Source organism: Vigna angularis, chromosome 1 (genome assembly GCF_016808095.1).
Source record: "Vigna angularis cultivar LongXiaoDou No.4 chromosome 1, ASM1680809v1, whole genome shotgun sequence".
Classification (NCBI taxonomy): Eukaryota; Viridiplantae; Streptophyta; class Magnoliopsida; order Fabales; family Fabaceae; genus Vigna; species Vigna angularis.
Genome location: NC_068970.1, coordinates 36,164,530 through 36,236,618, shown reverse-complemented (window position 1 = coordinate 36,236,618; position 72,089 = coordinate 36,164,530). Strand labels below are relative to the sequence as shown.

Here is a 72,089-nt window from a genome sequence, read left to right as displayed (position 1 = left end):
ATCATGAAAACAATTTTCAAATAATAACAGACTTAATTGATTAAATTAGTAATGTAATCGATTAAGCACAACACTTAGGCATTTTGAAAACATTTTTTCTTCAAAACTCATAACAACACATTTCAAAAAGATATCTGCAAAGACATGAATTTTAATCGATTTTACACTTAATGTAATCAGTTAAAACGTGTTGTTTTGCCACAGTTTAAAACATAAGCTATCTGATGAACTTAATTGATTACAATATCACTGTAATCAATTATTTCATGCAAAGTTGCTTTGTGCTTGTGGTTTTATCATACAAAAACATTTAGTATGCATATAGAAGATATAAACACAATTATGATCACAATAGTATGCAAACCAATCAAATTTTAACAAAACATTTATATACCAACATATGTATCAATCACAAACACACATTTCTGTTGTGTCATGAAAACATGTGTGTTGATGTGTTGTCATCATAAAAAACAAACACATCAGGGAATGAGTTTAGCACTCATATTACTCCCCCTATCAACAATCTCCCCCTTCTTTAATGATGCACAACCACGATGTATAAAACAACCATGATGTACAATGCACAAACAAAAATTGCTTTCAACCAGATATATTCAGATACATATTCAAAGATATGTCAACTATCTCTCTTGTTTATTCAATTAAACAATGTCAACTATCTCTCTTGTTTATTCAATTAAACAATGTCAACTATCTCTCCCCATTTGAGCATTAGCAAAAAAGGTATAAGTACACATTGTACATTTGAAGCAAAGAGACAATGAGCCAAACAAAGATCCATCAACATATTTAAACAATAATGTCAGAAACGATGCTCCCCTGTCAATAATCTCTAGTTCAAATTGTTTCTATTTTTCCCTTATCAAACTGTAAAAAGGTTGATAGTAATGAATTTAACTAAACAGGTAAAGAAGCTCCCCCTATCAATATACAATATTTCCAAAGTCTTTCAAATACATAGTTTAGTATCAGAACAACAGATAGAGATGTATTAGAGCATATATAAATGAACAATTTTCAAGCATGTATCATTTTTGTTGTGTCATGAAAACATGTGTGTTGTTATAATCAATGTATTGTCATCAACAAAAACAAACACATTAGGGAATGAGTTTATCACTCATATTGCTCCCCCTATCAACACAATACATATTACATTTCAATCTGTTATGACTTTATCAACGAACTTACCAAAGGATACATCTGTCGGTAATTACTAAAGGCCGATATCCACGATAATGATTACCAATAATGGAATTACTGACGAATTATTGTCCGTTAGTAATCCGTCAAAAATAGTGTGTTACTGACAAAAAATGGTTATTTTTGACGGATCTTGTCCATTGGTAAATCATGTTTTTTTGTAGTGTATTGGACTAACAAAGAAAATTGAGTTTATTTTATTTTATTATTATTTGTTATCATATTTTTTCTTTTTAGACTAATTTAAAGTCTAAAAATAAAGAAAATTTATTTTATTTTATTCATTTATTTTGTCTTTTTTTACCTACCACTAATTGAAAACATATTTTATTGTTATTCTTTATTTTTTATTTTTATATTATTTTTTATTAATTTATCCGGACGAAATTGAGTGTTGACAAAAATATACAATGTTTTATATAAGTTCCAGAATTGGTATAAAAGTTTCAAATTTTATGCCATTTATTGCCAAAATAGATATAAAACAGTTTTTTTCAATAACAGATCATCTATATGCATACCTTCATAAAATTCAATCATATACGGTCTACATATATATACAATGAACAAAATAATCAATACTGGTTTTACTATTAAAACATCAAAGTAGTTTCTAAGCTCTATAATGAATACATATAATATTTACTTTAGATGATCTATAAACACTTGAAAGACACTATAATATGGTTACATGACATTAAAATTAGTAATACATAATTAAACTTTGTACTAGGCCTCTCACAAATCATAACAACATGGGTAGATTTTGATGAAAAAAATGAATGTTTTAGGTATCTTGGCTAGGCCTATAGGTGATTAAATTCGTGATGAAACTGTTAACCCAATTTACCATATCTTTTGTTATGACAAGTCAATAATACCGTAGGAAACATACTGATGTAGTGACGTGTAAATATTCCTCACCAGCTTACATTTTCTATATCATCTCTACTATAGATATCACAGAGTTCTCAGATACATGCAGATGTTGGATCCAACAACAAAGACAAAGAACCCCATCTGATTGTGAAAATCTCACTAATTGGTAACTAGTACTTTTTCTTAATTGCGTCCTTTGGTATAGTAGATGTACTCTTGAAGCACTGCAAAATGAAGAAAGATGCATTATGTACCTATCTTTCAACAAAGTTATGTTGTTAGAAACTAAGAATCTAAATAAGTTAAGCATCATTTCCTCATTCCAATCATCTGTAATGACAACTTAAATGATGGTCTTAATCCAAGACATTACATAGTACCCACATTCCCATGAATCTAGCTGCTTGTTACACTTAAATGACAAACTAAATAGTCAAGCATTTAGATCATTCAATAACTAGTAAAATAAATTAGAACTATAAATGACTTAAAACCTTTGGATACAGGACAGATACTAGCTGACCTCGATTTTTACCCATTACTCTATTTACATTGAAAACACAAGGTAATATTAATATAACAATATTTATCATAAAATGTGAAGGTCAAAATGAATTTAAAACATAAAAAGAAAAACACTTACCCTTGAAGCATGTTTCTTAAGTCATTTTTCATCTTCTTGTGCAGCGAACAAAACCATACAATTTTACATTGTTTGGAAACGATGAGCATCAGCTGCCAATGAGACCTATCACGATTCATAAATAGTTAGTAAACTAACTAAGAAAATTTTAATGAAATTTTACATCAAGCAACCCATACTTATCAATGTTTGACACAAAGTATATGTCTCTGTTTGACTCAGCCATCCATGTTTCCAAATACTTTTGTTTGCTCTCAATTGTGTTACCAGAAGGTTGAATGGTCTGAGGTTCAACAAATCCGTACATGGAATACCGACCTTGGTCCACAATGATTGTGTCCATGTACCTAAAACAACAAAGTTAAGTTTCTAGAAACTAAGAATGTAAATAAGTTTAATATGGAAGACAAAATTAACTATCTTACATGCACCATAGTTGAAGGATGGAAATCTTCAACATCTTGTCTCCCCCAATGATCTCCAGTGCATCATTGAATGTGATATATATTGGGACATGGGAGGATGCCAAATACTCTATTATCCCAGTACACTTCTACTGGTCATCTGTTCAACCTGGGTAATTTTGTCATGACCTTTGCTAGAGGATCATCCTCCGCTTCAGCCAAGTCATCATCTTCATCTAAGATTGGCTGATGCATCAGTTGCTTGTGGGGACGTATGAACTGAACATAAAAATTTCAAAGTTATCAATAAATATTTTTAAATTTAACATACAAAGACTAATGTTCCTATACTTGTGGTGTAGCAATTTGTGACATGATCAATGCTTTAAGCTAGGCTATAAATGTTCCTATGGTCTCCCCCACAAAATGAATTTCTGAAGTGGGTACAGGCACCTGAGCCTGTGGATCCCGAACCTCGTCAATCGTCACACGCACGTGGTGGGGTATTAAGGGAACACCATGAACAGTCTGCCCTCCCTCAAGTACTCGTCTAACAACCACAATGCGTGGAGGATCCCCATCAACCAATAGCTCATACTGACCACTATACCCAGTAGGCTTTACAATAGAGCATGATCCCCTAGTGCTGACCCTAGGAGGTGTGGGAGCTTCAGTGGGCAACCCCATGATGGGCTGCGTCATGGAATACAACTTCTCTTCAAACGCTCTTTGAATTTCTTTTTGTTCTTGTAGTTGCTCCATGAATCGTTGCTCCATTGATCTCATGCTTTGGTTGAGCCTTTCCTCCCACTAAAGATCCATCTTTCTCAATGCCTCCTGACTCATGGATTGAATGTTTTTTTGTGCAGGGCAAAAGTAGCCACGAAGACCAATCGCCCCAAGAACTCCACGTACACGTCCTACGTGCTCGGGCTTTCCAATGGTTGTTGTTAGAATGTCATCCCTACCTTGGCCAACAAATGTTCCCTAAGTTTGCTGCTCAACCAACTCATCCTACATATAAAAAAACCTTTGTAAGAAGGAAAATGCGATGATAAATACACAATCAAAAAATGCTTTGGTTTAAACTTACAATTTTTGTGAGATCAAGCGCAACTAAGGAAGATGTCATTCTCCCATCAGATTTAGTACGAGCAACCTTCCAAGTCTAGGTCGGGGGACTCAAGTTCTAAGGCCTCCGCTCGAGTGTTCCTCATCTTCTTCTCAAGTTTTGCATAACCACCTCATGATAACACGTGTGGTGCATCATTTAGCCTTTCCCTTTCTTGGGCGGCTAACCTTTTAGCATGTGAAACCATGTATATTCATAAGTGTAAAATCATAATAAATTACATTAACTAAAGACTCTGTAGATGTTAAGAGACAAACCTGCCAGCCAGCAGACTTTCTAGATGCACGAAACTGCATCCACTCCTCCTATGTGAAATTGTAGTGTTCCCATGGATTCTCATGTTGTTTGTCTCCAAAGACATATACACATGTCAGTCTTGTCTTGAAATCCTTCCATTTGGTCGCTACATGGGACAACATTTTCTTTCTAAGCTGAGTAGTGTTTGGAATTTCATAATTTTGTTGTTTAAAATAAAGAACATGTTAATTACATAAACCTATAATAGAAAAAAGTATATCAAATTCCTTTTAAGTATACATACCTGAATATCTTGCCATAAAAGGTTTTTGTCGACCTTTGGGACGTCCTCCTAAGAATTAAGAAGGATAGACACATGGGGTTTTGCTACCACACCCAGATAACTCCTAAACCTATCATCATTTGGCCTTGATGGCACACCTGATCTGGGGTCAATGTCAACATGTCTCCTTTGTCCATCAACGCGTTGGGATGTCACTTCTGGCAATCGTGTGACAGATCGACGATGTCCTGATCCTAAGGTCGACATACTTGGAAAATATATACAAGGTTAGTACTACATTTAAAGTCACTAAAAAAAATATCACAAAATTTATTAAGATATTGTTTTCTCCAAAATCCCTTCGTTGTGATCACTACGAATTGCGTGGATGTCATCGTCCTTGTCTTCAATGGGTCTTGATGCAACAAATGTTGTCTCAAATATATCAAGAGAATCTTCATCATCATAGCCGTGCATGTTTTTTCCTTCCAAAACCACTGTCCATTTTTTATTTGCTGGATCATTTACGTAGAATATTTGTCTTGCTTGACTAGCCATAATAAATGGTTCATCAATGTAATTCATCTTGTTGAGGTACACCAATGTGAAACCAAAGTCATCTGTCATGACACCAGAATTGATATCAATCCATTTACACTTGAAAACTGGGACTCTAAAACTGACATAATCAACTTTCCCATATTTCTTGTATTATTCCAAAATAACTCATGGATGCTGTGGTTGCAAGAACTTTGAAACACCCTTCTGATATTCTTCACTGATGCGACGTTCATTCATCCAGCTTCGATTCATACTATGTTCATAATATACTTCATCAGTTTCAATTTTTTAACTCTCACAAGGTTAGGCCCTACCATTCAGAAAAATTATTTGTCATAATTTGCTAAGACACATGCAAAGAAGTCTACATCATAAATTTTATAAGATTTCGGCAGCATTTCGCATTGGTCTCTGATATACATGAAATGAGAGTAGTCAAGATTGACTACAATCAAATATGCATCCAGAAAACAATACAAATACTGAACCGAAATTTTATCAATCTTATCCATAAAGTCCAACATACATGTTATAGCAAATTATGAAAAATAATTCTCCCAAACTGTCTAATCGGAAAATTCAAAATTTAACACAAACGATTAAAAGATTAATCGTTTATGTTAATTTTCAAACGGGAACTATGTTTCACTCAATTAGATAATAATAATCTAACATACCAATCGTAACAACACAACAAAACTTTATGACATGCATATTCAAAAACCTATAACATGCATACGCAAAGGCCAATAACATGCATACACAAAAGTCAGTAACATGTATATCTCCAAAAGCCAAGAACATGCAAATCCAAAACCCAACAACACGCAAATTCGACGGTTAATAACATGCATATTCGAAAGTTAATAACATGCATATCCAAATGCAAAAAACATGCATACCGAAAAGCCAATAAAATGCATAGACAAAAACTTTTAAACAAGAATGCTAACCTTCTTAACCGATTACAAATGTAGTGGAGGAATTAGAGGAGTGGAGAACGCAAAAAAAAGGTGCCCAAAATGCAAGAAATCGCCGCCCAAGGAAACTAGCAAAACTACACCAAAACAACGCGAAAACTCATTTTAATAAGTTCAAATGGAAGATAAGCCATCTAAAACTAATTTAATCAGAGTAAAAGTAAGTTTAAACGTGCAAAAGACGAAAAACATACCTGAAAATACAAAGCCGAGAGAGAAAACGCGAGGAGGAAGATGATGAATATGCCCCGAGTTCGCGCAAAGTGTAAAAACTACCTTAGACGTCGGGGCCCTCTCCCACCGGACGCCTATAGGGACATTAGACGTCCGACATATGGGGCCCGGGCGTCTATGTCTATTTAAAATTTAATTTTGGCAGAGGCTATATACGTCCGATATGTGGGGTCCGGACGTCTATAGGGACATCAGACGTCCGACATAGGAGCCTGAACGTCTACTCTTCGAAATAAAAATGACTTTTGGTATTCTTTGCCACTATCAGACGTCCGACATAGGGGCTCAGACGTCTAAGGCAATGGAATAGGGCAACTTTTCACCTACTTGTTAAGTCATTAGGCGTCCGACATGGGGGTTCGGACGTCTATAGGGACATTAGACGTCCGACATAGGGGCCCAAACGTCTAAAGCAATGGATCAGGGCAACTTTTCACTTACCTGTCAGGTTATTAGGCGTCCAACATATGGGCTCGGACGTCTATAGGGACATCAGACGTCCGACATAGGGGTCCGGACGTCTAAAGCAATGGATCAGGGCAACTTTTCACTTACCTGTCAGGTCATTAGGCATCCGACATAGGGGCTCATACGTTTATAGAGACATCAGATGTCAGGGACCAGCCCGGTCGAACGTCTACAAATTAACTTATTTACAGAAGTGCCATCGGTCATTTTTTACGTGGGATATTCGGGGTCGAATGTCTAAAGGGTGACGTTAAAGGCCCTTTCTACACTAGTGCTAATATATAAAGCTTGGGACTCAACAGTTGCCTTCGACCAACACTGAAGTTCTCTCCTGTCTCGGATACCTTGAAACCACACACTTTCACCAATAAATTCTGGTTCCAACAATATATATTTCTAACACAAAAAATGGATACTCCACACTTCTAAAGCATATCAACAATATAGTAGGTACACAGTTTATCATCTTAGGATGCCAAATTTAACTAAAGAAATATGAGAAGCATCAACGAAACAGTCTAGTCCCCTCTAATTGGAATATTGGATGAACTAATCATTGGAATAGAGGATACACAACTATGAGATCTCTGGCACATAATCTCATACCATGCTCATCCCTAATACACCACAAACAGCAAAAACAAGCACCCAGATATGAAACATGATTCTCTTGCTTTCGCACTTTTTTCTAAACCTTAATGCCTCATAGGCCAAATTCTAATAATTTAATCCCGAACTTAACCAGAAGTTTATCTCATTCGTTAAATTCTTACTTTGGTCCGTTCTATACCCATGAACATGCCCAACAAGCTACACACAACAGGAATTGAGGAAATACTAGAAATATAGAGCACCCATATTCTAAATTTAGAATCGATTCATTTATACAATTACTATGCATGTCTCACTACAGTAACGCCTTCACAAGTGATAAGAACATCACAAACTACTCAGTAAAAATATTTGCGAGTAACATGGAAACATGCAAAAAGCAACAGAAGTGTTAATTATTCTCAGCCAAGACAAAAATATATTTCAAATGAAAATATCTACAGTATCAAGATTCTAAATTAAGCTTCTTGTTGCTTTTAGTTGACTGGAATCCGTAATAGATTGAAATCAAACCATTAAATATCTATTTCAGAATGTTTAATTGGTCAGAGATCAGAAGCACTTCAGAAAGTTTTCTTGAACTTTGAATTGATCACTTTGTCAACTGAATTCATTGCCAAACCAAAGTGATTTGGTAAATAACTTAATTTTTCTCAGTCAAATAGAGACAAAAATATATTTCGGATGAAAATACGTACAGTAGCAAGATTCCAAATTATGGCCAAACACACACCACCATAGCAACACCCTAGCACACCACTACTGGAAAAAGGCCAAATGCACACCATGCACTACAATTTTCAAACCCACAACAACAACTATGCACAGGAGGAGCAATAGCGAGAACATCATCCACCACATACCAGAGCTTTAACCACATTGACAGCAACCACAACAGTTTGACCCACCCACCAAGGCACATAAGACAAAACAAAAGCAAATGACAACCAATGAATGGGACAACCAGCGAAAGAGGCAACGACAACCAGCAACGACAAATAACGAAAGCAAATAACTCTGAAAAAACAAGATTTGAAGCAAGGTGAAGAAGCGCATAAGAGAGAAAGTGAAGGTATATTTGGGACAAAATATCAAAACTTCTATACTGGTTATAGTGTCTAACTATTATAGAAAAAATTCTTCAGTATTACATTTCTATCACCGCACTACTTCAATAGCGGTTCTAAGTGTAATCAATAGAAAAACAACTTTCTCAATTTGTTCTAAGTGCAATTGATATAAAAATATTATCATTTATTACACTTTTGCTATCACACTACTTCTTATAGTTCTGAGTGTAACCAATATCAAGAAGTTTTATTTATGTACAATACTACCACCATGCCAATTTTTATATTTGGAGGATTTTAATAGATATAGAAAGTCATTATGAAAAATATATTTTGGACTAGTGAAATATTTAGGTCAACCTTATAATTCTCAAATTTTAGTGAGACATATTGAATCCATAACCACCTTTCCTTTCAACTTTATCACTAAACTACTTTATCACTCCTTTTCATTGAACATAAGTAGAATAGGAGTTGAAGTAATGTTTGTGTGTCGGATGATGGGAATTGAGAAATGAGAATTGATGGGATGGGTGAGGAAGTGTTAGAGGGAAAGTGATGAGAAAGGTGGGTGAGGAATTTGGGCAAGGGTTGTGGGTAGAGAAGAAACACCTAGAGGTTGACTTAAAAGTGAGGCAAAGTGTGGTTCTATGAATGATGACGACGAGGGACTCATAGTGAGACTCCATAGTTAGTTGGAGGACAAAATGACAAGAACATCATTTGTTTGAAGATGATAGGACAATAGTTTTCCATTGAGAAAAGAAAACATTAATTCACATCAAGAACTACCATTAGAGGGGACTGAAGAACTTAAAATCAAGCTCAAAACTAATAAATGTGTTGTAACATCCCAAAAATACAGCAATAAACTATATAATAGAATAATTACATTAATAATAATCCAGATCAGTCTTACATTAGAGTCGAGCGTACGCTCATGGCCGAACGGCCTTACAGAAGGAGTTACAAATTTAAGCCGTTTAAGATAAGCAACCCTGACTGAACGGTTTACAAAAGAAAATACCGAACGGTCATACCTAAATAAAGGGAAGGTGATCGAACGACCACCTTACTATAACTAGACAATGGACCGAACGTTCTACTGTTCGATCTTTGCTTCCACTTCTTCCAAATTTTCTTCTTCCAGCGCCTCTTCCAGCCGCTCGTCTCCTTCTGCTCACATCCACACGGATGATCATTGTAATGATAAGGACGAACGTACAAAACGAGACAATACAAGGAAAACACAGGGTAAGCTTATGTAATTTAATTCAAGTATAAACATACATTTCTCACATTCAAACACATAAGATACATTTCAACATATGTTTCAATCAAATCCTATTACTAGACTAATTGTCCGGACTATATGAAATATGTGTAGCTATAGGCGTTCGTGCACCCGAGTGATGTAGTAACTTGAATACTCTCATCAGCTGCCACCCGAGGTTAGTCCTATTCATCCAAAGTACCCCTAAGGACGGGACCTCCTGCCGTTTCCACACATGACCTACCCTCCTCTACGTGAGGACGAGTACCCACGAAACATCAGGATGAACTGCCAGCATTAGCGTACCCACAGTTATACATTACAAATTCAATATTCACTCATGAGTCGTTCCTCCCCAGAACACTCGTTCATAATTCCAACACATTTCATTCATATCATATTCTCCTCATCTTTCATTATCAATCATCTTAGTTTCATCTTTCATTATCAATCATTTTAGTTTCATCTTTCATTATCAATCATTTTAATTTCCTCTTTGATCAAAGATTTATAAGAGACAATAATTACCGAACGTTCAATCCTCACTCAGAACGAGGACGAACACTTGGAACGAGACAGAGAGGTCTCCCGTTCCAGAATAGAATAAGACCGAGAGGGTTACTATCGGATTACAAAAGAAACCGAGGTCAACTGCATACCACAAAAAGGACTAGAACGGACGTTATTTACAAAGTGAGTCAATTAGATGAACTGACCCTTGAGAGTTCTAACCGAACGCAGAAAGAACTAGGCCAAATACTAAAGCTCTAAGCCGGAACCAAATGGACGTATACACTTCAAGACTTTCAGAGAAGAATACTTTAGAAGGATTCGCCTGAAGAAAACAAACGCTTAAGAATATTTAGCTTATTTGAATTTACATCAAGAAATCCGAATGCCAGTCAATGACCGAGCACGGTAGAGAAGAAAATTCTATTGAAGTTAGACGAACGCTATTTTTCATCGACATATATTATATAAGGAAACGAGCACGAGCGCTTGGTGTAAGACCGAGCACTACTCAATACTAGCGCTTGATGTAAGACTGAGCACTAATAAACTTATAATAAAAGACTTGATAAATATAATAAGATACTATCGAAGTAGCGTTTACGAACAACGAAAATATACCATTACATATATATATATATATATATATTTAGTTTATCACAGGATACCCAGATACAACTGTGCTTGGCCGAACGCTCAAGCATAGTATTACCATACGAGGACGCTCGTCCTCAACTAGGATTCTCTCCAAATGAAAGAATCCCGTTTCAACTAGGTTCACCAGGAAAACCGAACGGTCAATGACCGTTCAGTAACGAACGTACACTTTTATGTGAGAAATTTCATACCAGACTCATTTATTTTTAAACTCATTTCTTAACATATAGTTTCATAACTTTATACATTCATATCATAATCAACTTTCATACTTCATACAATCCATATCATATAAGTTTCATACATTTCATACATCAGAACATGGCAACCATCATATATAATATAGTCAAATATCACAATAATCATACTTCACTTTAATTTAGTAACTCAACGAACGTTCATGCAGCACAAGAAACATACTAAATTAAATTAAATAAGTTTCCCTTACCTCTGAGCGTGACCAAACGTTCCCAGACGTAGAAATACAATTTCACCACTACAAGTTCTTCTACCGTCAACGCTCGACAATTCAAACTACACCAAGTGACAACCCGACACTATTCAGAACCACTCATTTTAAGAATGGTGATCAACACACGAACCTAGAACTGGGTTTGCATGTTTAGGAAAACGAACGACAGAGCGAAAAGAAAGACTTACCAACCCAGCTTCACAAACCGAACGGTTTATCTGGAAGCTCTTGACGCCGGAAGTGCTTCTACGGTGCCGGAATAGTGATTGGAGGAGAGAAAATGAGTGTTTTCTCAGAGAGAAGATGAAGAGGATGTAGAGAGAAGGAAGAGAGAATGAGATTCTTTAGAAATCTGCAAAGAGGGTGCATGCAGAGAGTGGGGTAGATTTTATGAAAATCCAAGTTTTGCTTCATACGTCAGAACGAACATCCCCTCTTCAGTTGACACTTGTTTTCCACTAACTGATTTTCTGATCCTCTTCGCTTGACACCTGGCGTCCGTCATCTGAGTGTCGAGCCTCCCTCTTGACACGTGAATTCCACTAAACGATACGTGCGTGGATTTTACTGGTTCTGACATGTGTCAAGTAGAACTATTTATCCTCAGTTTTTAAGAGATATATGGAAAATATTAAGTTGTTTAAGTTCGATTAATTATTCGAATAAATCTAACCAAAAAAGGTTTAATTTTAGCTTGCTTAAATAGAACATTAGGGTTTGAATTACATCAATATTAATATTTTTTTGTTTGAATTGTGGATTTTTTTAAAATTATTCTTTAAATTTATAATTTTGTTATTTAATATTTTGTTAGTAATAGTTGATAAATGAAAATACAATATGGGGTGCTTAGTGAATTATTACTTTTTTAATAAATAAAATTTGTATAATTTATTGACTAAATATAAAACTTCTATGGTCAACAAAATTTGTCATATTACAAAATAATGAATATACTACTTGTTTCTATCATATTTAATGGTCTCATCTCACATGGTTTAGGAGTCAAATTAAGATAGTTTAAATATTTTTGTGATAAAGTTTTATTATTCAAAAAGCAGACAATACCTCACATTAAGTAATTCACCATAATAAGTGGATAGATGAACAATTTAGTTTTCAAAAATAAGGATGCCAATGCTTATTCCACAAAATTGTTAAATATTAGGAATTGGCAAGTGACGTGTGATTTTCGTTAACTTCCAATTTATTTCCTATTTTTAATTAACCACCTGTTTCATACAAGAGTTTGTAATAATAAAAAAGGTAAAAAGAAATATATAAGAGCAAGTTTAACTATTTTTGTACCTTAATTTAGTATTATTGTTGAATTATTTAAGATGAATTATTGAGTGTTAAGAAATAAATTTAAATTTAATTTAACTCAATCTTATAAAATGAAAAATTTATCTAAAATAAATATAATTAAAACAGACTTTATATAGTTTTGATAACATATTAAGTTATGGATTGAAGCCTAATATAATTTTTCAAAAACCACATTAATAAAATGAAGTTTGTAAATTATTTACTTTAATAATATATCTTATATCTAGTATAACGAATACGAAAATTATTTACTTTATTCTATTTTATTTTTTAACTATTTTTTTTATTTCTAATATATGATAATCACGTTATTAACACATATCTTAATACTCAATTATACTTTTAGTTTCTTTTAACATTATCATCACGACAAATTAAAAGTGAAATTATATTCACAATTATTATAACATACCAATTTCATAATATATTTTTTATCACGCTAATAAAATCTATAAAAGAAATTATTGAAAACTGTATCGGATATAGTGTACATCGAACGGTTACTAATTGTTAACCGTTCAGTCACCACCAACACAATGGTCAACCATAACATCATTCACTACATCAACTAAGGTCAACCGAGTTAAATGGTGTTGGGACATAATTGGGCCAACACTTAAGGTATTATTGGGCCAGTAGTTCAGTAGAGGATAAAATAGTAGTCCAACAGAAGATAAAATAATCAAAGATATCTGATTAAAGATATTGATGAGTTGTTTATGAGCAACCGACCGAATCTAAAGGTAAGTCTGTTTTTATTTTATTGGGCCTGTATCAGTTTAGGATCCATGAGATGACTTATAAATATAAGGTTAGGGCCAACAACTACGTACGTTCTACTCACATTCAACCCGTACTCCCAAATACTCAATAGTGACCACCATTCACTAAATATTCAATTAAGCGCAGAAGCTCTTCAATTACACGTCTAACTTGAGCATCAGAGTATCTTTTGCAGGTATCATCCCCCCCTTTTGTCAAGAAGGCAACCGAACGGTCAAGACTGAAGTCCACCGAACGACCAATACTAAAGGCAACCGAGCGGCCCAAGCTAGAAGAAGACAAGCGGGGCACCTAGTTTAGGCATCAGAAAGCGGCAAAGTCACGTCAGAAAGGTCAGTCTCTCAGCCCTACAAATTCCAACCAAAACATTTTGGTGCCCACCGTGGGGTCGGGGGGCATCCCACTGTGACCGCAAGGAACCAGACAAGGACGCAGTCTCAGCATCATCATGTCATCCCCCTGACATAAGAAACCATCAACGTCAACAAGCTTCTACGAATTTACAGCATATAAAAGCATCTCCTATGATTGATGAATCACCTAGTACAAGACTCACCAACAACGTCAAAACACTTCGACGACTTTGTTCAACCATTCGGCCATGCGGCCTTACAACCATTTGGCCTCAAAGGTACTCGGCCACTCGGCCTTACAGTTATTTGGCTAGTCGGCCTCGCAAGTACTCGGCCAGTCGGCCTCACAAGTATTCGACCATTCGGCCTCGCAGGTACTCAGCCATTCGGCCTCAAAGGTACTCAGCCATTCAGCCTCAAAGGTACTCGGCCATTCGGCCTCGCAGGTAATCGACAATTCGGCCTCACAAGTACTTGGCCACTCAGCCTTACAGGGCATATGACAGTATCATGCACATATCGCATTTGGTCAATCCGGAGTTAACCGTTCAGGCTGTCCACAAAACTCAGGGAACGTTCCAAAACGAATTCCTAGGTTCAAAACCGAGCGGTAAAGACAGTCCCCCATGGACTATCACCCGAGCGGTGAAGACAGTTCCCCATGGACTATCACCCGAGAGGTGAAGACAGTCCCCATGGATTATCACCCGAGCGATAAAAAGAGTCCCCTATGGACTATCACCTGAGTGGTGAAGACAGTCCCCCGATGAACGCTCACTCACAAGCATTTAGTCATTCGGCCATACAGGCATTCAGCCATTCGGCCTCATAGGCATTTATCCATTCGGTCATTCGGCCTCACTGGCATTCAACCATTTGATCTCACAAGTATTCAGTCATTCGGCCTCACAGGCATTCAACCATTTGGCATTACAGGTACATGGCTATTCGGCCTCACAGATATTTGGCCATTCAGCCTTAACTGCTCGGCCTTCCATGGCATCAAGTGTTCAAACATTCAGTCATCCAGATTCATAACCCAAATTATTTAATGTTAATTTGATTGACTACATATTTCTAACCACATGCGGATTCGAATTGTTTATTCCTCTTCAGTACTGATGACAACATCCTACACACAAACCATCTGACTTCTCTCAAGCTCATATAAGTCCTATAGTTAATCATAGTTAATCATGGCTAAAAGTCAAACGATTAACTCAGACTTGAGGGACATGTATTGGATATAGTGACACCGAACGGTTACTAATTGTTAACCGTTCGGTCACCACCAACACAATGGTCAACCAAGCCATCATCCACTACATCAACTAAGGTCAACCGTGTTAAATGGTGTTGGGCCATAATTTGGCCATCACTTAAGGTATTATTGGGCCAGTAGTCCAGCAGAGGATAAAATAGTAGTCTAGTAGAGGATAAAATAATCAAAGATATCTGATTAAAGATATTGATAAACTGTTTATGAGCAACCGGCCGAATCTAAAGGTAAGTCTATTTTTATTTATTGGGCCTATATCAGTTTAGGATTCATGAGATGACTTATAAATATAAGGTCAGGGCCAACAGTCAGGTACGTTCTACTCAAGTTCAACCCGTACTCCCAAATACTCAATAGTGACCACTATTCACTAAATATTCAATTAAAAGCAGAAGCTCTTCAATCACATGCCTAACTTGAGCGTCATAGTATTTTTTGCAAGTACCTTCCCCCTCCCCTTTTTTTTTGTCAAGAAGGCAACCGAGCGGTCAAGACCGAAGTCCACCCAACAACCAATATTGAAGGCAACCGAGCGGCCCAGGCTGAAAGAAGACAAGCGGAGCACCCAGTTTAGACATCAGAAAGCGGCAAAGTCACGTCAGAAAAGTTAGTCTCTCAACCCTACAAATTCCAACCGAAACAAAAACTAATAAAGAGAACAAAGTTGTGCAAATATATTATTTGCGATACTCAGTTACGTTATTGAATTTCAAATTATGATACTTAAAATTAAAAAATACGATTAATTCGAATTTATATTTACATCTATAATTAATAATTCATATATTGTGATTGATTTTTGTTTTCATATAATTTCAACACACAAGTTTTGAAACTGTTTGTTTTGGTGTAGTTCGGTAAATAATACGTTTAAGGTTAGTGATAATGTCATTTCAGTAGGAGTGGATAAACATAAAATTTTACGAAAATTAATAAATGAAAATAGGAAATATTTGTGGATCCAAGCAGTGATTGGTAGACCCGTCAATTTGGCCCCCCTTACATGGTTTAGCCTTAACCCATGTGGGTTGGGCCAGAAAAATCCACATAGGCAAAAAGTCCCTCGTAGAAAAAGCCCACGGGGCCAAAATATCTTCAAAAGCCCTGTGGGTCAAGGCCAACCCATGATTCTTTTTTTTAGAAAAAATGTTCATTTTGAATACAAGAAAAATATAATTAACTCCTAATTTGTTACAAAAATAGTTACTATAGAAAATAAATTGAAATTTTTATAAGAGGAGAGTTCTATAATCAAGAAGCAAAAGCAAAATGACAATATTTATTGAGTTAGATTCTCTAAGTATATAATTAAATGATCATTTATAAATTTGAAATTTAAATATTTAATTTCGCTTTTCTTTTAGGTTATAAGTCAGAAATTAACTTTTTATCTAAAATTATCCTAATTGAAATTTAAGAGAAGATTTTCTCTAATTGAAACTCTTAATTTAAAAAAAATGAGACTTCTTTATTTTCTTAGAAAGCTATTGAAAAAGAAATTAAATATAAATGATTCTTTTTTTCATTTTATACTCAACAAATCATGCTGATAACATAAATAATAAGTAAAAAGAAAAAATTTATAAACCTTGTGCAAGCTGGAGTTGTATTCGCCCATAGAATTCAATCTCGTATACTACTCACTTAAAATGTTTACATTTTAAATGTCATAAACATAAATATAAACATAAACATAATCTTATATTTATGTTATGTGTTATAATTGAAAGTTAAAAATAAATTATTTAATGTGTTAGTTAAAGAATTGTAACACTATAACATTTGTCATTCTTTAGTACTTTAGGTCTATTTAAAAAATTTATTTTTTTTATAAATTTTTAAGAAATTAACTTTCCTTTTATAATATATCTTATGGTGATTTTGAGAAAAGATTATTAGAGAGAAAAAAACAAAACAAAACATAAGTTTAATTTACACATAAAATATTAATACTATTTTTGATCCAAAAATTTTAGATAATAAATTTTTGAATTATTTTTAATTTTAAATAATTGAAAACAGATTGAGTGATATTTTAGAAGTTGAGAAAACAAAACAATGATTCTTTTTAAGAATTGTAAAAGCAGTGCAAATATTAAATCAATTTAATATGTTATTATCTCTCTTTGGAGTTATTTTGATATTACTAATTATATATAATTTTCTAATAATTGGTGTCTGCAATATAAGACATAATTGTATTAAAATTGACAACAAAATAAAGCATTTTTATAATATTTTAGTATAATAAATTTGTAATACTATTTAGTTGTATACAATTAAGTGTGTGGTTTGCAATTGTTTTTAATTATTTAAAAAAGTGGTTATTTTGAATATTAAATATTCTATTATACTATAATTAATTAGTGTTATTTAATAATTTGAAATAAGAAATCAATTACATGAATATCAAATTTAGTACTTTTAATAGTTACTATGAGATTGTTGAAGTTTAGTTTCCAAAATGTTTTTAGTGGGCTAAACTTACCTTAACCCTGACCCTAATCCCCTTGAGAGGGTGCTTTGGGGGTTGGAGCTTTTTTTTGGCCCCCATTTGAGGGGCTTCTTAAGAGGGGGCTTTTTCAAGAGTGGGTTAAGGCTAGCCCTGGGGTCATAGGTCAAATTGACACATCTAGTGATTGGTGGATACTATTAACAAATTGCAACTGCAATTGAAAAGATGTCTCAACATGCATTCAACTTGGTCGAATTAACTTCAAGTGGTTCAATGCTCTCCCTTTCACATAAAAGAATGATTATTCTAACTTTTTAGGTTATGGATATTTGATATTATTATAACACAGTTCAAATATATTATAAATATGCTTGTCTGCTCAAACTTTTCTCGAACAAAGTTTGACGACCATCACATGTAATCTTTCTTTCATTTGATACAAATGCATGTTAATTAACTACTTTAAGTATGTTTGTCGTTTTTTTTCACCAATTATTTTCGTGTTCTTGTTCTTCATAAGCGCATTCTGCTTTCTCTCTCACTGGTGGCAACACTTTATTCCGATGAACCCATCTTTTGAAGGTTAGTTTTCGTTTTCGTTTTGAAGAACTTATTTGTTGAACTTGTTTGTTGTTGTTGTTGTTTTTGTTTGGTTGAACTTGTTTGTTGTTTGATTGAACTTGTTTATTGTTTGTTATTGTTATTTGTTGTTAATCCTATATTACCGTTTATAGTTATGCTTTTCAAGTCTCGTAGAGTTGTAAAAAATGATTACAATTAATTAAAAAAATTAAAAAAATTGATTAACGTCATATATTGACAAAATTCGATGTTAAATTAACGTCGTATATTGACAAACTTCGATGTTAAATTAACGTCAAATTTTTTAAATTCGACGTCAATTTAACGTCTTTTGATATGATGTTCTCGAATTCGACAACAAAGACCAAAAATATTCGACGTTGTACGCTGTTTTTGTACTAGTGAAGGGGGCAAGTTTGTCATTAGCTTTTTTAATTTTGTAAGCAAAAATGACTAACGTGAACCGTGTTTGTAAAATATAGGACGTTAGTGAACTTTTGAAAAAAAAGGATAACTTTGAACACACCCTACAAACCAAAGGACCAAAATAAGTATTAAACCTATTTAATAATTATCGATGACATATTCCATCAATGAAAAACATGATTGTAGTACAAGTATATATATATAGACAAACACATTTGTTAATATGGCACATAAATAACTGTTATGATACACATTTTTTAACAGTTTTTCTTAAGCTAAAAATTTTCAAAAATAATTATCTTTTATCAATACAACCACACTTTTCAATCAATGATTAAGCAACACTTTATTCATAGTTTTAGTCAACTTATTTTAGATATTGCCAATTTTTCGATATGACCGAGCTCTATTTTACCGAACGACAAAGCCTGAGTGCATGTGAATACCTTCACCGAACGGTCTGATGAAGCATGCACGAAATGACTGAGCACAACGACAGAACCGAACAGTCTAAGCAGTGTTGCATGACCGAACAATCTTGTAAAGACTGCACCGTACACTAGTGAGCAAACCTAGGGAGTAGTGCTACACCAAACTACAAGCTAGTAATGACATAACAGTTAGATGAATTGTCTAGAGAAACTCAACAGCAGTGTTGGAAGAGGGTGGCCACGTCAGTGTTAGAGTGTAATTTCGTTTTAGAATGCCATTGGGTCAAACATTAGGACTTTAGACCCAATTTTATGTTATTTTGTAGGACAGGCCCATTAGGAGGGCATTTTGGTCTTTAAGGTTATATATAAAATTCTAAAAGCAGATTTCTCAGAGGAACCGCAACCACCACTTGCACGTTTCTTCTTTTAGGGTTGAGAGCTTCTTCTTCTTCCTCCCCCTTAGAGGATGGTTTTAGGTATTGCTTTTACTCTTCATGTATTGAACTCATTCTCTTTACAATTTCATAGTTCAAATTTGTTGCTGCACTCAAGTTTCTTCTTCGTTTACATTTTCTGCATTTACTGTTCATCTGGTTTTCAATTGTTGTGCTGCGTTTCTGCAAATTCACTGTTCATGCTTGTTTTCAATCGTTGTTTCCATTCACGTTTTGCGTTTTATGCTTAAGTTCAATTGGTGCATTTTAATTCACTGCAAGTTCGTTTCTGCCTGCGCGTTTACTGTTCCAGCGTTTTGTTTCTGCTGCTTTTTTATTCTGCGCATTTATTGTTTATGCAATTGCTTTAAAATTGTTCGGCTTTGTCTTGTGCATTTGTTTAGTTTTCATCTCATTTCCATTTGGTCACCTTTAAAACTGTTTGGTTTGTCCTTGTACCATTCGGATGCATTTGCTAGTTTGCATTTACTAGCTTCCTTCAAAATCGTTCGGTCTCCTCGTCAGGACCGTTCGATCTTATGAACAGAATCATTCGGTCTCTGGCACACTCGTTGTTAAAACCGTTCGGCCTTGTGAATAGGACGGTTCGGCCTTGTGAAGAACACCGTTCGACTTTACTATTTTCCACATTTATTTCAATGTTTTCAATTCTGCTTACATCTTTGTTTAATTTCTATTTTAATTTAGTTTATTTTCATTCACAAACACTTTCAAACCCCCCACTGCGTGTTTGACCTAAGTCTCGAACCATAGTTTTGTCCTTGAAAGACGACCTAGGAGTCACTTCCTAGTCTATACTGCATTCTTATTGCACATCAAATTTGACTCGGGTGCGACCCCCATCAGTTATCTATAGTGAAACAGCTCAAAAGGATTTGGACAACCAAAAACTATGAAGAAAATGACCAAACAAGGCTACACAAGTTGTACGTTTTTATGTCTCTTAAATTTTCTATATTTTAACATTTTTTAGGAACCTTAAGACTCTTCTTAGCTTGATGAAGTTCTTCCTCTAACTCTTTAGCCTTCCTCCTTGTAAAAACTCCTATAAAAGCCTCTTTGATTGCTTGTATTCTTCTATCCCTTTCTTGTAACTTGGCTTTGTTTCCTATGAGCACTCAGTCTTGTGCTAGTGATTTTCGAACCATGATCTCATCAACCTCCACCCCCTCTCTTCTTGAGAAGGATTAGTCCTTGAATGAGAAGCACCTACATCAAAAGGGGATAAGTCACAAACATTAAAACTATGACTAGTTCCATATTCATTAGGCATATCAAGTATGTAGGCATTATTATTTATTCTTTGCAACACTTGGAATGGTCCATGTTCCTCAGGTTCGAGTTTAGACTTTCTTTGAGTTGGAAATTTATTATTCCTTAGATGAAGCCAAACTCAATCTCTTGGATTAAAGACAACTTCCTTTCTACCTTTGTTTTCATATCTAGCATAAGCCTAATTTTTATTTTCAATTTTTTCCTTAACCTACGCATGTATCTCTTTAATCATGTTTGCCATATCAAAACTACACAACATAGAATCAAGGTTAGGAATTGGTAAGAAATCAAGAGGAGTGGTAGGTTTGAAATCATACATTACCTCAAATGGAGAATGAGAAGTTGTAGAACTCATAACACAATTGTAGGCAAATTCCATGCAAGGAAGCAAATTTTCCCACTATTTCAAGTTTTTAGAAATAAAACATCTTAGAAGTTGAGCAAGATTCGATTTACCACTTATGTTTCACCATCTATTGGGGGGTGACATGTTGAAAACACAAGTTTGGTTTCTAACTTTCCCTAAAGTGTCCTCCAAAAGTGACTCAAAAACTTGGTAACCCTATTTGAAACAATGCTTCTAGGAATTCCATGAAGCCTGACAACTTCTTTAACTAATAGATTATCAATATTACGAGCATAATTTAATTTGTGGCAAGGAATGAAATGAGACATTTTGGAAAAAAGGTATACTATCACAAAGATTGAATCATGGCTATTCCTTGTCTTGGGTAATCCTAGGATGAAATCCATGTATATATCAAGCCAAGGGTGGCTTGGAGGTAGGGGTGTATGTAACCCTTGGGTGACACTTTTGACTTGGCATTTTCTCAAATAACACATTTTTCACAAAATCTTGAGACATCAAGCCTCATGAGTGATAGCAACCTGCTTGGCTAGGTTGGGTTGGGCCAATGCCAAAAGGATACAATGGAGATGGTCCCTTAACGATATATGGTGTGAAAATGTGGTGGATCATCAATGATATGGGTTGGAAACGTCATTTGGACATTTCTATATATACAACATCATTTATACAACCTTAAAACCCTTTCAACTAATCTCATGTTTAGAACTTCCCCTTGCATTGTCCTCTACTTTTGTGTAACATACAATCATAGCATATAGAAAACAGTGACCACAAACAAAAGTAAGATAATATGTTTAAAAGATTTAAGAACTCACAATAATTTCAACAATTTGACATACATATCAAATCTTAATTAACTTCATCATTTAATTTAATATATACAAATATCTTTACTTACAATGCTTCACTAGTTTTGGAAGATTCATGTGTTGAATTGGATTCAATAATTTTTACAATTGTCATATGCACACTTGGTAGATTTTGGAAAAATTGATCGGGCTCTACTCGACCCAATATATCATAACCTAAGTCTTCTTCATGTGATAGAGTTAGTTCCCTGTAGCATGTCAAAATAGTTCTCTTTCACACCAGTTCTCACTATAAGAACCTTCATTGACTCCCACTATCTAGATATCTTCATTTATGTGAGTTCAAATATGTAGTCGATTTTGAATAATCTCATCAAGAAATGTCTATTCAATACACTTCTAAAATCACACAAAAGAGCATTTCCTGCTTGGAAATACTTCATACATATAACATACTCAAACATCCAATATTTCAATAAATTCTAGCTACTAATCAGGCTTTAGTCAACCTATTTCACTTTTCCTCTTTAAGAGAAAATAATTTTCCTTTCCAAAATCTCTCCCTTTTTCCCAAGCAAGCTCTCTAAATTGCCTAATGAAAGCAGTTGAAGTTTTTGAAACACCTCAGGCTCACCCATGGATCACTTCACTCGCCCAACGACTACCTCCAAAAGATACATTCATTCAACAAGTCTATCGATTTCTCAACAACCAACTCCTCATGACTTCTCTAGATTTTCTAAAATATATTCTTCGTCACCAAAGAATTGACTCGTCTAGTGACTATCCACTTGAGAAAAAATCTCACATTTTTGTCCAACGAACCTAGCCCTTACCCAACAAACCTAGCCCCTGCTTAATGACCTCAATCACCCTTTGTATTTTAGATCTCTCAAAATAATTTTTGTCCAACGACAATTTCATCATCTAGTGACTGATTCCCTAAGACCCCATTTCAATAGTTCGCGTAGCGAGCTTTGGCTCGCCTAACAAGTGGAACGTTTGAAGCTCACTAGATTTTAAATTTTTTCATTTTCACTTAGCGGTGATTTTGCTCACCCAACGAGTTTGCATAAAGCTAGAAACTTGACAAATATATCAGTTTGCTCAGTTGGCTACAAAAAGTAATTTTTTTTATCTCTTTCACAAGTAATAAAATGCACAAATAAGTTCAAAATAGGTGTTAGAAATGATGATGTTTGTTTCTCAACACCAAGAGGGAGGGGGGGCGGGGGGAATTGGTGTTTTATAAAAACTTAAATTTTTCAAATCTTTTTGAGAAATTAGAATGATCTTTAAACTTTCTTGTGTTGTAAGTAAATGTGCATGCAAAGAAAGTAAAGAGATAAGGAAAGAAAATCAAACTCAAGATTTTTATCCTGCTTCGACCTCAATGCCTACATGCATCACTCTCCCAATCAACCTTAGATTGGAGAGTATTTCACTATAATGACCAGAGTATTACAACAAAGGTTTTACAGAGATCTCTCAAATGCAAACACCTTCCAAACTCTCAATCAAATATAGAAACAGAATACACCTGCACACACAAAACGACTTCTCCTTATTGCAGAAACCCTTTGAGAATCCTCTCTCAAAGTCCAAGAGCTCCTCCCTCTTCTTCTTGACGCGCATGTCTAGGGAAACAGTAAATCAAAGATTGTTGAACTTCTTATGATCAAACCAGATACACCTTCAGTAGTGCTAATGTGATCAACCAATGTAGTCCACGAAAATGCCTCTCAAGAATGCCTCAAGATTCTTCAAATTCTTCACGTTCTTGAATCTTGGAGCGTATGTGCAACCTGTAAATCTTTCTCAGATCAAAACTGTAAGATATGAAATTGTTAGAATGATCAAAAGTCTTTCAGAATTACAAACAATGCGTCAATTTATAGTTTCTGCATAACAGATGCAAAGTAATCGATTACGTTAGTAATGTAATCGATTACATAAAACAGATGTAACAGTATTAAAACTAACTCAACTCTTAATTGAATGCTCAATTAATGTAATCGATTTGCAATTAATGTTGGTCAAACATATTTAAAAATATGACTGTTAAAGTAGTTATGACTAGCATGAAATCAATTTTCAAAACATGACAGACTTAATTGAATACACAACATATGTAATCGATTAAGCTTAACACTTTAAACAGATTTTGAAAACTTTTCTTCTCAAAAACTCATCACAACACATTTGAAAAAGATATATGCAAACATACGAGTTTTAATCAATTCAAAAGCTAATGTAATCGATTCAAACTAGTTGTTTTGCCACAGTTCAAAAACTAAGTTGTTTGATGACCTTAAATTGATTACTACAACACTGTAATTGATTATGTCATGCAAATATGCTTTTGTGCTTGTGGTTTTCAATACACAGAACCATACAGTGTGCATATACAGATATAATCACATCATAATCACAATAGTATGCATAACTAACAAGTATGTCCAACATATGAATTTGTCACAATATATGCATTTACCACAGTATGTGCATATAACACAGTAAGCATGTACATATTCCACATATGTTTAACACAACACAGAAGACTTTTCCGTTGTGACATGATAGCATTCATGTGTTGTTGCTATTAATGTGTTCTCATGATCAAAAACAACGTAACAGGGATTGGGTTCAACTATCACATTGCTCCCCCTATCAACAATAGGTTACAATGAGCTAATTGGTCCAAATGTATCTCTCTATTCTCAATTATTTCCTCAATCCAACTTTTAATCAACCATGCCAAAGAAAAAAAAATTTCAACAATTCAATAACCAACAACCATACTTATTCTATCTCATCATAAATACTCTACATATCTTTAATCCAGCTTAGCTCATCACAAAATGAAGTAATCAATTTAAATATCTAGATTCCCTTACCTGTGCTATGAGCTATTATAACAAAGAACTTTAATCCCTCTAAAAACCTTTATTCACATAAGATATGATATTTACACATAGAAAACTCATATGACCGATCTAAATATATCCTAAGAATCTAACTGAACATAGATTCATCTTGAGCCCTTAGATGATACATGCAACAATTAGACACTTAGATGAAAGTAGATCCTCAAGAGGACTCAAAAGAAATGGAAAAAGATGAACCTACTATGTTTGAGATTATAATCAAATAAGTTTATAACACTTTTCATAAAGGCTTCTATGACACACTTCGATAATTAAACAATCATACAGGTTGATCACAAACTTAGAAAGGGTGTAGAGGGGGAAATTGAATTACTTTCTTGAGAGATAGTAGTCTTTGGTCTCAATTATTGATTAGAGACTAATTTAGAATCTAATAATAGTAAGAAAATCTTGATAATTAATGTTAGAGATTAATCTAGACTTTTATTCACAAACCAATTATTATTATTATTATTTATTAATAATATACTACTTTAAATACCAATAATATTTACTTTATAAAATAATGTCTAACTTTATCAATATGATGACTATTTATTTTGTGTCTCTAAATTAGTTGTTATGTAATGATTTTCTTATAGTGATGACTAATATTCAAGGGTTGAAACTTGGCAAGTCAATTGCTCATTCACCTCCTCACTTGGTAAAAGTTATTATGTAAGTTAGGTTAGGTTCTCAAAATTGTAGGAGGAAGTGGATGGTTGTTGCTCTGGGCAATCATTTTCATATGTATAATTTGTAGCAAGTTGTTTGGGCCTATAAAGTCTTTCTTTCCTTTTTCCACCAACCACCTCGACTCTACACTTAGTTTTGATTATCGTAAGTTAAAGATACTACTACATGATATATCTTATGGATATGATTAAGTCACTCTCAAGTAAGTCTAAATATATATATATAGGATGTATCATATTCTCAATAGAATTCCTCATATAAATTTGTCATATTCTCCATAGAATTCCTCATAAAAATTGTCATAAAACTCCTTATGAATTATGTAGGAAAAGATAATCATATTTAAAATATCTTAAAATGTAGGAGATTCTTGCAAATGTTAATAAGTAAAGAAAAATAGGAATTAAAATAATTCACTGTGTTTTTACTTATTATTCTTTGCATACTACTTATAGATTATGCGTTATTAATTATGAAGTGGGTAAATTCTTTTACGGAATCTAGAAATATTATTTTCTTAGTGAATATTTTTTTTAAGAAAATAAATTGATTAAAATTGTTAGATACCTCTAATCTTGGTTTATCCTTTAGTGATAATGTTGTGATGCTTCTAATTTGTTTTTTCCTTTTATTTATTATGCTAATAATGATGTTCAAAATGAACTTAGGAAGAGTAAAAGAAAGATTAAAGATTTTGGTTCTGACTTTTATTGTTTTTTGTTTTAGGATGATCTAAAACTTATGGTGAAGGAACTAGATCAATTGACGTGCCTTTTTTGAAAAAAAAAATTGTTAATAATGAAATGAATTCTCTTAAAAAAAATAGATTTTAACTTATCTTCCTCTTGGTTGTAAAAGTATTGGATGTTTAAGAAAAAAAAATTAAGAACATATGGATGTGAATTTAAGGGAAAAGATATGTTTTAAGGGAAAACTTGTTATTGGTTGCCAAGACGAAGAAGAAGGTGTACATTTCTTTAATACATATTCACCTATTTCAAAATTTTATCAAATGGATGTTAAAATTATTTCTATAAGTGGTGACTTAGAACGAGGAAATATATATGAATTGATTTAAGGGCTTTATATAATTAAGAAAAGAAAATAAAGTATGTAAATTTGTTATTTTTATGTAGTTTAACGCAAACATCAATGCAATGAAATAAAAAAATTGATCAAGTTATTATTTCATCTTAATAATAATGATAAACATCTATATATAAAACAATAGGATAATTATACTATTTTATATTAATATATAAAGTAGCAATATATATATTGTAAGAGATGTGAAATATTTATTATCTAGTAATTTTGATATTTAGACAGATGTGAAACATTTAGTATAGGTATTAAGCTTATGAAGAAAAATAATAATAATAATATTTTAATTTATCCTTTATTTATTCATATCTTTATTGTATAGTTTTTTCAACATTTCACACTTATCACATGAAAGAATTGGTAGAAGATGACATGCAGATATGAACATGGAACACCTAAAGGCATATACGATGGGGACATCTTTCAGTCTTTTCGCTAATGTTTTTGAACTACCAAGATTCAAAACTGTCTCAAAACGTGTTCTCACCAATTCATTTCTTTGTTTCTACTTCTGGACAAAACATCACATGTGCCTTCGTTTTTCGGAAAATATAGAACAAAAATAATTTGGAAATGTTTCTTCAACTTAATTATTATTATTATTATTATTATTATTATTATTATTATTATTATTATTATTATAACAATGTTTGTTCGACACTCACTCGTCATCATTTGCTAATTCTCTAACTTTTCTATATTTGATATTTGACATAAATTTAAACTGTAAGATGTCTACTTTTTCACACGCATATAATCTTCCTGATCACAAGGTGGAATTGCTTTTTGCCATCTCTAGAGATTACATCGTTTGTATTATTTTATTGAGCAAAATAGGTTTTGCCTCAATGTTGTCGTTGAATTTCAGTGAATGTAAAAGCGACATATTTTATTATACATTTAATTTGGACTGTTTACCAATACAAAGGGAGTTGGGAGACATATTTTGCACATGATTTGGTGTAAATGGGTTATCTGTGGAAAGATATGTTAAAAGGGTTTGATCCCTTGTACCATCTTAAATAAATTTTCTTTTTGTCACTAAAAAAAGTTTATTTGTTTTAACAGAAAATAATGTCAATGAAAACAACAACGATTGAGCTAAAAGATTTTCTATTTCGCAGTTAAACCCCGTAATAAATACATGCACTTTTAAACCTTTTTAAATAATTCATAATTATACTAATGAGTTACTATTAATATGCACATAAAGAGTTATTTTCTCAAACTCGGTAATCCGAGCCTCCCAAAATTACTTGTTGTTTTGTTGATGATAGAACAAAGAAACGCACGTATTTTGTATTACATTATTCATGGAATTTATTATTTGATTAAGTATTATTTTCTCTATATGTTGCTTAGCTTTTTCAATTTGACATATGTAAAAATATTATTTTCATTCAATTTGAAAATAACACATTTTTCATTCTTACGAGAGAATGAAAATAACGGTAAAAAATATCCCTTAAAGTACCAAAAGAAAACTAAGAAGACAAAAGATAATCATTTCATAAATTTGAAAGATTAAACTAGAGCCAAATTTAAAAGATTAAAAAGCATTAAAATCTTGCTAATTTTTTTTTTATATATATTTGTATTTCTCCTCCTCATCGTGTATACATTTTAAGAGTGCGAAACTATTTTTATCCCTTAAAAAAATAAGTATAAATAGGAGTGGCAATGTGATTCAATCTGATGCGTTTTGATATAATTTGCATTTGATATATCAAAAATATATTATGGCATATTGACAAGTATGATACTTGTGTTTAATAAATTAGTCTGTCTCGCATAATTATGGGTTTACAAATTTGGGGATAGACCCGCACAACTTAAAATATAGCAAAAAATATTTAAAATTTCACTTTTCTAATTTTAAATTTGATTATTTTATAAAAACAAATTTTTACTTCAAATATAACAATAAAAAAAAGAAATTTAAAGACTATAACAAATAAACAAAATATAAAGTGAACAATGAAGTAAACTCCAGATTTTTACTTAAAAATATATGACTGAGATGAAATAATGAATGAAAATAATTAATTATACCCATCATACAAACTATACTACACAAAAATAAAAAACTTAAACCGTAATTTAATTTTTATATTTAGATTTATGGTTATTTTTATCCTCAAAAGTGATAATGATAATCCAAACCTTTTCTCTCTTTTTTCCAACCCCTTCTCCTATAATGATATAGCCCTACCACTACAAGAAATTCAGGCATTACCGAAAGGTTTTTACAGACGGCCTTTTGCCCTTCGGTAAAATTGCGTTTCCGACGGTCACAAAGATGATTACCGAAGGCCATGGTGAAATGCACTCATTACCGAAGGATTTTTTTCCGAAGGTCTTTGGGCCGTCGGTATTGGCTTTAGTGAATTAACTTACCGAAGGATATATGACCCTCGGTAAGGTGCTCGTGTAATTAACCCCAGCGGACTTGGTTTCCCTCTGCTAACTTTCATTTTTCGAGCCAAAATATTGCGTTTTTTTCTTCGAACCCTCACACCAGCATTCCCCCTTTGTCGGAGACATCAAACCCTCACCAGCTTTCTCGTTTCTTCCAGCCATCAAACCGTCACCAACATTGCCCAAATTTGGGAGGTTTTGTTGTCGGAGGTCGTCTCAGTCACCAACATTCCCCAACGTTCCGTGGTTGCAGGGGCTGCGTCACAAATTTGTTGTGGGTGCGTCAGGAGGGCTTCGTGGAGGAGGGCACAACGGTGAGTAGGGGCTTCGTGGTGCGTGGAGGAGGCAACAATCGAAGAAAACCCAGCTGCTGGACTTGTCTGTCGTCGATATGTAAGTCTCTTTACTCCTCATTTTTGCTATTTTTCATATTGTTTTCACTGTTTTGCTTAAATTTTTAGCTTTGTGAATTTTTTCTGAACTTGTTCTAAACCATTTAACCATGGAAAATATTAGTTGGATGTCATATTTTAAAATTTTACTGTTCTTCCTATTTTTAGCTTTAATTCTGCTCATATGTTGTCTGTAAATGGTAGACATTGAAATAGTAATTATGGTCATATGTTGTGTGTAAAACAAACACTTGAAATAGTAATTTCATTCAGCTAATAGGACCCTTGCACCCTAGCATACCTAAGTTGTTTCCTTGTTAGGTTCTTTGCTTTGACATCCATAAAGATACATTACCCTATTATACCAATTGGAAGATGAATTCACCTTCCATATTCGGATTTCAAGACGCTGTCTTTAGTGTAGTGTGTGCTTTCTTGCTGCCAAAGAGTGAAAGTGTTCTTCATATAATAGTAGGGTTGGGCACCTTGGACTTAAAAACTTCTGAGTACTTTCCAAATCACCAAATCTAATCCACTGTTGACTATCGAGTAACAAGAGCAGAAAATATTTACCAGAAACAAAAAATTTATTTTATACACACTTTTACTGCAAGTTTTACTTTAAATTCGTATAGCTTATGCTTGAGATCAATGGAGTAGGGACTTGCTTCCATCCAATTTATGTTGTTTCCATCCATAAATAGGTTTCATTTTGAAAAAATACAAAGATCTCTTTGCTGCCAAAATTGATGGCTTTACTCTTTGAACTCTCATTGATGCCTTTACCCTTTCACACTCAGTGCATACATTCATTGATCCCTTTACTCTTTCAACCTTGTATTTTACAAGTTATTTGAATGTGTATGACCTTAGCACCTACGTATTAGTCAACCATAGTTCAAGGTAACCTCAATAATATTTAGCTGTCAATTAAGGCCAACTTGTATAGATCTCAAGCATTTTTGGTATTTTAATTGATTGAATGTTGATTATAGCATTTTCCTGTGAATATTTTCTATAACATCCATCAAACCTAAAAAATTTCCCAATTCTATTGATGCCACTAATTATTTAGAATTATATATTTAAAAAAGCAGCTTTTTGAATACATGCCTGCAAGTGTTTTATTACCTTCCAATTTGATAAGAAGATGAACAAGTGGACTCAAACTCTAGATTTCCATTTGTTGAAATGATTCTTATAACCAGATTTTCAAGTACTTAAAAGTAAATCAAATATATGAGCATTATTTTTAGAAGCTCAGCAGTTGATGGACTGTTACCCCAAGAGCAGTGACAAGAAAACATTGAAGAGGTGGTTCTTTATTGATAAAAGAGTAGGGGAAGTAGACATGTGATAGAAACTCTTGTTTGATCCTTGTCAATACTTGTTTATGTTTTCACTTTGTTACATTTTGTATTGCCTTAACTGTTTATTGGTTTAGTGTTAACATTTGGATTGATGTTTATATTGTTGGTTTGTGCTGACCTTAAGTGCTGTGGTGCAGTTTCCAACTTAGAGACCTTATTCATTTTAGGTAGCATCTTTAGGAAGAGGAGCTGAAACAGAATATTGGTTGAATAGGGAAGTTTCAGGCAGCTGTAAGTGGTAGCTTCAGTTCAAAAATCTACAACCTGTAAGTTTTATTTGTAATTGATGTCATCCATAATGAATTTCCTACCATTCCAGCTCTGCATTATTGAACTTGATCATGAGGTTGAAATTTAATTATTTGTTAGCATTGGTGTTTTTGGTTCTGTTGTGAATTGTGTGAATATGTTCCAGCTTTTTATTTTCATTTTCAATCTGTCCTTAGGTGGTTGTGTAGCAAGATATTAACTTATAAGGAAATGATACCATGTCTAGCCTTGGTGATATGAACTAATAATGCCAAAACTTGAATTTTATTGCACAAAATCTGCAGAAAAAGTAAAACTCGACCCTATAACATGTTCTAAAATACTTAAACCTTGGAAAATTGGTTCAAACATTCCTGTAAACAAGGTATAACAACAACCCAACCTTTTAACATTTAAGTATAGCCAATTTCATTACACCAATTCATGATGTAACTATAAGGATGAAGTAGAGTACAAGGACAAACCAACATGCATATATGTTGGTTATATACTATCATGAATCCCCCAAGTTACGAAAGTAGAAGGAGGAACCAAAGTTATAGTTGTTTTATAGTTTATATATTAACAAAAAAACTGAAAATTCCTTACTAAGGCTAAAGTAGACCATCTCTTAGGTTAAACTTTATTAACTTTACTCCACCTGGTAGTGGTTAAGGGCACTCCAGTGATTAATTTGGCCTTCAACATGTTCAAAGATACGTGTCTTAAAGTTGAACATATGATTTTGGACTTCAATTGTGAAGTCTCAAAATTGAAGTAGTTAAAACATAAAAAGTGTTCTAAAAATAGTTGACAATTTTGATATTCACCTAATATAACCAAAGAAAGTATATTGTTGTTATCCTAACAACTTTAAAGTACTTAAATGAAGCTAATAGAGATGTCAAATTGGATGAAGTAGCAAAATCTCAAAATTTGACTACCTAAAAGTCTACTAAAAGGGTGAGAAAGAGGCAATTCAGTAAAGTAGACTAACAATAACTAATGTTAATATCCTAACAAGTCTAAAGTAGTGAAATGAGACTAGGAAACTACTCAAAAGCAAACATTGACCTAAAACTCAATTTTTGAGTTGTTAGAACCTAAAAAAGTTTACTAAAAAGGAGACAAATGGGTTTAAATCGTCTTTGTACTTGTTCTGCTTGTACTTCCAGTGTTCCTTAATGTTACTTCATCATCTTAATCAGTGAATTTGGTTTGGCTGAGTTGAATTCCAGCTTACATATTCATTTCCTAGTTTTGTCTAAAGTCATGTGCCTAAAATTGGAAGTGAACTAGTGATTTTCTGCTGCAGTGTGTTTGTTGGCTGTTTCAGTGTTTAAACACATCCAAATTGATGATACAAAGTTCCTCAAAACTGCAAAGTATGTGTCCAAACGTGTTTGTACAAAATCACCTTTTAAACCACCAAATTTTGCTTAAAATTAGAAGTAGACCACTGATTTTCTGGTGTAGTCTTTATCTTTATTGTTTAAGTGATTGCACACCTTCAAATTGATCATATAAACTTGCTTCAAGCATCACTTTTGCTATTGAAACACTTCCAAGCATTTTTGGCCTTAAAACCACCATTTTGAAAGTCATTTTCTGGTGCAGTGGGCATTTGATGTGGTTTTTTAAATTTACCAAACATTATTCTTTAGATCTAGTGTATTATGACCTCCTTGAGTCATTGATTCTACTGTCCAGTTTTGATTCCATTGATTTCTACATTGTGGTCCAAATTTTGTGTAAAAAGTGTTCCATATTTGGCTACAATAGGGGTGTTTTTTTTTAATCTGTCCATTTCAGTGCAGTTTAAACATTTTTCCAAGTGTATTTCACCTTTTCAAACATCTATGCACTGTTCATTTGGCCAAATTTGAGTTCATATGCAAAATCACTTCCTAAACCATCAAATTTGCCTTAATTTGGAAGTGAACTAGTCAATTTTGAGTGCAATGTGTTTCTTTGCTAGGTCAGTGTCTAAACACCTTCAAATTGATGATACAAAGTTGCTAAAAACATCAATTTATATTTCCAAACGTGTTTATGAAGATTCACCCATTAAAGCACCAAATTTGGCCTAAAATTGGAAGTGGACCACTGATTTTCTGGTGTAATCTGTTTGTTGGCTATTTAAGTGTTTGCACACATCCAATTTGATGATATAAACTTGCTTCAAGTCTCAATTGAGCTTTAGAGACACTGTCATTCATTTTGACCACTGTAGTCCACTTTTTTATAGCCTTTTTTGGTGCAATTTTTCACCTTTGGCTTGCTGTTTGAAAATTTGCAATCTTTAAATTTTAATTATACACATCCTAACAAGTTTAAAGTTGTTAAAGGAAGTTAAGAAACATGTATGCACTGTTCATTTGGTCAAATTTGAGTTCATATGCAAAATCACTTTCTAAACCATCAATTTTGCCTTAATTTGGAAGTGAACTAGTCATTTTTCAGTGCAATGTGTTTCTTTGCTAGCTCAGTGTCTAAACACCTTCAAAATGATGATACAAAGTTGCTAAAAACATCAATTTATATTTCCAAACGTGTTTATGAAGAATCACCCCTTAAACCACCAAATATAGGCAAAAATGATGGTTTAAAAGGTGATTTTGCATATAGGTTCAGAATTCACCAAATGAACAGTGCACACTAATCTCAAATGGTAAAATACACTTGCTCAATTGTTCAGAATGCATAGAAAAAGCCAGTAGATTCGTATGACAGTAGCAGTTGCCAAAAATCAAGAAAATTGGACCAAAACTGCATCAGATTTGAAAACTAAGTGGAATCAAAGCTGGAAAGCACCAAGCTAGATTATGAAAGTCCTAATTGACTAGATCTAGCTTTAGAATATGAGCTAGCAGAGAATATGAAAGTCCTAATCTTCCACCTTTGTTCATAATAAGCAATGGAATGCAATCTGCATACTTTGGTTGCTCAAAATCCTTTCCATTTGACTGTTTCAGAATTTAATTGTAGCTTTTCACCTTGCTGAACTTGTTTGAATTGTTTATTCTGCACTAAACTAGCCTAAGAAACTTCACACAAACTGTCCTAACAAGTTTAAGATGGTAAATCAATGCTAATTAGAAAGTCACATACAAAAATAACTTAGAACTCAAAATATGACACCCTAGAACCTATAACTAGTTAGTAGAATACACTAAAAGTGGTCATAATGCAAACTGTATTAAAGTAGTAACCAAAACAGTAAAAGAAGTATGTACACAAGTTTTAAAACATAAAAGAAAGATAGAAATGAGTGGACAATTCGAAAACACAAAGAAATAGAAGATTTGACTATTTAGTGACCTAAACTTACACTACACCATGGTAAATTTGGTAAGAATGATGATGAGCAATCTGTTAAACAGGCCTAAAAGTCTCTACACAAGTTGTTACCTCCTAGAAATGACTAAGAATGGACTGAAGAACTGATTCCTATTATAGTATATTGAAATCACCAGTAAAACCTCAAAAGGGCTACTAGAAATGCACTAGAATGGTCAAATTTTGATGACTGCACTAAACTAGCCTAAGAAACTTGAAACAAACTGTCCTAACAAGTTTAGGATGGTAAATCAATGCTAATGAGAAAGTCACACTACAAAAACAACTTAGAACTCAAAATATGACACCCTAGAACCTAAAACTAGTTAGTAGAATACACTAAAAGTGGTCATAATATTAAAGCATTAACCAAAACAGTAAAACAACTATATACACAAGTTTTAAAACATAAAAGAAAGATAGATATGAGGGCACAATTCGAAAATACAAAGTATACAAAATCAAACAGCACTAAGAATGAAAACTGCACCAGAAAATGGACTTCAAAAGTGTGCTTTCAAACCCAAAAATGATTGGCAGTGTTTGTAAAGCTTAAGTGATGATTCAAGCAACTTTATATCATCAATTTAAAGGTGTTTAAACATTAAAACAACAAGGAATCATAGTACACTCGAAAATCACTAATTCACTTCCAAATTTAAGCAAAATTTACGGTTTTTGAAGTGATTTTGCATGTAGGCTAAAATTTGACCAAATGAACAGTGCACACAAGTTTAAAATGGCCAAATAAACTTTTCCAAACATTCACAATGCACACAAAGAAGCAAATCCTTCAAGTCACAGCTGCTATAGCCAATTATGCAGCATTTTTAAACCAAAATTAGCACTAGAAGTTTCATTTTTTAGTACCTATAAAAATGTACTTATAAGGTGAGAAATTGTCATTTCACCTAATGTAGACTCATTCTAAGGTATGTAAACATCCTAACAAGTATAACTTAGTCAAATCAAGGTAGGAAAGTACTGAAAAACAAATAAATACCTAAAACTAAAAGTTTTAGTATTTAGCACCTAAAAAGTGTGTTCAAAGGGTGAACAATTCCAAATACAACTAATGTAGACTAAATTTAAGTAATGTGAACATCCTAACATGTCTAAAGTAGTGAAATAAACCTAGGAAACTATTTAAAAGCAAAGAATTAGGTACAACTAAAATTTTGAGTAGTTGGAAGGTATAAAAGTGTGCTTAAAAGGTGAGAATTTGCAACCACACCTAATGTACACTTATTTGAAGTAATGTGAACATCCTACCATGTGTAAAGTAGTAGTGGAATGAAGCTAGGAAACATGTCAAAAGCAAAGAATTACCTTAAACTCAAAGTTTGAGTATTTAGAACATAAATACTTTGGGTATTTTCACTAATGTGATTGTCAGTACATACTTTTATAGCTATTTCATTGCCTCAATTATGTTTATATGTATTATATATCCATGCTTCTATAGATATTTGATTGCCTAAATTATGTTCATCTTTATATTGTATGTTCATGTATATTGTCTTTCATTTATTAGGCTACAACTTGATTAAGTTAAGTAGTCATTTAAAATCCTATGGTACTACACACATTCTCAATGAAATGAGAAGGGTAAAAATACTATAAACACTTAGAACGTACAAAATATGTGGAAGTACTCTAGACAAGAGAACTTCGGGTGTAATAAGTTGTCTCCTCCAACTTTAATACACAACCCCTTAGGATGTTTAATGCATTTCAATACTGAGGACTTGTCTTTGCATGGCCTTATTGAATGCCTATGACCATAGTGTTGAAATTGCCTTCCATGTTCGACTTCAGTAGTAATAGGTTTATTACTTATGTCACATGGAGTGTTGCTGTTTTGGCTAAGTTTGTATTTGTTTGGCTTGTCACAGAACATGGCCCATTTTCCCAACCATCGTGGATGGATGTACGACCGTTGTTATAGTGGAAGGAGAGGTTTGAAAGAATCTTTTGTCATGGGAGTTGAAGAGTTCGTGGAGACGGCACGACGATATCAATATTATGCCCTTGATGGAGGGATTCGATGTCCATGCATCAAGTGCGAATGTACAAGCATTCTGAAAGATGAAGTCGTCAAAGTTCACCTTTACCAAAAAGGGTTCATGCCTAATTACACAGTCTGGACATTTCATGGTGAAGAAATTCCTTCGACCTCCACTACAGCTGAAAAACGGCTTGCATCAGGTTCGAATACTGTTGTACATACATGTGAGATAGATCAATTTGCCTACATGCAAGAGATGGTCGACCATGCTCTTCGTCACCATGCTGCAGAAGCAGACGATAGTCATGATGAAGAGCCTCCAAATGAAATGACGCAGAGGTTTTACAATTTACTTACAGAGGCAAATCTACCTGTATTTGAAGGTTCATCTGAGTCAAAATTATCAGTGTGCATTAGACTCATGGCTGGCAAATCTAATTGGAACGTTCCCATTCAAGCAGTGGACTTCTATACAAAACTGATGTTAGATTTGACACCACCAAACAATTTGATGCCAAAGAATTATTACCAAGCCAAAAAATGTGTTTCAAAGTTGGGATTGGATGTGAAGAAGATTGATTGTTGTGTTAATGGATGTATGTTATTCTATGACAATGACAGTGGCAAAAATGATGCACTGTTGGTGGAATGCAAGTTTTGTGGCTCACCTCGATATCAGACAATGCATGCTGGACGGAGGCAAAAAAAACCAATTCCATTAAAGTCCATGTTCTACTTACCTATAATTCCAAGATTACAAAAATTGTTTACTTCAATGCAAACAGCAGAACACATGACATGGCATGATGGTAACAAAACTCCGGGACTTTTGCGTCATCCTTCTGATGGTGAAGCTTGGAAGCACTTCAATCGTAAACATCCATCCTTTGCTAGTGAACCGCGTAACGTCAGACTTGGTCTATGCTCTGATGGGTTTACCCCGTACATTCAGGCGTCTGCATCACCGTATTCATGTTGGCCCGTGATAGTTACCCCATACAATCTACCACCTGAGATGTGCATGACAAAGCCTTACATGTTTTTATCGTGTATAATACCAGGTCCATCTAATCCCAAATCATTGATTGATGTTTACTTGGAGCCTTTGATTGATGATTTGAAGAAGTTATGGAATGGTGTTTGGACGTATGACGTTTCAAGGAGGCAAAATTTCCTTATGAGGGCAGCCTTGATGTGGACTATTAATGACTTCCCAGCGTACGGCATGCTATCTGGTTGGAGCACACATGGTCGATTAGCTTGTCCACATTGCATGGAACATACAAAGTCATTCCAATTGAGTCATGGCCGGAAAAGTAGTTGGTTTGACTGCCATCGACGGTTCTTGCCCATTGATCACCCCTTTAGAAGAAACAAAAAGGCATTTCGAAAAGGACAAGTTGAAACGGATATGCCCCCGCCAAAGTTGACTAGATCACACGTGTGGAGAAGAGTGAAAGACTATCCAAAAGTGACTGAATCTGGTCAGAATAGGCTACAAGGGTTTGGGGAATGGCATAATTGGACTAAAAGAAGCATATTCTGGGAACTTCCCTATTGGAAGGACAACTTGCTAAGACACAACATCGATGTCATGCACACAGAAAAAAATTTCTTTGACAATGTCTTCAACACAGTCATGGATGTTAAAGGTAAGACAAAAGATAATGAGAAAGCAAGAAAAGATTTACCTTTGTATTGTGGACGAAAAGACTTAGAGTTGAAGGCACAAGGTAACGGCCGATTATTTAAACCAAAAGCAAATTACACCATGTCAAAAGACGAGACAAGAATAGTGTGTGGATGGATCAAGGAGCTTAGAATGCCAGATGGATATGCTTCTAACTTGTCCAGATGTGCCAATGTTCAGAACGGTACTATTCAAGGGTTGAAGAGTCATGATTGTCATGTATTCATGGAGACTTTCATCCCTCTTGCGTTCAGTTGTTTGCCAATGCACGTGTTACATCCACTGATAGAAATCAGTAACTTCTTCAAAGATTTGTGTTGCACGACACTGAAGGAAGATTCCCTTAAAAAGATGGATGAAAATATCCCGATTATTCTCTGCAAATTGGAAAGAATATTCCCTCCTGCATTCTTTGATTCAATGGAGCACATTCCAATTCATCTTGTATATGAAGCTTGGCTTGGGGGACCCGTGCAGTACAGGTGGATGTATCCCTTTGAAAGGTTTATGGGAGAATCCAAACGCTCAGTTAAAAATAAAGCTAGAGTGGAAGGGTCAATTTGTGCAGCTTACTTGCACAGAGAGACAACTTATTTTTGTTCACATTATTTCAAGAACTTCATGTTGTCTCCCACTCATGTCAGAAATGAAATGCAATGGCAAGTTGAACCACGTGAAGGTGCATTATCAGTTTTCCGACAATCAGGCCGTCACGCAGGGAAAGAATTCACTCACTGGTTAACTGATGCTGAATTCAACTCTGCTCATGTCCATGTCTTGATCAATTGCAGTGAAGTAAAGCCGTACCTTGAGTATGTCATCATCCATCTTTAATCTTTCAAACGGTTTAATTGTTATACACTAATGAATTTCATTTGTACCAGCTCATTTGTTGTGGCTGAGCAAGTCGCAGAAGGAAATACTTCTGCTAGAATACACTCAGAGTTTCCGCATTGGTTTAGAAATCAGGTCCGTAGTTTTTCCTACGTTTAGAGCAAGGTTAATTTGACTATTGCTTTTATAATTTTGTTACTACCTTTGTAGGTTTTTAATCAGGCATTAACTCCCACGGTTCAAGAGTTAAGACATCTCTCCAATTGGCCAATGAGATGTGTCAAAGAATGGCACACTTACTTCATCAATGGTTACAAATTCCATACACATGAATGGTCTAAAGGAAAGAAAACATCAAATTGTGGTGTGTATGTCAAGGGCCTAACAGAGGGGTCTTATGATGATTTCTACGGCATCATTCATAAAATATATGAGTTAGAGTACAACAGCACTACTTCTCCAAACAGAGTGGTACTCTTCTATTGTGAATGGTTTGATCCTTCTAGAGCTGGTACTAGAGTCGATCCACGCTTTAATATTGTCGAACTGAACCAGAGATTAAGATATGGGCCTTTTGATCCTTTCATTCTACCATCTAATGTGAGACAGGTTTATTATGTGCCATATCCACCATTTCGCAATATTGACAAGCGTGGTTGGGCCGTAGCAATACAAACGAAGCCTAGAGGTTGCATAGACTCAAATGAAGTTGAGGAAGATGTAGCCTACCAACTTGACCAAATGTCACAACCACGAGAAATTATCGAAGTTGAACGTATAACCGCATTGGTCGACCCTGATGGTGATGGAGATGAATTAGAAGCAACAATACAAGGTGATGAAGAAAAAGAGGAAGAAGAAGAAGAAGAACAAGAAGAAGAGGAAGAAGATGAAGAAGAAGAAGAAGAAGAAGATGATGATGATGACGATGAAGAAGAAGAACAAGCAGAAAAAGACGATGATGAAGATGAAGATGAAGATGAAGATGATGATCATGATGACGATGATTGAATGTTGAACATCTATTGTAGCAAATTGGACTATCATTTCATTACCATTATCTAAAATACCATCTTTAAGTTGTATGCAATTACTTGTACATTGACTTTGAAAACAATTCATCCTTCTTTATTTATTTATATTTATTCGCTTTGTATGTAACCATTTCAATGCAGTAATGACAGGACAAGGTACAGAGCGTCCTAATAAAGGAAAAGGGGTAGCAAGGCCTACAAAGAGGAAACGGCAGGCACCAAAGTATGTACTTAGGGTGCCTGCTAGACTACCTACCCCTGCTCCCGGTAGTTCATCATCTGTGGGGCCTCCTCCTACCCCTAGTATACAGACTCCTACACCAGCAGTAGACCCTACTCTTCCTCCTCGTGCAGTACACCCTTCTACTACCACTGCAGTAGACCCTTCTCCTCCTCCTGCAGCACACCCTTCTACAACCCCTGCAGCAGACCCTCTTCCTCCTCCTCTTATTGCCACCCTCACTCCTCCCCCTATTGTTATTACCCCCACTCCTCTCCCTGACCCTACTTCTATACCTTCCTCATCTTCTGTACCTCCTTCTGAGACTGTCACACCACTTGGTGATCCAGATTCAAGTGGTGATGCTGAAGATCTTGACCCGCCCCTCCATGATCGACCATGGATTGAGCCCTATGGTAAAGGGTAAGTTTATAATCTGTTGATATCATTTGATGTTTAAACCATATTGTAATTGAAATGAGTTTTGTTATGCAGGTTTATTCCATCTAGGGTTGCTTCCCAGGCCATCACACGTTCAATAAAGCAACAGTTTTTAACTCCATGGCCTACTTGGGGAGCAATACCTCATGACGACAGAAAGCCATTCTGGCAGCGCTTTCAGGTGAGCAATCTATTACACTAATGTCCGTCTTATTTTAGTATGTTCTGTAATCAATGTTTGTTCTCTTTAATGTTACAGATGAAGGTGCAGTGGAAACCTGAACATGAAACTCAGATACACAGAAATTTCCACATGAAAGCATCTCATCGGCTGTCAGAGATGTTTAGGGATGCCCGGATTGCAGGACAGCGCCCTAACTGGCTGGGTGAGCACATTTGGAACTCTTTACTGGCCCATTGGAATACAGTAGAGTTCCGCAATAAGTGTGCCAAAGCCCAGCGGAACAGAGCGTCTGAAAGGGGTGGCACCCTGCATACTGGTGGGTCGATCACCATTCATGAGCATGCCATTCGTATGGTATAATCTCATTACATAACTTTTTCTTTCATAAATAAGTTATGTATATTGTATTTCATATGTACGCTTGTAATTCTTAATTATGTTACAGGCACAGGCTCTAGGACGGGCGGTCCATGTTGATGAGGTCTTTGCACAGACTCACGTTCGGAAGGGAACTAATCAATTTGTTGATGAAAGATCTCGGAAGACTCATGTAAGCAAATAACACTATTAGTAATTGTTCATTTATGTTATACTATCGTTCCCTGACATTGCTTTTAATGTTTCAACAGGAAGACTTTTCTACGAGACTTTCACAGGTTAGATCTGAACATGAGTCAGCTCCTACACCGGATGATGCCAGTAATGCAGATGATGACATCCGTAGGACGCAGTGCTGGATCGACACCGTTGGTGGGAAGAAAAAGGGACGAGTCTATGGTGCGGGACAGCTTGCTGCAAACTATACAGCATCCAGAGGAGGTACTCTGAAGCACCAGCCTTCTTCTTCCACCAGTACTCCTGACGAGGTTCTTCAACTCAGGCGGGAACTCCATGAACGTGACCAGGAGCTCACTGATCTCAGAGCAGAGTTTACAAATTTGAAGGCCCTGGTCATGACTGTCTTGCCTCAAACCTCACAGGACGTACAAAATATCCCTCCCACCCAATCACGACCTTCCTCATCACCTGCTGCCACTCAGCAGCCCACTTCAGTCCAACCCTCATCAGTCCAACCCTCATCAGTCCAACCCACACCAGTCCAGCCATCAATAGAGGAGCAGGATGATGAAAATCATTCTGATGATAGTTATGTACATTATTAGGTTTCATTTTCTTATTACTTGTTAGACAAACATTTCGATATTAGAACATTTTGAGTTGATATCATTTCAATGTTAGATGTACTTCCAGACTTTGGATGTTACAACATCCTTGTGTTATATTGTTTTATGTTTGAACTATAAATACATTATTTATACATTAATGGATGTCCTGTGGATTATTTGATGTGCCTTGGATATTGATCATTGTTTGGATCTTTGAGATGCACATTATGCATCTTTGTATGTGTTTGAAAACTGTTATGCAGGTCTGTTTGTAAATGAAATTTGTTATACAGGTCTGGGTTGCAGAGGGAAAACCATTTCTCTGAAACCTGCTCTGCATTTTACCGAAGGCTTTTGCCCTTCGGTAAATGTCCTTGTCTGCCCATTACCGAAGGCTTCCGCCCTTCGGTAATTACCGAAGGCTTTCGCCCTTCGGTAATTACCGAAGGCTTATGGCCCTCGGTAATTACCGAAGGGCGAAAGCCCTCGGTAATGGTTAGCGACAAGGGATTTACCGAAGGATTTTTGGCCGTCGATAGGCCTTCGGTAAACATCCATTATCGACGGTTTTTGGCATTTTTCGAGGGCTTCTGGCCTTCGGTAACGCCCTACTTTTTTGTAGTGTACCACCCATCGATGCCACCACTATTGAACTATCATTAGATAAAACTCCTAAAATTTTTAACGGATGAAAACCCCTAGCTATCAAAAATTTTGTATATGTATAATAAGAATTTATGGTAATTAAATTAACTAGATATTTTTCTTTTTTATAAAACACGTAATTTAATATTAATAAATAATAAAACATAAAATTAATAATAAAGATTAAAAAATTTACTAAGATATGTTTTTTTATTTATTCTTCATTTGCCTCTTGATTTACTTACTATTTTATTTTCGCTCTTCCACTCTTATTCACATGTTGTTTTTGTTTAAATTAAATAGAAACTCATTATTTTTTTTCTCATTTTTCACCTGCTTTGTTTCATTCTAAAAAAATAAGTAACTCTTTCTTGTCCAACTTAATACTAGAATATGAATTTCAGTTTTTTGAAGTCATAAGTTTTTTGTATAGTAATGTTTTATAAACTTAAAGGTAAAAGATAATTATTGGATGTTTTTTCATATAATGATTTTAATGGTGACTTTATTATCATAGTTTATCCTTTTAATAATGATGTCCTTTAATATTTAATCAGATTTTGATTGTTTATATTTGAGTCTTCAATTATTTCTAAATAGGTATACTTATGAAGAATAAAAGAAATAAATTTAATTTTTAAAAGTGATAAAAAGGGAGAGTATTTAAAGATGAAAACAAGTGTGAGCCAAAAAAAGAGGAAAAGGGTGGATTGTGATGGTGGGAAAAAGGGTAGCAGGTATACAGTAACACAGCCAACAAGGAAACCGTAAGGCATGCCATCATCTACAACATCAACTATAACAGGGTTTTCCACAACCAAGACAACACATTGTGTACAATGTAACCCCTCCTGTCACATTGTAACGGAACCACCTCAGTACCAGAAAAACACAAGGAATCTTGCATCTTCTATAAACATTATAGAGAAAAAGAAGGATGAGAAATCTGGTATAGCAAGACATTCAGCCACATAATCCACACTGCATTAAAAGAAGTACCATCTATTGTCTGCCAGATAACACATCAATATGTTTCACAAACACCTCATCACTTTTGATTTATTGATTTATTGTACAACCCTATAGACAGATGCTTCAGTCTTCAACAGTACGCACCTAGACATGTTCCCCCTTGTTTTCCTCCCAACCAACTTTCCAAACCTCCTAAATTCATTCAAGCTCAAATCTTATACTAGTCTCCTGTATTTCACATCATCTTCTCAACTTGTATATTGTAATAGTATCGATAAGGTTAATCAATACATCTAATATATTTTCTGTTTTAAAACTTAAAAATACTATTATGATTTTATTTTTAAAAAGCGTTTTGAAGAATTGAAGAAATAAGATATTAAATTATGCTTTATTTTAAATGATGTGAGACTCTTAACTAACAAATATTATCTTACATTTTTAGAAACAAAAAATGATTAAGCTACATTTTTAAGTACTCATATTACACACTCATTTCACTGAAAAAATCTTAATCATACTTCTTGGCGTATGTTTAGATGAACGTTTATAAAATTGACCTTACAAAAATTAATTGCGAATGAAATAATTCATGTTTTGATATTTTCACTTTAAAAGAATATCGATAAGTACACAATTTTTAGATCACAATAATAGTTATCTCGTTCAACTAAAAATCCATTTTCATCTAATTGTCATCTAAGTGTTAATAGATACTTTCATATAAATATGCTATGAAAGTATATTATATCTTTTTAATACCCAAAGCATGTAAAGAATATACCTTTATCATTTAATATACTTGAAGTTTACTTCATCACTTCCATTTTTTCTCTCTAAATTATTGAAATATTCACTAATAAAAAAAATATGAATATTAACTCGCATATTTAACATCAATTTCGTTGCAACTGAAACATAAAATGACATAGTGGTATTTTTGTAATTATCGCAAATATATATACCTCAGTTCAAAAAGAAAAGCAGCATAAAAGGGCCTATAGATTCAGTTCTATAAACAATTAAGGTCAAATTCCACTACAAATTTGACTTTTCACTTGATTCGTTTTCGAAATAGGCCTATGATCTTGGCTGTTTAGAGAACCAAGGCCATAATTATGCTTCAATTATGCCGTGAACCGAGATATAAAATAACTGAAAATATTATTTTTATTTTTTATTTTTATAGAGGCTTTAGGAAGCGGTTCTTAATAAAACCAAGGTCATAGAGCCCTTATTGTTTCAATTAATAAAATAACCGAGGTAATAACATGTGTTTCTAGGGTTAAATTTCGCGAAGTATAGAGCCTCTTGCACATTATTCTTCTACATTTTCTCTGTCACGTCGCTCAACACTTCTTCCATTTTTCTTTCATTTTAAGTTGATTAAATACTTAGGTATGATTTTCTTTCGTTTTGACCAATTAGTTTTGTGCATGTACACTCTTTGGATAGGCGCTTTGTGATGGTCGTTTCGTTTTTTATGTTTTCTTTTGGTTGTTTATTTTTCATACACCATATACATCAAAACATAGGTATAGGTTACTAAGAATATGCTCAAATGAACATAAATGACTTGAAAACTTACTAGAATGACAAAAAAATCATGAAAAACCCTAAAAAAATTTAAGCTCAAAATTCAAAGTGTAAATATTTTAAATATTTTTGCAAAGTTTAAAAAACATAAAATAAATTTCCGAAAATTAGAAAACAACGATTTTTTGGAAAATATGAAAGGATTAGCTAGCATGGTATCATAAATTTTTTTCTACCCCAAATCGATATATAATAAAGCGAAAACTATCAACTAGAGTGAAAGTTAGGGTCGTTTAAAGATCTAGAATCCAAATAATTTTTAAAGTTCAGACTCACCCAAAATAAGGGTTCTGGAGGATTTTCTTGTAAAATAGGAGTTTCAAAGAATGGTCAAAAGAAACTTTTTTCAAAAATAATAGTCATAGTTATCAAAACCAAAATCACAAGTAAATAGTTATATACAAGACTATATTTCTATGTTGTGGATATTTTTTTTATATGCATGTCTGTTTTTGTGTTTCTGTGATATGGAATGTTTACAGAAATAGAACGATCATTTTAAAAAAAAAAACAAACTTTAGACAACAGTTGTGATAAAAATCGAGGCAAAAAATGGTCTATTGCCTCGGTTCTAAACCCAATTGAGGAGATAGATTCTTTAATTAATTAAATTTAATGGTCTATGGTCTCAGTTGAAACCAGAACTCAGGCAATAGACTCGATTTTATTTTATTTTTTTGGTTTATTTTTTGAGTGTTTTTAACTGAGACAAAATCATAACCTTTTTTGCTTTGAATTTTGAACCAAGGCCAAAAGTTTTTCCTTTTCACTTCATCTGAATATATCTTAGTTCTAAAACAGTTGCTATAAGTTCAAAAAAACGTTGTCGTATCCCTTATTCAGTGAGTCTAACTATGCGATAACCAATAAGCTTTTCCTAAGCATTAAAAATGATATTTGTATACATATTTTTGGTGCATACATATGTAAGAGATGATAAAAGGAAAAGAAAAATATAATATATAAATGCAACATAAAAAGTAATAAAATGTTAAATTAAAATATTATATTAATGTAATAATAATTATAAGTAGTTTCCACTTTTTAAGGCTTCTAAACTGTACGGATATCAGTAATCTCAACTTCGTTAGTAATCGACATCCATAGTTAATGTTGTCTGTTTTTCATAATTAGACAATGACTTAACATCATAATAAATAAAGAGAAAACCAGAGCCAGGATTTGGGAGGGACAGAACTGATCTTGACAGTTCGCGATACCGATGAAGATGATGAAGAAGAGGAACATGGTTTGAATTAGCAATGGTGAGCTTTTATTTGAGGTATATATATTCCATTCACATTAATCAGTGTGCATGCACACCAATGCAATGACTTTCTGATCCATGGACCCATTAAAGTGAGAGTACTGTGGAAACAAACCCACATGGGTTTGTTTAGTAGAAATTGATCAATTTTTACCACAGGGTATGTTCTTGTACCTTACATGGCTTGTTGGCCTCAAAATTGATCCAAATCAACCATGACATTTCAATACAACCAAATAAAAGTATTTGTTCTTTATAAAAATTGATTATTTTAGATTAAGTGAAATCCCTCATTTTATGTGCCAATAATAATAATCATAAATGGCCACTACTTTGACGAAGAATAAATAAGAATTGAATAAGTCATTAGAATCAAATAAAAGTCCACATAACCCTTTAAAATTCAAATCAGTAACTAGACAATGAGATAAGATTTTAATGTAAGTAGACGTAAGTATGTGTTGAAATATGTCTCCATGTGGAGGAGTTATTATCAAGGTTTTGGTAGTTTTTATCTTTTGATTCATAATATAATCATATCATGCTTTATTGTGATTGTAACCAAGTATCATATTGAAAATATAAGAAAAGATAAAAGATTTGTTGAGAATTATAATTTTAGGTGGTTAACAAAGAACAATAGATTGGTATAACAAGTAGTTAATAAAAGTGTTTTTTATCACACAAGCTTGTTAAATCACTAAAAACTTTCATAATTATTCACAAAATTTTATTTGAAAAAAAAAGAATATGTTAGTAAAATTAAATTTATTGATAAATTGAAATTTTTATTACCAACAAATATCTCTATCAATAAATTTTGTCAGTGACTCACTTTGCGTCTTTACCAATTTTTGCGAAATTCATCAATAACATCTATTGATAATTAAAAGTCTTAAAATTCGTGAACAAAATTCATCTAATTTATATTTCTTACTATTAGTGAATTTTTCAATCGATAAATTCATAAAAAGAATTGTAAAGTTTTTTGGCAAGTCTCTTGATATTCTCTTATATACTAAGGTAATATGAGTGAGAAAAAGAAGAAGAAAACAAGAAAAGAAGGTGGAGGAAGATGAAAAGAAAGAGGATAAGAAGAAGTTAGGGTTAATGGCAGTGGTTGTAGAGGCACGATGACAACAGTACAGTGGCAAAACAACAATCAAGGTGGCGATCGGAGCTAGAGAATAGGGTGAAAAGAGAAAGTGAAGTAAGAGGAAAATAAAGAGAAAAAGGAAGATGATGAGAAAAAAGAGGAGGAACCAAAGGAGATGACAATGACATAAGAGGGGCAGGACGAAGAAAAAGAGAAGAGGAGAACGAGGAGGAAGAAAAAAAAATGAAAAATAAGAAAATTAAACAAAAAAGGAAGAAGAAGAACACTCATTTGTGATATTTGTCTGACAGATATTACAAATGAAGTTGAACAATTAATAATTATCAAGGATATTTATTTATAAATTTATATATTAATAATTACTGATGAATTTTTTAGTTTATCGATAAATTTTATTAACAATATTTATTGAATGAATTTTTTATTTTTTATTGTCCGTGATATATAGTTTTCTTGTAGTGAAAAAAAAATCTAGATGAGTCTGATAGAGACCTTTTACATTACCGATCGTCCTTAACGCTCGTTATCACTGATCGGTTCTACTCTCGGACGATCGGTTTGATAGAGACCTTTTACATTACCGATCGTCCTTACCGATCGTCACCACTGATCGGTAAGGACTCTCGGATGATCGGCTGTACTATTCATCAGGTTCTGTTGACTTCTCGCTACTGTTCCTGTTGTCTTCTCCCTACCGATCGTCTCCACTCTCGGACGATCGGTCATACCGATTGATTGGTCCTGTTGCTTCTCACTACTGATCGTCTCTACTCTCGGACGATTGGTCGTACCGTTCGACAGGTTCAGTTGTCTTCTCACTACCGATCGTCTTCAATCTAGGACGATCGGTCTAGGAAGCTGCTCGGTCTGCGTTTTACTTTTCTTAGTTGTTTCTTTATTTTTCTGTATTTGTTGTAATTTCTGTAACTTTTCAATACAATTCATTTTCAGTTTGTTCTTTTTGGTTTTTTCTTCCTCGTTTCTTTGATTTCTTACATGGTATCAGTAGACAAATACTTTTCTGTTCTATTCTCATGGCTTTCTCCAATTCCACCACCGATTATCTTTCTAATCCTGTTAATCCTCTGTTTCTCCATCCTGGTGAGAACCCAACTCTTGTTCTTGTCACTCCTCCCCTTTCTGACAACAACTATCAACAATGGCGGCATGATATGCTCGTTGCTCTTGAAACCAAGAATAAAGAAAAATTCGTTCTTGGTACTATTTCTTGCCCCCCTCCTGATGATGTCCTTCACGAAGCCTGGAAACGCTGCAACAAGATGGTGATTTCATGGCTAACGCGATCCATGACGCTTCCCATAAAACAATCCGTTATGTGGATGGAATCTACCTACGAGATTTGGACTGATCCCCTTCAACGTTTTTCTCATGGTGATAAGTTTCGTATTGCTGATCTTCAAGAAGCTCTTCACTCTTGCAAACAAGGTGATTCCACTGTATCTTAGTATTATACTCGTCTTCAAATAATTTGGAAAGAGCTTTCTCTGTATCAAACCATTCTTGTCTGTACCTGTCATTCTCCTTGCAATTGTGGATTATTGATCAAGATTCAACAAGATCGTAGTGATGATTCTGTAATCAAGTTTCTACGTGAGTTAAACGATGAATTCTCTTTTGTACGTTCTCAAATCATGCTAATGGAACCCATGCCGACTCTTACCAAAACTTTTTCTTTGATCCTTCAACAAGAACGCGAATTTCACAATTCTTCCTCACAAATTCCACAAGATTCCATGGCCAATTTCAATTCTCACGATCCTCAGTACAAGCCTTATAAGACCGATCGTCCTGGTGTTTCTTCTGGTCGTGGACGCGGATGCATTCCTAAATATGGTGGTCGTTCCAAAAACTGCGATCATTGCAAAAGAACCAATCATACTTTTGATAATTGCTGGATCAAATATGGCCTTCCTCAAGGTTATAAACCCATCATCAAACCTAATTCTGCCATCTCCAATCCTTCTGCCAACCTGACTGATGGTGTTTCACACACCTCCACTGATTCTTCCGCTGATAAAACTCAAATTTCGTGCACTTTTTCTCAAGATCAGTATGACGCCATTCTTGGTTTATTGAAACAGTCTCAATCTCCTACTACTAGGGAGGCCAGTGTTAATCAATGCACTCCACAATCACCAGGTTCTTTTTCTTCACTTAATTTTTCTTCTTGGATTATAGATAGTGGCGCTACTGATCATATATGTTCTTCCAAATTTCTTTTTCATTCTTTACATCCCATCACTCCTATTTCGATACGTTTACCAAATCATAGTTTTCTTACTGCTAAATTTTCTGGCACTGTCATTTTAGGCAATTTGATTTTGCATAATACTTTTTTTGTTCCCAATTTCTCTGTTCATCTTATTTCTATTTCTAAACTGTTACATTCCAATAATTTCCTCATTGTTTTTCATCAAACTAGCTGTCTCATTGTGCAGATGGATACTTACCAGACGATTGGAGTAGCTAAGAAATACAAGGGCCTTTTTTATCTTCTTAGTCATAATCCAACAACTACTTCTGAATTAAACATTTTTCATTCTGCTTTTCATAATAGTTCTAGTGATTCTTGTAATTCGTGGCACATGAAACTTGGACATCCTTCAAATAAAGTTTTTCAAACTTTAGCTTCTCAATATACTGATATTTCCTTCCAATCTATTGATGATTGTGATGCTTGTGGTTTTGCTAAACAAAAACGTCTTCAATTTTCTGTTAGCAAAACTAAATCTCCTTGTTTCTTTCATCTCATTCATGTTGACATTTGGGGCCCCCTTTCTATTTCTTCTATTGATGGATACAAATATTTTTTAACTATTGTTGATGATTATAGTCGTTTCACATGGATTCTTCTTTTGAAACACAAATCTGATGTTAAAACCTTACTTCCAAAATTTATTCTTTTAACTGAAAACCAGTTTTCCTGTACACTTAAAATTCTAAGATCTGACAATGGCAAAGAATTTCTTCTTAATGATTTTTATTCTACTAAAGGTATTTTTCATGAAACTACTTGTGTTGTTACTCCTCAACAAAATGGCATTGTTGAAAGGAAGCATCAACATATTCTCAATGTTTATCGTTCTCTCCTTTTTCAATCTAAAGTTCCTAACATTTTTTGGTCTTATGCTATAAAACTTGCCATTCACATTATTAATAGACTTCCAACACCTTTTCTTCACAATAAATCTCCTTATGAATTGGTTTATTCTATCAAACCTGATTTTTCAAATCTGAAAGTTTTTGGATGCTTATCATACTCCAGCTCTGCTACTACAGGACGTACAAAACTTGATTCCATAAGTACTAAATGCATTTTTCTTGGATACAAATATGTAACCAAAGGGTTTGTGCTGTATGATTTGCATTCACATTCTACCATCCTTTCACGAAATGTCATTTTTCATGAATATATTTTTCCCTATAAAACATTTACTTTTTAATAGTCAATTAGTGCATAATTTTAATTAACATTTTTATATTTCAAAAAAAAAATTATATTATTTTCAATTGTGTTCTATGTCGCAACCGAGATCGCAACGGGACGGCGAGCCGAAAACAAACGGGTTTGAGAAATAGATTCGTGGGAGTCGCCACCATAATTTATTATGGAAAAGAGATTTTCAGGTTCGGGAATCACTTACGCGTAAGGAAGGTATTAGCACCCTATCGCGCCTGCCCAAAGGCAGTACCTTTAATTAAATGTATAAAGTTGACGTGGTTTTTCAAAATGTTTAAATTTCCCTAAAAAAATAAAAAAAAATAAATAAAGCTATTAAGAAACAAAAAAAAATATATTTTGTTTTATGAACCCGACAAGAATTGACCTTGGTCCTACGTACATCCATTTATAATGGACGTCAGGGATCACATAGTTCTTTATGTAGAAAAAAGGTTTGTGAGTTTGTTTAAAAATTATTATTCATTGATTTAGATTTTTGAAAAGTGAATCTGGAAAAAGATTTAGTTTAACAAGATTGACATCCTTTTTTTTGGTTTTGAAGATTTTGTATTTTTATTTATTTAAGAATGGTGGGAAAAAGAAAGAAACCGGCCATAGGCCGACACATACTTATAAAAAAAATTATGATTTAAAAAAAACATTATTTGTGTGTAGGAAAAAAAATACCTTTAGAAAAAAACTTCAGAGTACAATAAAAAGAGAAAAAGAATGGTGTAGAGGTGACATACCTTTTTAGCTTTCAGTACTCTCCTCTTTCTTCTTTGATGATTGCGGTTGACAGAGTGAGAACCTATTTTTTTTCTATACTTTCTTTCTATTATTTCTGCATGCTTCTCTCTATTTTCGTTTTTCATGACAGTGTGCGTTATGGTAATTTTGCCCTTAATTGTGAATTAATTGACAACGAACAAAATAGGGAAAGAAAATGTCTTGATTCCAAGAAAAAGAAATCAAATAATATTCAAGACATTGATTATAATTATTGTCAGAAAATTTGTCCATTTTTAAAATCATATTTTCCTCTTATATACTATTTTAATTATTGTTTATAATTATTAGCATAATATTGATTCAAATTATTACCATATTAAACTAACATTTCAAAAATATTGTGTCTAGTATTATAGTTATTATTTTATCCTTTTTACCCATTAATTATTATTCTTTTTTTTTATTTACTTACCCGGACGAAATTGGATGTTGACACTCTATATAACAACAAATAAAAGTGATGACATCATAAGATAACCAACTATAAAATATAATAAATTAAAATTTAATAAAATATAAAAAATATTGATTAAATTATCTATATTAATCAACTATTAAATATTCATTAATCTTTACAGTTTGTCTAAATAATGAATAGGCAATTCAATATTGAATATAATGATTTTCAGCGCTTCGTCCTTTTTTTTATACAAAAGAAATCATAAAGATACAAATGAAACGTTTAGTATTTATATACATAGATATTGATTAAATTATGCTTTAAAATTTATATTAAATCTTAATAAAAACAACTATAAAATTTTCTTTATATTAAATATATCACTCAAATCGTTTAAAATTTGAGTCAACACTTTAAATACAAACCTTTTAAAAATTAATAATAAAAAAATCAAACACCTACATATTCAATACCAACAATGGACTATGTATCGTATAGAGATGGCAACGGGTCGGGTACAGGTAGTGCCTATCCGCAACCCGACCCGCCGGATAAAATTATACCCGCTACCCGACCTGCTACCCGTCACGTACTCGTTTAAAAAATACCCGCGGGTATTTTAAAATCCGCGGGTACCCGCGGATACCCGCAAAAAATAAAAAAGAAATATTTAATACATATTTAAAATAAAATTTAAATAAAATTACAAAAAATATATATATATATATAATATAATATAATATAAATTAAATATAAATTAAAATTTAATTTTAATTAAATTTAACCTAATAAAATGTTATTTTATTTTATTTTTAACTAATTTAATTAAAAAATATATAAATTATTTTTTTTTAATTTTTCGCGGGTAGCGGGTACCCGCGGGGCGGGTAGTATACTACCCGTACCCGACCCGTTTTGAAGCGGGTATTAAAATACCCGCTACCCGTTACCCGCGGGTAGTAAATATCCGCGGATAGTTACTATCCGCCGCAGATTTTACCCGTGGATACCCGTGCCCGCGGGTAAAATTGCCATCCCTAGTATCGTATGGACGCTCGATTAGTCTAAAATTGAATGGTCCACACAATCAGGAATGTCCATTAAACCATCTAGAGACTGAATGGCTGCACCATATAGACTGAATGGTCATTCTTAAACAACAATCAAACTTGATGGTGATTAGCTTACACCAAAGTATGTCAATACCAGATGGGTCGTGATTAGGCTATTGGTAATCTAGAGCTCATTCTAAAATATATAAATACAGGTTTGAGATAATGAGATCGATGATTGAATTTATTACGTATTAATTGTTGAAATTGTCGAATCTTTACTCACTTTGACATCAAAATATCTACTATAGGTAACCTTCCAATTTGCTGGAACGAAGTGAAGGACGAACATAATCGAAATACACTACAAACCACAAAGGTATGAAAATTCAAACAAAAACAATATCAATAAGAACATGTGTAATTAAATAAATACAATTCTTTATCACTCATATATCACTTACCATACTTTTTAATAACCTAACTGGCAATGTAAATGACATGTAATGATAATTAAGAGATTCTAATTTATAACTTAACCAAACTTAATGACGCGTCACTATGGTATAAAAATACTCATATTTTATAAATGTTGATATATTTCTACGAAAAAGGTTGAATTATTGACAAAATTGTCACTACATTTCTTATGACTTTATTTTTAGTAATTGTCTTGCAAAGATATAGAAAATAGAGTTGTGTTATCAATATATAACTCCGTCTTTATCATATTGTTAATTAGGCATATATCCTTGTATTTTGTGATCGGAGAACATAGCCTTTGTAAAATACAACTGTCTCTGACAAGCTTTGGCTTGTTTTACAACACTGTTTTTGGATAGTTTCAATAAGATGTCAGCCATCCAAAGCATGGTAAAAAAAGTGAAACATAAGATTAATATAGTAAGACATGATAGACTAATATATAATGGATCTAAGTATGTGATAGTACGAGGGGATCACTGTAATAAAATAATCAATTAGGTTTTGAACAAAAACACTCATCTAAAAAAGAATGTCGTTAGAGTTATAGTTTAGTCAAAGCAGATTATTTAAATTAATTTTTAATGACTTAAAAAAACATAAGATTTTTATTTCACATATGTTTGTTGCATATGTATTATTTTTTATGATAAAAAAATATAATAAAATTATTATTATTATTATAATCATAAAAATAAATTTAAATAATTTTTACAATTTTAATATAGACAATATTAATTTTTTATTATAATATTTATTTTAGTTTGAAACAATAGTTATATTTTAGAAAAAAGATTGTCAAATTAAAAAACGTTTAAAATTAAAAGAAAAAAAAAGTCATTTCAAAGATAAAATTGTTGAAATAATTATTTTAATTTAAAAAATACTTATAGAGTAAAATTGGAATCAAAGTATGTATATCAAAAGAGAATAATCTCGTTATATAATTTTATATAATAATATAAATGTAAAGGCTTTGTGTGGACTTAGCTCACAACATTTTATAGAAACAAATCAAAATAAAAAAAGTTAGAGTTGGTTAAATTTAAACTCTTTTAACAAATAAAAATATTTATATTAGTTAAATTAATGTTAAGTATTTTAAAAGAAATACTTTTTAGAGAAACAATGTTCGTATCAATCTAATTAACGTTATGTTTTTAAATAATTTGTTGTAGATAAAAAAATTATTAATATCAAATTAGCATTACTTAAATTGATACTAATTAAATTAAAAATTAATAAATAGAAGATAATTTTATTTATTCTAATATTTATAGCTTGTATTAAAGTTGTTGAGATTAATATAATATCTATAATATTTATTTAATTTAATAAAGATTAAGCTAACATTAATATTTATTTAAACAGATTCAATTCATGTGTGTATTTTGTTGTCTTCATGTACACGTTTATTTTTGTTGAGAATGATAATGGAGACACTTATGAAAAATATTTTTTTCATGAGAATCATTGATATTAGCATCGGCCTCGCAAAATAAAATTAGATTATCATTAAAAAATAATAAATTTTAAAATAAAATCTCATTAGTGGTGGCTTTGTCGACTCTAAGTTGACGTTATTTAGAGTTAACCTTCAAAAATTGACACTAGTTAATTAAAGCTCATGGTTTTGTAGTTTTTAGTATGTGAAATGTAAATGTCACACCATTAACTAATTTGTGTTAGTTAGATCATAGCAAATGTCAATTTTCTTATAGTAGATGCCCAGTAAGTTATGGTAATGGTCACAATAGTCTTTTATAGTGGTGGTGGCCTCTATTGTGTATAAACAGAATAGTGGAGGCTCACTCATTTAGGGTATTTTTGATACACTTTTATTTTAAAATTAATTAGTTGTAGGGGAATTTTTTTTAGTGCAAACAATATGCAAAAATTTTACTTTGTGAAAATATTAATCCACAATGTTCTTACAAGGTCGGTAGGTCCTCTTCAAAATCAAATATCTTATGGTTTTTACAATATCTTTTAATATCAAGCTTGTAGTTAAAGAAATTATAAAGATTAATGTACAAGATCATGTGCAGGTGAAACAAAGATCATGTCTTAGCTAAAGAAGATATGTAAAGATCACTTTACAATTCTATATAAAAGACTTAAGACAGAAGAAGAAAATAAATACAATCTACAATTCTTTCAATCTCCTAGTGATCATAAAGTGATAATTGTTCTTTATGGTGCGCAAAAAGTTTTGTAAATTCTTCACTTTGTGAATTAAACATAGCAAGCTTAAAGTGTTATCTTTGATGGTTTTGTTTTCTTTCTACGAGGTATTTATATCAAGAAGATTTTAGGACAGTCTAACAAGAAGTGGTTTGTGTACTATTTGTTGTCAAAATATTTGTTTACTCGAATCTTTTGAGTAATTATTTTAAAGAAGAATTAAACACAGTTCATGATTGTTGGTGTACCACTATAAAATATGTTTGTATCATGTTATGTTGCTTATGCATTAAGCGATTTAGTTTGTTTCTTTAGAAAATATAGTTCAAATTTCATTCAACCCTTTGTTAAGATTTTGGCAAGTGTACCAAATCGTTCAAGTAATATAAAATGGTAAGACCAAATATTGTTTCCCAAGAGACTCGTGTAATACTAGTTAATTGCACTATTAACAACTCATATAGACTCAAGATCATCACATTAATTGAAAAGCAAGTACAAAGAAGATAAAATTTCAACTATACAAGTTTGGACTTTGGTGTTTGAAGACACTTAAGAATGAAATAGACTAGAAATTATATGAAGTGACATTGCTAAGGTTAGGTTTCATCAATTTACTCTTGTGCATACACAATTTCATCTCCTTTCCATCAAATTACTAAAGTCAATCCACAAAATTACTCTAACTCTAATCACTTAGGAGCCTGGCTTTTACCTATTAACTATCAATCCCTTGATTAATTAATAACCAAATCCCGCATTAAGAACTAGAATCTAAGACAATATGTGAATCATCTTCCATCCCTAGAATCAATGAACCACAAGGACTTTTGTTTCAATTCTGGGTTCCATCTTACGTCCCCAGAACCCATGAAACCCTAAAATCAAGTTATGAACGTCCCCATTACATGCAAGCTTTAAGATTGGAAACAAGAATACTAGCAATTAATAGAAAAGACATATATATATTCAAATCATTCAACAATTACACAAGATTCAAAGGCTACAACTAACCCTAACAAGATGGGTTTGGCTCTCCATTTCCATGGAGAGCCTCCAAGCTTACAACAATGGAAGATGGAAGAAGAAGGAGACCCAAGGAGGGAGAAGGAGATGTTCCCACATGCTTCACGCAGCCTCCAAGAGCTCTAAACAGTGAAGTTGTGCCCCCAAACCACCAAAGACCCAAACCCCTTCGCGTTTTAGGTTTAAATAGAACAGATCTGCCACATCAGCACCGTCAACGCTCAGCGCCCCTTCTAGGACGCCCAGGCGCGAGAGATGCGCGAAGACTGGCACTCAGCCCCCTTCCTGGGCGCTCGGGCCTGATTTTTCTGCACTACATCTTTTTCTCTTTTTCTGTAGATCCGCTTGCTTCTTGTGGTTGGTTCAGCTCTATACATTATTGGAGATTCTTCCAAGCACATTATTAGCTACAAAACAAGGGATCAGAGATGAAATTACATCAAAGTAGCCCAAAACACAATTATTCATAAAACTAAGATAAAAGAGAGGATTAAGCAAGTTATAAGCTTAAGGGGAGTTGATTCTGTCTCTAAAATGAACCTCAAATAATGGTAAGAATTACCGTTATCACCATTCTAGAGTCATTTGTCCCAATAGAGGTTTGTTAGGTCTAACATGTTAATGGTCATTCTATGTTATGCGATGTGATGCAATGATAGGCATATAATTAGCTTATCTTTAGTAGTTGACATGTATCTAGGGTGTGTATCATATATAGCAAATATTTATCTCGGGTGGACAAACACTACCAAAGAGTTTGAGAAAAAAAATCTTGTTGAAAGAAAAAGTTATTTCTTTGTCAACATGTGTTTGGGTATAAGCGAAGAGATCCCAATTCTTACCCAAGATGAATGTTATGACTTGCATCTAATTAGAAGTCAAGTTATCCCTCAAATAGGTGTTTCACCCTTCAAACCCCAACTACTAAAGGATTACTTCTTCTTTTGGCTCCATTTGTGTTTAATCACTCAAACAGGGTCTAGGTCAATCATGTGACCATCCTCACACACTTGGATTGTCGCCTAGTAGTAGTGTGAGGTTGTTAGGGTTCTCCTTAAGTGCATCATATAACATTCTCTTGTCATCTTTTAGTCCACATGTATAGTTATCACTTTGTCATATTTGAAAAGGAATTTCATGACTTGGTAAGGAGTAAATATGATTGCTCCAAGCATATTCAAGGACGGATATCCAAGAAGAATATTGTAAGATGTGTCGGTGTCTACAATGAGTTATCATACATTGATGGTCTTGTAACTTATGTTCCTTCCTCGAATTTTGTTTAGAGGCCAATGTACCCTCTGGTGTCCACTTGTTCATATGAAAATATAATAATTTGATCATTGTATGGGATGATATCTCTCAATAGGCATAGTTGTAAATGTATTGTCACACAATATATCCATCAAGTTGCCATAGTATTCTAGGCTTTTCACTATTATATAAGACAAGTGATTAGGATGTACAATGACACTTCAATACTCAAGTTAGTTAAGATAATATCACTTATCTATACTTATTGTGGTTGTCCATATTTATATTTTTTATAATGGGTTTTTACTTATATATGTCTTAATAGACTAATCATTTGTGATATGATGTTTATTGAGGTAACACTAGTACAGATTAATGAATAGGCACCAGTTATTTTCAGCCATGTATCTCGGTTCTCAAACCGAGGCATACGTAGGCGGGATAAAAAGTATTCGCCTCGATTCTCTTTACTCGAAACGGTATCTAGGATTCAACTCGGTTAAATGAACCGAGGCAGTATCAGTATCAGTTCTTTCGGTGGTCAGATGGTATCGTCATCGTTCCGCTCAGTTAGGACTCTCTTTCGGGGGAGACTCATTGATCTTGCAAGAAGCAGAAATGGTTCGAGACATGAAATTCTTTGAGTCCTTTGAACAAACAGCTGGTGATCGAACCTTCATAGGTTTCAAAATTTGATTTTTCCCATTTTTTTTGTCATCCAAGGAGTCTAGAAAAATCTGCAGAACACCAACAAAGCCTCTTCCAGAAAAATCTGCAGAATAAGTAGAGATTGGAAACGGGAAGACCATGGCGACGGGATGTGAGCCTCCATGTGCGAACACTGAACGGGAAGCCCTAAATCAAAATTGCGCCTCCACCTGCAACCACAATCAGACCTGTAGAAACCAGATTTAACACCATATAACCATCACGGAGGGATCCAATTTAGAAATCGCGCCTCCGGAAGAAACGCGAACTTCATCAACCCTAATCGCACACGACAGTGACATGCTTTAGGGATTCTGGTGACGGTGGCACGATTAAGGGTTTTTGTCGCAGAGTTGCAAGTCCGGTGATGGTGATGGAAGAAGGTTGAAACGCAGTGGCTGGCGCGATGGTGGAGAAGAGGGGTTTCTGTTTCTGGATCTGTTTAAGTTTCCCTCTTTGCAGGTGATGGTTGTGCGCGACTTGGAATGGTTGTGCGTTCTCCGGTTGACGGCCATGGATGTGCTCATGGCGGAGAAGATGAAGATGGTGGTCGCGGTGTCCATGGAGTTTGGACGAGAACGAAGGCGCTGTGGTGGCGGCTTGCGGGTTTGCGCGTGGTGGCCAACGACGTGGTTGAACGGCGGTGCTTGCGGCGACCCTAATGGTTGGTGGTGGTGGCGGCCTAATGCTGGAGTTTGGAGGAGAGGAGAAATCGTGAGGCGAAGGGTGAGAATCGCGAGAGTGCGAGGTGCGAGATGCGAGAGGCGGAGTTTGGTTTTTAACCTAAGGGTACTACCTCGGTTATATTTAAAACCGGTGTCTAAACCCTTTAAGTGCATCAGTTATACAACAAACCAGGATCTAAACCATTTAAAATTCATATTATATGCCTCGGTTGGCCTTCTACTCGAGACAGTAACATCTATAGGCATCGGTTCATATATAACCGAGGCATATAACCACTCAATAATTACTGAAATGCCACCGCACTTTTATACGTTTCAGTTTCAGTAGAATCGAGGCATATATAGCGCGTTAAAAAAGCCTTTTTTTTACTAGTGTAACATTCTTATTAATAACATTAGTTGTTTAATTCCATATAAATGAGTTGTTAGTAATATTTAGTAACACTGTCTCATTTGTGTGGATTATTGTGATGGGTTAAGGTATGTTAGGTATAAAAAATGAGTGTTGTTCTCAATCACATTAGAGTGATTCGAAATCACTAGCATATGATATATCATTAATTTATTAAATAGATTATACAAATATGTATCGTTCTTAATCCATATGTACATTCATACATACGTTTTTCATATATATATATATATATATATATATATATATATATATATATATATATATATATATATATATATATATATATATATATATATAGATATATATATATAGATATATATATAAATGATTATTTTAGTTGTCAAATATAATAATTATTTTATTCTATTTTAATTAATTGTTTGACTCAATAACATGATTTTTTAATCCATTTTTTGTCTTATTTTATTATATTAGTATATTAGTATAGTTTCTATACTTTTGCGACAGAAAAAATCTGAAATAAAATACATAGTTGACATTTTTGTTATTATTATCACCACCTTTAATTTTAATATTTTTTTGACCTTTTAGTAACTATTATTTTCATAATTGTTATTACTACCGTAATTCACGCTTATTATTGTAATTATTTTTTATCATAATTATTTTAATAACAATCAAGAATTATCCACTCCTATAATTATTAGTATGGCTTTCATCAGAATCTTTATTATTACTATTTCATTATTACCTACTAACCAATAATTATTTATTTTCAAAATTATTCATATCACTTTCGTCACATCTTTACCAATTCTATTATTATTGTTATTATGATCATCATAATTATTAAAATTAAAATAATATATATTTAGATAAATATTTATATTTTTAGTTTGTAATTATGTATGTATATATAGTTAGTTATTCGATATTTTAGAATAAATTAAAATCAACAATAAGAAATATAAATTTTATATTATTATTATTATATTAATACTATTAACAAAAATTGTAATTTTATTCTTTTATTAATACGAGTATTACTATTTTCCCTCTTATAGTAAAATATAGAGTAAACTACACCCTCTTATAGTAGAAGAAGCAATATGTATTGTCCCTTCCTTTATGTTAAAAAATATAGTCTACGGCTAGTACATTTCATTTATCACAATTAAGGAACATAATAGATTTTAAAATATTTTAATTAGAATATATACTAAATATTTTTAATTTACCAACTCACTCATTTAATAATTTATTTTAAATATGCATACATTACATATAGTTTACTTTTAAAATAATCTTTTAAGATAATAAGTATGAATTGAAATTGGAAGATAAATCAACACAAACACATTAAATTATGTAATGATAGACGTTTTGTAATAATAAATTATATATATATATATATATAGTTATTTTAGCAAAACCAAAATTCATTATTTCATCATACACTCGTTTAATTATATATATACACTAAAGATTATAAAAAAAACAAATTGTACTTATATAATGATAACAACTGCATATTTCAATTATTTTACATATTAAATATTAAACAAAACACCTGGTAGATACATGAACACAATATATATATATATATATATATATATATATATATATATATATATATATATATATATATATATATATATATATATATATATATATATATATATATATATATATATATCGATGGATTGAATTACGCGAGTTTAACCTACAATAACTTCTTAAAAAAGTTTTTTTTTTCTAATTTGGGGCATTAATTATAATTTTATATTAACATAATTATTTATATTAAATTCTATTGAAATGAAACATAGTAACAAGCTAGATGTTTCAATACATTTTGAAAAGTATATATTACGTTTTATTTTGATTTAAAAGTATATACTTAAAATAAATTTGATATACTTTTTTCTCTTATAGGTTTATGTCATTAACATGTTTTTTATTTTAAACAGTAAAATTATGAAATTCCAAACACTACTCAGCTTAGAAAGAAAGAGTTGTCTCATGTAGCGACCAGATGGAGGGATTCCAAGATAAGACTAACATGTATATATGTCTTTGGAGACAGACAACAGGAGAATCCATAGGAACACTACAATTTCACACAGGAGGAGTGAATGCAGTTTTATGCATCTAGAAAGTCTACTGACTGGCAGGTTTGTCTCTTAACAGCTACAGAGTCTTTAGTTAATGCAATTTATTATGGTTTTACACTTATGAATATACATGGTTTCACAGGGTAAAAGGTTAGCCGCCCAAGAAAGGCAAAGGCTAAAGGATGCACCACACGTGTTATCACGAGGTGGTTATGCAAAACTTGAGAAGAAGATGAGGAAGACTCGAGTGGAAGCCTTAGGACTTGAGTCCCCCGACCTAGCACCTACACCTGCTAGGTACGAGCTATGGAAGGCTGCTCGTACTAAATCTGATGGGAGAATGACATCTTCCTCAGCTGTCTTGATCTCACAAAAAATTGGAAGTTTAAACTAAAGCATTGTTTGATTGTGTATTTATCATTGCATTTTCCTTCTTACCAAGTTTTTTTTATATGTAGGATGAGTTGGTTGAGCAGTAAACTTAGGGAACATTTGTTGGCCAAAGTAGGGACGACAATCTAACAACGGCCGTTGGAAAGCCCGAGCACGCAGGACGTGTACGTGGAGTTCCTAGGGCGATTGGTTTTCGTGACTACTTTGGCCCTGCACAAAAAAACACTCAATCCATGAGTCAGGAGGCATTGAGGAAGATGGATCTTCAATGGGAGGAAAGGCTCAACCAAAGCATGAGATTAATGGAGTAACGATTCATGGAGCAACTACAAGAACAAAAAGAAATTCAAAGAGCGCTTGAAGAGAAATTGTATTCCATGACACAACCCACCATGGGGTTGTCCACTGAAGCTCCCACACCACCTAAGGTCAGTACTAGGAGATCATGCTCTGCTGTAGAGCTTATTGAGTATAGTAGTCAATATGAGTTGTTGGTTGATGGGGATCCCCACGCATTGTGGCTGTCGGACGAATACTTGAGGGAGGGTAGACTGTTCATGGTGTTCCCCTATTACACTAGCACGTGCGTGTGACGATTGACGAGGTTCGGGATCCCCAGGCTTAGGTGCCTGTACCCACTTCAGAAATTCATTTTGTGGGGTAGGCCATAGGAACATGTATAGCCTGGCCTAAAGCATTGATCATGTCACACATTGCTACACCACATGTATAATATTTTTATTATTAGTCTTTGTATGTTAAATTTAAAAATATTTATTGATAACTTTGAAATTTTTATGTTCAGTTCATACGTCCCCACAAGCAGCCGATGCATCAGCTAGTCATAGATGAAGATGATGACTTGGCTGAAGTGGAAGATGATCCTCTAGCAAAGCTCATGACAAAATTATCCAGGTTGAACAGAGGACCAGTAGAAGTGTACTGGGATAATAGAGTATTTGGCATCCCCCATGTCCCAGTATATATCACATTTAATGATGCACTGGAGATTATTCGGGTAGACAGGATGTTGAATATTTCCATCCTTCAACTATGGTGCATGTAAAATAGTTAATTTTGTCTTCCATATTAAACTTATTTACATTCTTAGTTTCTAACAACTTAACTTTGTTGTTTTAGACACATGGACACGGTCATTGTGGACCAAGGTCGGTCTTCCATGTACAGATTTGTTGAACCTCAGACCATCCAACCTTTTGGTAACACAATTGAGAGCAAACAAAAGTATTTGGAAACATAGATGGTTGAGTCAAACAGAGACATATACTTTGTGCCATACATTAATGAGTATGGGTTGCTTGATGTAAAATTTCGTTAAAGTTTTCTTAATTAGTTTACTAACTATTTATGAATCATGATAGGTCTCATTGGTAGCTAATGCTCATCATTCCCAAACAATGTAAAATTGTATGGTTTTGTTCACTGCATGGGAAGATGAAAAATTACTTAAGAAACATGCTTCAAGGGTAAGTGTTTCTCTTTTTATGTTTCAAATTCATTTTGACCTTCGCATTTTATGATAAATATAGTTATATTAATATTACCTTGTGTTTTCAATGTAAATAGAGTAATGGGTAAAGACTGAGGTCAGCTAGTATTCGTCTTGTATCCAAAGGTTGTAAGTCATTTATAGTTCTAATTTATTTTACTAGTTATTGAATGATCTAAATGCTTGACTATTTAGTTTGTCATTTTAGTGTAACAAGCAGTTAGATTCATGGGAATGTGGGTACTGTCATGTCTTGGATTAAGACCATCATTCGAGTTATCATTACAAATGACTGGAATGAGGTAATGATGCTTAACTTATTTAGATTCTTAGTTTCTTACAACTTAACTTTGTTGTAAGATAGATACATAATGCATCTTTCTTCATTTTGCAGCGCTTAGTACATCTACTATACCAGAGGACGCAATTAAGAAGATAAGACAGGAGTGGACAACTTATCTTCTGCAAAGATGGACTTAGATAGGAAGATTTATTATTGTTGTTCAACATATTTAGATTTGGTTTAACTTTAACTTTTGATAATTTAGGTTTTGGATTGTTTTTTAGTACTTTGTTAACTTCAAACAAGTTGATAAATAATATTACAATGTTCTGGGACAATTTTCTGCTTTTTAGGTGTGGTTTTATTGCAAAAATAAATAAATTTAAAAAAAAAATACTCACTAGACGTATGTTAATTCCACATCAGACGTCTATAGACGTCTGTCAGTGCATACAAAGACGTCCAACGAATTATAGAGGCCAAACTCGTTTCAGGGTCTTAGATGTCCGACTTGTGTAGGGTCGGACGTCTATATAGACGTTCGACTAAATAGGTCGGACGCCCCATCAACGTCACCCATATAGATGTCTGATACGGGTCGGATATAAAAAGCCCAAAATAACGGACGTCTAAAGTGATTTCTACACTAGTGGTAGAAACACATTAAATTATGTAATGATAGACGTTTTGCAATAATAAATTATATATATAGTTATTTTAGCAAAAACAAAATTCATTATTTCATCATACACTAGTTTAATTATGGATAATGATACTTTTACAACATTTTAACATTATCTGCATGTCATTCTGTAATTGGTCCAAAATTACTTGACAATCAATAATAATAACCATAAACACCAACATGGACCAATTACAGAATGATACGTAAATGGTGTTAAAATATTGTAAAATATCATTATCCTTTAATTATATATATACACTAAAGATTATAAAAAAAACAAATTGTACTATCTAATGATAACAACTGCATATTTCAATTATTTTACATATTAAATATTAAACAAAACACCTGGCAGATATACATGAACATAAATATATATATATATATATATATATATATATATATATATATATATATATATATATATATATATATATATATATATGGGTTTGCTAACGCGCGTACGCCTGTTTTTTAGTTGGTACATTTTAGCAATGTGTATCGGGTTTTAGTAGACAAAAATATCCTTATATATAATGGATTCTAAGTTTTAAGGTTAAGGGTATTTTAATAATTTTCATTCTCAAAACTAAAAAAAAAAAAAGAAACCCCCCAAACCCTTACTCACCTCTCTCATTCCTCTCAACCCTTTCTCTTTCATCTTTCTCACTCCAATCTTTTCTCTATCATCCCTACTGTAGCCCCAATTGAAAAAATCAAAAACACTTGCCGTTAAATAATCTTACAAAAAAATGATTTTATAATGAGTTTTCATCTTATAATTTTTGTCTTATCTAATTTTATCCAATTTTCACAAGCATAAAGGAATTGGTAATTGACCTGGAAAAAAAATCAGAAATACTCGCTGTTAAACAATTTCTTACAAAAAATGATTTTATAATGAGTTTTTATTTTATAATTTTTGTCTTTATCTAATTTTATCTAATTTTCACAAGCATAATGACATCAAAGGAATTGGTAATTGGCCTGGAAAAAATCAGAAACACTCGTTCTTAAACAATTTCTTACAAAAAATGACTTTATAATGAGTTTTCATTTTATAATTTTTGTCGTATATAATTTTATCTATTTTTCACAAGCATAATGACATCCAAAAGAATTGGTAATTGGCCTGGAGGGTTTTTTTTAGAGATGTTGATTCAACATATGCACATGATGAAATTAGAGAGGTTAGTGAAAATGGTGAAATTGAAGAGATCTTAAATGAACCTTTGCCTGAAGGTGAATATGTCAATGACTCAACTCTTTACAAAGGCAAATTGTTTAAAGGCAAGTGTTTCTGATTTTTTCAATTGGAGCTATAGTAGAAATGACAGAGAAAAGATTGGAGAGAATGAAAATTATTAAAATACCCTTAACCTTAAAACTTAGAATCCATGATATATAAGGGTATTTTTGTCTACTAAAATTCGGTACACATTGCTAAAATGTACCAACTGAAAAATAGGCATACGCGCGTTAGCAAACCTCATATATATATATATATATATATATATATATATATATATATATATATATATATATATATATATATATATATATATATATATATATATATATATATATATATATATATATATATCGATGGATTGAATTACACGAGTTTAACCTAAATAACTTCTTAAAAAAGTTGTTTTTTTCTCTAATTTGGACATTAATGATAATTTTATATTAACATAATCATTAATATTAAACTCTATTGAAATGAAACATAGTAACAAGCTAGATGTTTCAATACATTTTGAAAAGTATATATTACATTTTATTTTGATTGACATAAATAAAGTATATTAGTATAATATGTAATCTATAATAATAACATTACAATAATTACATTTCTTATCAGTTAAAAGAGTAGCGAGTATTTTGATAATAAATGAACATAATTTATTCGTTTTATAAAATTGTATGTTAATTATGAAGAACTTTGTATTAATTGGAAGATAAAGTTGAGGAGATCCATGTTTAGGATTTGATATCCTATAATCATGGGTTACAATATAGTTTGTATATAATACAATATATATTAATACCAAGAATCACGCTAAAAAATCTAGAATTTTACGTGTAAATATGAGATATCATTAAAGATCTAGTTTCAAAGTGATTCATCATAACTCATCATAACCAACCTCCATCAAGGTCTAATATAGCAACTAACCTTATCGATATGGAAATAATAAACAATTAGAATAATATAGCATATTAAGGAACACATTTGAATAAATAACCTCCCTATATTTTTTCTTCAATGAAATTATAAAAGAGCTGTATAATTATAGCATGAAAACAATAAACTCCACTCCTTTCATTGGATAATTTCAATATATCATATGAATATTTTAGCAAGTGCATTAAATTGCATAAGTGATATTCTTTTGACTGTTTATATGATAAAAATAATGAACATTTTTAAGAAATAAATTATACCACAAAAAAAATATAATTAGTAAATTTTAAAATGTATATTTAAGATTTGCAATAAACTATTCAATTAAATTGTGACAATATAAGACTGTTAATAAAAATGGTGGTTAATATATAACGTGGAGATGAAGATAAAAATTATTAATTAACCATGTTTAATTAAGAAAATGGGAAAAGTGAAAACTTTAATTTGATACTGCAGAAGTAGATTGCGTTCATTAGATATGCGACAAATCCGCATTCAGAAAGTGGTCAAAGATTGAGGTTGGTTATTTTGCAAGGAACTTTTTATCCGTTAATTCGTTATTTTCAACATCTCACCAGCGTAATGCATGGTCACATGAGTGAAGTGTTGATTATTAGCAAGGTGGTATAAATAGTCATTATTTTAATTTTTATAATATTCTTTTATAGAATTAAAATTTATGATAAATAAATATTTTAAATTATAACATTTTTAAATTATTGAGATTTATTCATATTATAAAATAAATGATGAATAGGTGAAAAGTGTGATTACGAAAATAAATAATTTACAATACAATCATTCAATTAATTTAGGAAACACCATAAATGACTGAAAGGATTATTTAGCTAATTGAAGATCTCACGTTAACGAGTAATATAAGGATGAAATAATATATATTAAATTTATAATATTAATTTAAAGTTAAACTTAAAATCTAAAGTAGCATTTATTTTAACTATTATTGTTGAATTCAATGAAATATCAACTATTACTAATTTTAATTTTGTTTAGACGTTTTCCTAAACTATGCTCTCTTGTTTTAGTTGCAACACATATAATAAACAGATCTGATTAAGTTAGTTATTTAAAAGTTAATAAAAGGTATTGTAACAGTCAGACTATGAAGTAAATACTTTTGGATATATTGAATGAATTCTATATATTCTTAATAACAATAAACAGAAACATGATTACAATATTTTATATGAATAAAATAAACTTATTTATTTATAATTAAATCACACCTTTAAACCAGATATTTTATGTCCTTATTCAACTTTTTAGTACAATGAACAAAATTATTAATGAGGCCTATATTGAATACTATAATCACCAAATGTTTAAATATAGATTTAATATATATTACGGATTAAGTTGTACTTATACTTTAATATACGAAATCCTGTAAATATTCTTTTTCTTGAATTCACGTATATACTGCAATGAAAGGTTATTGTCTCGGTTGTTTTGTTTATGATCGTGGTTCCTGAACCGAGGTATATACAGACGAGATAAAAACGGATAACCTTTTTGTCTCGGTTTTGAACCGAGGCAGTATGTGTGGGTTTTTTTTTGTCTCGGTTGGTTTCGAACCGAGGCGGTAAAAGCCTTTTTTTATTTTATTTTTTCAGAAAATTGGGACTTTTTGCTTTTCAAAATATTTTCTTTTTCTTTTTGATCTGGGACAACAAAGGCGGCGACGAAACAGCCAAAGGCGGCAATGAACGACCGAAGGTGACGACGAACGGCCGAAGGCGACAATGAACGACTGAAGACGGTGACGAAAAGTCAGTGGCGACGACGTACGACCAAAGGCGACAACAGACAACGCAGTTCGCGTGGGAGAAGTAGAGACATCGGCGACGACCGGTGGTGGAGGCAACGGTGATGACCAACGGTTGAGGCAACGACGAGGACCAACGGTGGAGGCAACGACGACGACCAACGGTGGAGGCAGTGGCGACGACCGGTGGTGGAGGCAGTGGCGGCGGAGCGAGTTGAGGATGGTGAGTCTGAGGATAAGTTTGTTTGGTGGGAGTTGAGGATGCTGGTGGTAAGAAGGTTGTGGAAGGGGAGAATGAAAGGTATGAAATTTAAAAATCGAAGAAGTTATTACCTCGGTTAAATAGACAACCGAGGTAATAATACTCTACTGCCTCGGTTCTAAAGACAACCGAGGCATAAACCTTTCACAAAAAATTAAAAAAAAATATAAATTACAAAATTTAAAGATATTTCTAACTATAGGCATCAGTTCGTGCTTAAACCGAGGCATAAAGACCTTATGACATCAGTTCAAATGGAACCGAGGCAGTAGAGGTTGAAAAAATTGATTTGAAACATTCAGATACAAAGGTTGTCAGCTTTGGCATGACATACTACCTCGGTTCTGCACAGAACCGAGGCAGTATGCCTCTTTTGAAAAACCTGGCAGGTGAAAAGACTGATTTGCAGGGGGAAAGCAAAGTTTTTTGCCTCGGTTGGTAAGAGAACCGATGCAGTATACCCCTTAGACATCGGTTCCAATTGAACCGAGGCATATAGTTTTGCAAAAATTAAGAAATTGCCACCGCATTTTGATACGCTTCAGGTTTTTTTAAATCGAAGCGTAATGTGAGAGTTAAAAACCTCCTTTTTTACTAGTATATATATATATATATATATATATATATATATATATATATATATATATAATACTATTTTTTATTTTTAGACTTTTGTATAGATCGAGTCTTAAAACACCTATAATCAACATTTCTCATGTTAAGAGTCATAATTTATATGAGTATTAGTTAAAAATTTGATGGAGTTAAATATGTAAACAGTATGAAATTATTATGAATTACATAATTGTATAACAAGAATTACTTATATACTAGTAATTCATGTACAATTGTACATTACTTATTCATATTAAAGGTAGAGTATAAAGTATAACGTCTATTATTATTTTTTTTTTGCGAGGGTTAGTTGGTGCTATTTTACTCCTTTGCCGTCAACTGATCAATTCTGTTAAGTACATTTAGATTAAGTTTTTATTTTCGCATTCGAATCTCATTTTCCATTTTCCCCATGCACGTCTACAATTTCACTCTCCTCACATTCAATGGAACCCTATACAATGTCATTCTCCCTTTTAATTTGCGATTTCTCAAGCCTAGGCCAACTTTCGACGCATTTCCTCTCTTGTTCTTCTTCAATCTGGCCAGCCCCTTTGATCATTCACATGTTTTCACATGAAATATATATATATATATATATATATATATATATATATATATATATATATATATATATATATATATATATATAAATATATAAATATGAATATGAAGGGACACATGTAAAGAATAAACAACCTCCAATTTACGAAACCTAAACTTTGGGAGGCTTCACTAGTAAAAGAATGATTTTTTAACGCGCCATATATGCTTCGGTTTTATAAAAATCGAAGCATATAAAAACACGGTGACATTTTTGTAATAATAACGAAGTTATATGTCTTGGTTTTTTGGAAACCAAAGTAGAAAGGATCTATTGTCTTGATTATAAGAGCAACTGAGACATAATAACTTGTGGAAGCCACCTACTTTTCTGCAAGTTAGACTTTTCATCTGACACCTTTTCTGGAAGAGGCCTACTGACTCGGTTGAGAGGAGAACCGAGGCATAAAAGCCTGCGTAATTTTCAAAGTTTAATTTCCCTAAGTCTTGTTATGTTCTCAAACAACCCAGCCTATCTTCTTCCCCCTTTCGCACTGGTTCTAGGTTGGTATTGCAGAGTGGAGAAACACCAATTTATTTTCCCTATTGCTGGTTTCTCTCAACAAACCCTATTCAGAGGTTCTATTCCCAATCTCTTCTCTCTACCATTTATCTCGAGCGAACCTGCGAACCTAAAAGCTTCAAGCTTCTTTCTTCTTCCTTTCTCGCAGACAACCAACCTGGGAGGATCATCGATGACACTACGATGGCAGCGAAAGAATGGCAACGACGCGACTAGGGTGTGGCGAGGGCGCAACAAGGGCACTACGATGGCAACGAAAGAACGGCGACGACACGGCTAGGGTGTGGCAAGGGCACGACAAGGGCACTGCGATAACAGCGAAAGAACGACGATGACGCAGCTAGGGTGTGGCAAGGGCGTGACAAGGGCATGGTGAGGGTATAGTTGGCAGTGCAACGATAGCGCGACTTAGGGAGGCAAGAACGAGAGTAAACTCCTTTCTTGCAGCATAGTAAGAGCTGCAGCGGCGCTGCCTCCACAAGGGTTCCATCTTCATTGTCTTTGCGATAGAAGCCCTGTTTGATGACGATTAAGAGCAGACTTGTGTTCGCAGTGTGGTGGTCTCCGTTCTCAGGCGGTTTCGCAACAATAGAGCTCGTGATTGAATGTTTTGATTTGGGGCTTTGTAGGAACTCTTCTTCGTTTCCATAAATTCCTCCTGGTTTTGTGTTTTCTTTGTAGGGAAAGCATCATTGCCATTCAAAAATTGCAATTTTGGGGTTCTATCAAATTGGGTTTCTGAATTGGGAAATCTTGGGTCTCTGTTTTGATCTTGGGTGGGGATTTTGTGTTACTCTGCAAGCTAGGGCTTGAATTGGAGCTCCTGTTTCTCGCGC

The 72,089-nt window shown here is 33.2% G+C and overlaps 1 protein-coding gene across 1 annotated transcript; it reads left to right on the top strand.

Annotated features, from left to right (window-relative positions):
* The first annotated feature begins 38,851 nt into the window (after nt 1–38,851).
* Nucleotides 38,852–42,282, top strand: LOC128194958 (uncharacterized). Its single transcript, XM_052871567.1, has 8 exons — nt 38,852–39,197; nt 39,270–39,354; nt 39,430–39,907; nt 40,395–40,896; nt 40,969–41,095; nt 41,174–41,452; nt 41,544–41,648; nt 41,728–42,282. The coding sequence occupies exons 1-8, from the start codon at nt 38,872–38,874 to the stop codon at nt 42,259–42,261; spliced, it is 2,436 nt and encodes an 811-aa protein (XP_052727527.1). The 5' UTR covers nt 38,852–38,871; the 3' UTR covers nt 42,262–42,282.
* Nucleotides 42,283–72,089: the final 29,807 nt, after the last annotated feature.

Coding starts and splice junctions, on each gene's coding strand:
- LOC128194958 (XM_052871567.1), top strand. CDS start 38,872: ATGTATCCCTTTGAAAGGTTTATGGGAGAATCCAAACGCTCAGTTAAA. Junction 39,198..39,269: donor GAAGTAAAGCCGTACCTTGA/GTATGTCATCAT, acceptor CATTTGTACCAG/CTCATTTGTTGTGGCTGAGC. Junction 40,897..40,968: donor ATTGAGCCCTATGGTAAAGG/GTAAGTTTATAA, acceptor TTTGTTATGCAG/GTTTATTCCATCTAGGGTTG.